Here is a 72,089-nt window from a genome sequence, read left to right on the forward strand (position 1 = left end):
CAGCCAAAACAATTGAAGAAGAAAGAAACAACTCAGAAAATATTAAACCAATTTTAAAACATTTATTGCATTTCTGTGTATTTATGGGCCTCAAAATGAAAAAGATACAGCTGGGGTTTCTGGAGATATAGATTATTAAAGAAACAATAAATCAAGACTTTTCACTCAATTGCGAACAACCTCTGGAAAATTCTACAATTGTGTCACTTGGAAACTTTTTGAGCAAAAAGTTACGTCAACGCTGAATATTGAGAGTTACTTTGGGGGTGACCAACTCCGGCAGGCAGCCAGTCAGGGGATCCAGTAGTACACTTACCTTCACAAGAAAAGCTGTATTTAGTCCAGTTTCAATTTTAGTTGTCAGTTGACATTAACTTCTATGGAGTGGTCCTGATGCAAGGGATACAAGATGCTGTGTGGTCTTCCTGGTGCCACTCCCTGAGCCATGGTCTTAGTAGGGCCACTTTGGCCACTGGGGTTGGTTACCCTCTAGGTCATCTTCGGGACAAAAAAAGTCCAGTCACCACTGGACTTCTGATCGTCTGTCACAGCCAAACCAGCAGTTCCCTCTTCCTAGTGATTGCTGTCCTTCTGGGCGACCCAGCTTCACTCCAACAACACTCCTGGGTCCAGCAAACTTGGGTGCAGCTTTTCGACATCTGCGCTTAGGCTCCAAGGCTGCGCAGTGGCAAAAAGTGGCGATAAGGTGATTGTGGCTACCACTGGCCGATACAGGCTTCTTCAGCTTTTGTGGTCCTGTGCTGCACACAGGAAATCAACCAACGGGCTCTTGTAGTATCTTGCTTCTAGGTGGGCTTGGGACTACTTCTCCACAAGCAGGACACCACTGGCACAATCTTTTCTTTGCTAGCCCAAGGTGCATCAGGTGAATTCCAACTTCGAGCAGCCTCTCTTTGCCGGTCTTTGGTGCATGTAAAGAGCTGTCTCTTTATATAGTGGACCAAAAAGAGGTACACCATGTAAAGAGTCAAAGCAAACCCGAGAGGAATTACAGAGGCACAAATGATACCCCGAATGATCTCTTTTGTGGTAGTGTGGGCGAGCAGTCAGGCATATCATAGGGTAGTGCTAAGCATTTATTACACACAAAGGCAATAAGTGAGACACACATGCAATAAAGAAATCCGACACCAATTTACAAATATGACACGCAATTTTATATGAATTTAGATACCAAGATCATCAGAATCAGGTAAGTACTTTTATGAATTTTTACAGTTTTCAAAAAGTTGACTGTGCAATTTGAAGGTACAGTAATATTATCCTGTGGGGGAAAAACATGCACTGCATTTGGGCACTTAGCAGCTACTTCAGGACTCAAGAGAAGTAGGCAGCAAGGTCCAAGGCCCCACCAACAGGTCTCCTCGAGCGGCTCTGGAGCGTCCGGGGGCAGAGTTGTGTTACTTAGTCGGGTGCCCCATTTACTTAAACGGGAGAACGGTCCAGTCAGAAGAGGCTACAAGCTGGGACTGTGGGACCAGTCCGGCGGAGTCCACAGATGGGGTTGACCCTTGAGATCTTCAGGCACGTAGGGACACCATTGGTCCAATGCTCCTTGGGCTGTGGGGCTCGGGTGAAGTGGTGTCTTTTGGCGTTGGGTTCCTGTGCTGGAGTCAATCGTGGTTGGAGGGTGCCAGCAGATAGAGGCTGCAGGTGGCGACTGAAAGTCAGGATGGGCTTGTCTGTTGTTGGTCTGGGGACCCCATTGGCACTGCTGTCTCCCTGGAACTCTGGCTGTGGAGCGCATGTGCAGAGGTACTTTGAGGCATCGGGTGGCAGTGGGCGCAGACTCACTCTTTGGCTTGAGTTTTGCAGAATGGGGACAAACAGAATAACTGGGCCACTCTTGGTTGGGACCTCTATATCCTTGAAGTCTCTGGACATGCCGGCCAGTTCTCCTCAGCACTGATGTCCAGACTGAATTCATCAAGCCTTGACTGCTGCAGGGGGTCCAGTACCCCAGGTATTTGGGTTGTGTGGCTATTGTCGATCCTGGTATCCCCACACTTGGAGGGAGGACAGTTATTTTTTTTTTTGTGTTCTCATTTTGCCCAATATCTTGATGGGTTATCATTCTAGTCTGTTCAGGTCTTATCTTATCTTGGGAGGCCCTATTCGAAGACCCTGGAACAGAAGACCAGAAGCAAATATCTCACAAGTATACAACTGTTTTCAGTTCCATCTCCGTATTCTAACTGTGCCGACCGGGGTGCCAGGAGATAAAAGGCCAACAAAGTAAATGGCATAATCATTTGACTCACGATACCGTCTCTGTCCACTTTACCAACGGAGCCCACACATTCTCCCTGCTTCTCTGATCACACTCCATATCCAATTCACTAATATATACAATATTCTTGAGGCACTCAGAAAATACTGTGGGGTTCCCAGATTTTGCGCTTCTTGGTCTAAGCTTAATCCAAAAAATATAAAATGTACAGTTACCTTTATATGTGCCCCTATGGTTTCTCCCAGGAAGACAATTATCGCATTCCAAAGAAGGACAATCTTGGGGCATGATATGAACATATGTATATCATCGGCCTCTACCTGCATACACCTGGGACATGTATAGATATTGCCAGTGACCTTTGAAAGTTTTACAGGAGACCAGTATACCCTATATGTGGTGAACATGTGATTTTGTTTCAGTGGGGCTGATTTTACCACTTTTCGCAGAATAGCATATGAATTACGCCACATTTGCATTAAATCATGGTTTTTCAGATCCTCGCCCCGAGTTTTAAAATTTCATTCTCAATATGTCCTTCTGTCTCCACTAAGGCCCAATACCAAAACGATGTTTCTTTACGCCACTGATCAGTTCTCGTTACTTGATCAGCGTTAACATCCTCAGGTTCTGCTAAATCTTGCGTGGCCCAATAGGAACTAAGTTGATAATATTTAAACCTTGTCAGCTGATCATTAGTATAATTACTCAATGCCTCCCAACTCATTAAGTTTATGCCAACTTTAAGGTCCACCCAACAGCAAATACCTCCGGTTTTCAAAGGTTAGCTCAATTGGTCCCTCAAGCACTCTGGCGTACCAGGAGAATTCCAAATTGGTGCCCATGATGAAAAATACGGGATTTTTAACGTTTTTTGCAAAAACATCCATACCTTCAATGCTGATTTCAAAATATTAAGCCTCACTTTTTTGAAAAATGTAGGATCCCCATATTTAAAAAGAAAACCACTTTGACTTTGTGGTACGTCTACTAATAGTGCCTCAAACAGCGCGCCAATCATTTAATTATCTACCTTGTTGGCCAACATACGAACATTCTTGAACTGGAAGGCCATAACAATAGGCTAATATATCTGGTAATGCCAAACCTCCAATTTCAAGTCTCCTACACAATTTATTCCAGGAAATCCTGGCACCCTCTGCTGCCCAAATAAAACTTCCTATTCTCCCCTGGAGCTTTACTACATCTTTCTTTTGAAAGGTGAGTGGGATAGAATTAAACATAAAGGTAACTTTTGGCACAATAATCATTTTAATAAGGTTTACCCTACCATAGATATTAAGTGGTAAATTCGCCCATTTAGAAAGCAAACCTATGACTTCATGACTAACTTTCTTCCAGTTTACTTTCATAATGTCTTCCATATTCTGAGTTATTTGGACTCCCAGATATCTTATTTGGGTCTTCGAGCCCTTACTTGCCACCCCCGGATTCCAATTCATGATCTCAGTTTTACCTGGATTTACTTTGTATCCTGGGATGCGAGCAGTAGCAGCACCCCCGCCCCCCATGGCGCCTTGAGACCCTCACGGGTAAGTAGTGCGCTTTACAAATGTCTGATTGATTGTCTGATTGATTGTCTGATTGATTGACCAAAAACCTCCGCCTTCCTCATCAAATTTGCAAACGCTTCTTGAGGGTTACTTGTATAGAGCAGCAAGTCATCTGCATAGAGCCCTAACTTCACTTCAAAAGTATGTGATTTAAAAGGAGAAATGGCCATATCCGCCCTAATCAAATTAGCTAAGGGTTCGATGTATATATTAAAAAGGAGCATAGAAAGGGGGCAGCCCTGCCTTGTCCCTCTAAAAATATCGAACCAATCTGACAGCCTCCCGTTTTTTAAAACTCTCGCCTTAGGGTCTTGATATAGGGTCTGAATCGCAGTTACCATATTCGGCGGAAAACCGAAGCTGCACAGAGTCTCCCATAAATAAGACCAATGTACCTGGTCAAGAGTTTTTGCAGCGTCAACTACCACTATAGTCAGAGGTAATTTCCCAGACTCTGCCAGATCTATAGCTCGACTTAACTGGAAGGTCAACGCATTTAGTTGTCTCCTCGGAATAAACCCTCTTTGGTTGGGGTGAAAGACCTCATGTATTACTTTATCCACCCGCGATGCAATAATACCAGAAAAGATCTTATAATTTGTATTCAACAATGAAATTGGCCTATAGGAGTCTATCTTCCTTGGGTCCTTATTAGGTTTCTGAATCATTGTGACTGTTGCCTCAAGCCAAGATTTAGGAACCTTCTTTCCACCCATGTATATCCTATTAAATAATTTGCATAGAACAGGGTTACAGTATCTAGAATACACATACAAACTTCTACGGGAAGACCATCCGGTCCGGCTGCCTTTCCCTTAACCATTTTATGGCACTGAGCTCTTATCTCACTCTCCTTAATCTCTCCTTCTAAAGTTTTAAATTGCTCAGTGGATAACCAGTGGAGAGTTGTTAGCCCAAGCCAATCCTTTATGTCTGCCTGACTTGGTGCTGTGTCCTCTCTATATAGTTCTTTCGTATATCTGCAAGCCTTCTTACACAAATCTGAATTAACGTTCAGGAGGGCACCTGATTCTCCGCTTATCAATTCTCGTATTGTATTCCTTGCCCTATCTGCTTTTACTTTCCAGGCTAATAGTGCCCCACAGTTCTCACCATACGCAAAGTGCTGAAGTTTGCTTGCTTTCCATTTATCTATAGATTTTTTTATCCATTTTTGCCTGAAATGCAGCTTGCTCCTTACTTAGAGCACCCACTTTATTTGGATCATCTATAGATGCCATCTGGAGCTTCACCTCTTTTTTCTTGATATCTTTAATCGCACCTTCTCTGTCCAGTTTTTCTACTTGATTTTTCCCTATCATACTAGATTTTAAGGTTCCCCTTAAAATTGCTTTGAAAGCATCCCAACCTATATATTCTTCTGCTGATCCATCTTTGGTGATAAAGAAACATCCGATTTCTCCCTTAAATCTTTAACTACTGTTTCATCTAAAAGAATCGCCCTATCCAGGGTCCACCTTCTGTACTCCTCTATTTGGTGATATCTTAAAAGATAATACCACCGCAGAATGATCGGATACTATTGCAGGGATATGATTCACATCCAAAACATATCCACAGAGCTCCTGATCAACCAGAAAATAATCTATACAGGAGTGGTGTCCGTACTTTTTACTATAAAAGGTGAATTCTCATTTATGCTTTCTAATTATACGCCATATATCTGTTAAATTAAATTCTTGTATGATTGTGGTCAGTCTAGAAAACATTCTCGGCAGGCTATTGTATTTTGCTTTCGAGGTCCTGTCTAATCCCTTATTTAAGACCAAATTAAAATCCTCCACTAATACAATAGGGGCTGCTATCCCTAATAGACAGGACTCAAATGTTTCGAGTAAATCTGGGTTGTCGCTGTTTGGCCCATAGTAAACAGCGTATATCAGAGGTCTGCCATGCACTAAGAGTTGCCACCAACCACCTACCCGAAATGTCTGATTCGTATTTAAGTAGTCTTATTTCATAATTAGCCTTAAGGATTATGGCTACTCCTCTATTGCTACCCCTCTAATCTGAAGATACTACCTCTTGTACCAATCTATATTTTTGAAAACATTGGTTACATTCTGTCCTTTCTAAATGGGTTTCTTGCAGCAATATTATTTGAGCCGCACTATCCTTACAAAATTCAGCAACCTGAGCCACTTTTTTCCTAGATCTTAATCCATTAACGTTCCATGTTAATATATTCATTATTTTAGCATTATCTATGCTTATCCCATCAGCTAGAAAGAGTCCTGAATCCCCGAAACGACTTCACCCCCTCCCACAAAAGAAAAACAGCATTAATGAGGACAAATTCTTTTTTTCTCCCACTGCACCCCACTCCCCAGTGACCCTCATCCCCCTCTCCCCTAGGAAACCCCTGTTCTACCTCTCGGGCGATACAATCCACCCTTTGAGAGCTTCCAACCCAAGAGGACAGAGACAGAGGAGGCAACCTCAAAACGAATATAAGGAAGGAAACAAGAGAAATAAGTTACGCTACACTCTAAGGATATAAAGAAAAAAAATAAGAAAACTAAATCGCGCTGTACACGCTTTTCCTCTTCCCCTTATGTTATGTATATACATATGTTTCCCCCCCACTTTTACCTTTCCACCTTCTTTATCTATTCTTTATCTTATTCAAACGTGCAACATTTGTTTATCTAAGTTGTATATTCATATCTCATTTATCTGTCTATGTTATTAAACATATCTCATTCATCCATCTGCTGTATAAACATATTAACTTCCTCAGGGTCGCTGATATTATGCATCTCATTCCGCCACATAATTTTTAACATGGCCGGAAATTTTAGTTACACCTGTGCACCTTTACCTCTAAGCTCACTCATCCTTGAACCCCGCTTCCACTGTTTCTAAGCTGTCCTCTTACTCAGATCCGATCTTATCTGGTTCGTGAAATCATCGTGCCTTAAGGAGCCCTCTTTTAAAGCTTTCCCCAAAGCCAACTCTTTCAAAGTAAAATTCAAAAAGTTGACCAAAATTTTTCTTGAAGTTTTTCTCTCAGGGTTTAGCCTAAAGGGGTCTCTATGTGCCCTCTGAATCTCGCTCTCGCATTCAATATCCGGTCTAGGATTTCTCTTAGGAGGGTACAAACACAGGTCTTAACGTCTCCTTGCTCTGCCCCATCTGGAATTTTTAAAAACCTCAGGTTATTACAGCGAGATTGTGTTTCTAGTCTTTCTAGATCTTCTTGGAATATTCTGTTCTGTTTCTTTAACCCTTTGATATCTTTTGAGTTCTCTGAAACAGTTACCGACAATAATTTGACCTCTCCTTCCAAAATACAGGTACATTGCTCCCTATCATCAAATTTCTCCTCAAGAGCTTCACATTTGTCATGGATCCCCTTTTGATTGGACTCTGATATCTCAAATTTCTCCAGAATATCTTGCCTTAGATTAAGAAACAGTCTTTCCATAGATTTTTCTCCACCTCCTCCTCTTTGGTCTATTAACCCCTTTTCATGAAGAGATTCTGACCTTATGTGAGCCTTGATGGGAGGGTAGGGACTTGGACCCAAATTGGAGCTAGAACTAGAGCTACCATCGAGGCTTGGGCTTACACTAGGGCCAGATATGTGCTCACTAGTTGGCTACTTAACATTATTAAGCTGTTGCCCATCGCCATTAGAGGTCAATCCAGCTAAGGCAGAGAATCTATTTTCCATAGGAAGGGGAGCTGAAGTCATATGCGCTGGGGCTTTCTTCCCCATAAGAGAGGACAGATCTGACCTGTGGGAGCACAGCTACCTCTTGCTCTGCGGCGTCAGTGGTCCATGTGAGTGGCAGGTCGATGTACCGAATTCTGCTTCTTTGGTGACTGCAGCTGCAGGGGTGTAGCTCCTCTACTCCAAGGGAGTTTCCTTGCTGATTGGCAAAGAACTGGCAGCCCTCCAGGTTTCTTGGAGTCTGCACAATGGCAGGATGAATCTGTTTCTTCCACGATAGTCGAGGGCAGCAGGCAGTCTGGCTGGCAGGGTTGGTGCCAAGTTAGTTGTTGCTCCCCTGTCCTCACATCAGGGCTCTTCTTTGCCCACTCCCTCTCTAGATCTGTCGAAAAACTGAAGTCTTGGTATCAGGGGGTCCCCTAAATACTCAATTTAGGGGCATGATGGGGAGTGAGGGGTAGTAGCCATTGGGCTACTTACTCCTTGGGTCACTACACCCCCTAGATGGCCACTTCCTTTGGGGAGTGGGCTTCACTCTGTCCCAGAGTTCCTAATTCCACCACACACAAGATGGTTGAATTTCTAAATTTGTGTTCAATACAGACTGGTCACCCTAGAGGTGTGTCTAGCTGTCTAGCTTGGCAGTGCAACACGTCTCCTGCATAGCTAATTTTCCCGCCTGTCCTAGTGCCAGAAGGCCCAGGTCAGGGGGAGGCATCTCCCATGTATGGGAAAGCCTTGGGACGCATATCAAAGGTGGCAGAGGTCTTTGAAGCCTCCTTCCTTGATATGCTGATTTGCCCGTCTTCCTGGGGAAGAAGGTGATAGCACCTCTCCCCAGAGCAGGCATTGTTTCTGTCCTCTGAGAGTGGGGCTCTCACATCCTAAGGGATCAGAAACGTGTATGTGGTGGCAGGCTGGACTGGACTAGACCCGTCAGCCAGCACACTAAGAACCCCCGGGTGTATGTATTAATAAATCCATCCCTGGAATTAGTGGGGGTTTATTAATAGGAGGTGTTTGATACCAAACACCATATGTTTCAGTGAAGCCACTATGTAGTTGGGGAACTCGTTTTAACTAGTGCCCAGTACATACCTTAAGATGGCTACCCTGATCACTTGCAGTTACTAGAAATAGAACTAGACATCACAGGGGCATATCTGTTCATGCAGATATGTCCTCACATGGAATATAATGCTTCCTGCTTTAGGGCTCAAATGCCTGCAGTAGGTTTGACTTATATATACTAGATGCAGTGTTTTTGGCATGAAATACAGTTGAGCGTCATGTTATGTTTTCACTCATGGTTTGCACTAAGTCACACAGCCTGATCTGGCACCCTTAGGGTGGCAAAAGATATGCTCAGCCTTTTTGGAACCCTCTTTATCACCCATGCCTTTGGTACCTGGGGTACCATTTACTAGGGACTTACAGGGGTGCTAAAGTGCTTAGCCAATTTCACAATTTGATAACACCTAGTTTTGAGGAAGGAGCACTGGCACTGAGGTCTGGTTCATGGGCCTCAGTGCACTGACAGTCGAAAATGAGCATCTAGTTGCTGAAAGGGGGCAAAAAGTGGGGGGGGGTAACTGCAACATAAGCTACGTTTCTACAGTGCAGCATGGCCGTTCTTTTCGGCCTTCTTCTCCAGTCCAATAAGATCTGAGTTCTGGACACCAGGGAAGCCCCTTTTAGGCCCAGAAAGTGCCCTTGGTGTTGTCTCTGTCACTAGCCAATGTGCTACTATGCTCCCTCCCACCTGATGAAGACTTCCCCCAAAGTAGTATCCAACTATCCCAGAATGCTGTATACTGCCCTCTCCCAAGCTATCGGGACCCTTCTCTTGGTGCGTGGTGCTCCATAGCTGTACTCAGAGGTGTGGCTTCCAAGGAGGGTGACACACCCATTGAAAAAATGGTTTGGCAAACTGGCTTCCTCTCTGTCCCCACTGCCAGCCTGTCTGCCCAAACAATAGAGCAGCCCCCGTGGGATGACACCTGGTGGCCGGCAGACATCAGACCCACTTCAACAGCCACCAACCATGCTAGAAATCTGGGTATCATCCTCGACAACAAGCTCAACATGATGGCACAGTTCATCGCAGTAAGCTCTGCTTGCTTCCACATCCTACAAAATCTATGTAAAATCTTCAGGTGGCTCCCACAGAACACCAGATGAACTCCCATGCAAGCACCGATCACAAGCCGATTTGACTACAGAAACAAACAGTACACCGTAATCTCCAAACAGCTCCTGAACAGACATCAGACCGTCCAGAACGCCGCTGCAAGACTCATACTAAACCTCCCTCACTGCACCCACATCTCACTTCACCTCCTGGAGCTTCACTAGCTCCCCATCCACAACGGGCCAATTCAAACTCCTCACTCACCTACAAAACCCTACACAACACAGGACATGCTTACAGCCGCTTACACTTTGACTCCATCGATACACCTATGCTTGGTGTCACATTCACTCGCACACACCCCTCTCGTTCACAAATGCAGAACATGAGGTCAGTTATTCTCTTACATATGACCCAAATAATAAAACAACCACCCACAGCCCATCACAGCCTCCTCCTCGCAACTTGAGTTTCACAGGAAGCTGAAGAACTGCCTTTCGAAAAATTCTGAAGGGGCCACAGACCTATACCCTTGTTCGAGTGCCTGAACACCCACTCGGATGATTAGTGTGCTATACAAATCAACATACTTGGTTTAAGGGTCGGGCCTGTGCATAGAGGCCTAGTTGTAAGGGCTCAGAGAACTCTCAAAGTCAAAGAACCAGCAGCATCAGTCCAAAACGTTGAAAGTGGTCATGCAAAATGAGGCATTTCCTTACAGACTTAATTTGGCCATCACATATTTATTGTGCACTTCCTTTTAGCCACTTCACAGCTGTGCTTTGTGGCTTCTCAGGCTCAAGACAGTGTTCCATGTCGCAATACAATCGGTGCAGCTTGTGAGCGAGATTCAGGCTCTCTGTGTCAGCCCACTGTACACCACCTTTTTACCAGACACGCTGGTTCTGCAGACAAAAGCATCCTTCTTGCCTAAAGTTTTGGCTCTATTTCACATCAGTAAACACATCACCTTGCTGGCATTCTATGCTCCGCCTCATTCATCTAAGAAGGAGTATATACTCCACCATTTGGACCTCAAAAGAGCACAGAGCTTTTACTTTGATCGCACCAGAGAACAATGGGTGGACAATCAGCTCTTGCACAGGACTGGAGCTGAGAAAGGCAAGACCACGCAGAAGAGGACCATCTCTCGCTGGACCATGCTCTGCCTAAAGATCTGGTACACCTGAGGAAAACAGAAGCCTCCAGAAGAACTGCGTGCCTCTAGAGCCAAAGCTGCTACCACTGCGTTGGCATGCAGAGTCCATATCCTATGTATCTGCCAGGCAACACCGTGGGAGTCCCTCCAAATGTTCACAAAACATTGTCTGGTCAGTAAAGTATGCAGAGAGGGGCGTTTTGCCCACTTGGTCCTGCAGGACCCTCTGGTCTGAGTCTATTCGCAGACCAACCAGTACCAATAGGTACTGCTTTGGTATCCATTCAAAAGGTGAGGAATCTTCAGCTAAAAGTTTCTATCAGAAGAACAAGTTATTTACCTTTGGTTACAGAGCCACACTGTGCCACCCACCACACGTAGACATATTGCTGAAAATGTTTCCAGAGCTAGTCTGCTGCTTAGGGAATATTCTTAAGGTGAGGAATCTGTCTTCAGATAGAATCTTTACCAGAAAAGGTGTTATTGAAGTGAAGTACCTTTTACATTTTGCACATTAGTTGCTCAAAGGCTTCTTGTTTTGACTATTCCTTCTGACCCATTTCCTGGAGGTGGTATTGTTTATGAATCTATTTAACAGGTGAGGAATGTGCAGGTACAATAAAATTGCTCATAGGACTCTAATAAAATGCCAGTCTAGATTCAATTCAATTCAATTCAGAAACTTTATTCGGTTTTACACAAACCATAAAAGTACATATACATACATTTAAAACAATTAAAAACACATTCATTGTAAACATATATCAGATAAAGTGCCAGAGTGAAAAAGTGCAATAACAGCTTTACAGCATGAGAAAAGTGATTAGTGCATTCATCTCAAAGAGCCATTACATGTCCAGACAATTTCTTAGCCTAACAGTCAATTTTAAAAATTCAGTGATATGGAGAATACTGTCATTGTGCAAAAGCTGTAAGTACATTAGGGCCGGTCTGATCTGAGTAAAATTAAGTTTTTTTTAAAAGGGTGACCATCTAGATTGTTGCATTACACTGCTACAACAGTTGATGTCATCTCCTCGTTTCTGCCTCAAAAGTCAAAATCGATGGGGAACTGAACTGGGCAAAGTCCAAGGTTTCCGGATCTAATTTGGAGCTTGGGATGTTTTTTAACTAGTGTAGAATCTGCAGATAGATAAACAATTTTGTTACCGAAGGTAAGTAAAAGTAATTTTTGCTTTTTTTAACCATCCTCCTGGCATCTTTCTCTATATTTTTTTGTTTGTTGCAAAATTTGCGGATTTTTGAGCTAAATGTTGCTATCTTAAATTCTAAACTCGTAAAAAATCTCTAAATCGAAAAAGTGAAAGTTTTTAACTGAAATGTTAAGTAAGCATTTTCATTTTGCAATTGAGTTCTTAGATATCTCTCTTTGAATCAAAATGGTACAATCATTACCTGACAGGATAAAAATCTTTCATCTTTCGCCAACAGAACCTAGAGCAGACTGTTACCTCGGCTAAGCAGCAGATAACAGAACATGAACCAAAGCTTTTGCTGAAATTCCTTTACAGCCGCACTTTCCCATGCGACAAGGAGCCGAGAACTGGGCTGGTAAACATACCCTCCATGTGGAAGATTTAAAAAAGAATAACTGTAGAACACTTGAAATATTTCATAGTTTTAAACATGTTTATTTTACATTTTGCTATAACACCAATTATTATTAAACAAATGCAAATAGGGCATACAGAAATTTCCAGCAGATACAATGCAGGAGCATGGAGTTCACTTACATGTTTCTCAGAAGAAGGGACAGAGGCCAGAATCCCCCTACAGAACCGCACAGGCCCCCCCAGCAGCGTGCAACCCCAGGAGTTTCCCTTATCTATATAGGGTCCCCCTATTGTTGTCTGAGTGATGGTGTGAGCACGCACAGGCCCCCCAGCAGCGTGCAACCCCTGGAGTCTCCCTTATCTATATAGGGTCCCCCTATTTTTGTCTGAGTGATGGTGTGAGCACGCACAGGCCCCCCCAGCAGCGTGCAACCCCTGGAGTCTCTCTTATCTATATAGGGTCCCCCTATTGTTGTCTGAGTGATGGTGTGAGCACGCACAGGCCCCCCCAGCAGCGTGCAACCCCTGGAGTCTCCCTTATCTATATAGGGTCCCCCTATTGTGGTCTGAGTGATGGTGTGAGCACGCACAGGCCCCCTCCCCAGCAGTGTGCAACCCCTGAAGTCTCCCTTATCTATATAGGGTCCCCCTATTGTTATCTGAGTGATGGTGTGAGCACGCACAGCCCCCCCAGCAGCGTGCAACCCCTGGAGTCTCCCTTATCTATATAGGGTCCCCCTATTGTTGTCTGAGTGATGGTGTGAGCACGCACAGGCCCCCCCCCCCAGCAGCGTGCAACCCCTGGAGTCTCCCTTATCTTTATAGGGTCCCCCTATTGTTGTCTGAGTGATGGTGTGAGCACGCACAGGCCCCCCAGCAGCGTGCAACCCCTGGAGTCTCCCTTATCTATATAGGGTCCCCCTATTGTTGTCTGAGTGATGGTGTGAGCACGCACAGGCCCCCCAGCAGCGTGCAACCCCTGGAGTCTCCCTTATCTATATAGGGTCCCCCTATTTTTGTCTGAGTGATGGTGTGAGCACGCACAGGCCCCCCCAGCAGCGTGCAACCCCTGGAGTCTCTCTTATCTATATAGGGTCCCCCTATTGTTGTCTGAGTGATGGTGTGAGCACGCACAGGCCCCCCCAGCAGCGTGCAACCCCTGGAGTCTCCCTTATCTATATAGGGTCCCCCTATTGTGGTCTGAGTGATGGTGTGAGCACGCACAGGCCCCCTCCCCAGCAGTGTGCAACCCCTAAAGTCTCCCTTATCTATATAGGGTCCCCCTATTGTTGTCTGAGTGATGGTGTGAGCACGCACAGGCCCCCCCAGCAGCGTGCAACCCCTGGAGTCTCCCTTATCTATATAGGGTCCCCCTATTGGGGTCTGAGTGATGGTGTGAGCACGCACAGGCCCCCCCCCAGCAGCGTGCAACCCCAGGAGTCTCCCTTATCTATATAGGGTCCCCCTATTGTTGTCTGGCTGATGGTGTGAGCACGCACAGCCCCCCCCCAGCAGCGTCCAACCCCTGGAGTCTCCCTTATCTATATAGGGTCCCCCTATTGTTATCTGAGTGATAGTGTGAGCACGCACAGCCCCCCCAGCAGTGTGCAACCCAAGGAGTCTCCCTTATCTATATAGGGTCCCCCTATTGTTGTCTGAGTGATGGTGTGAGCACGCACAGGCCCCCCCAGCAGCGTGCAACCCCTGGAGTCTCTCTTATCTATATAGGGTCCCCCTATTGTTGTCTGAGTGATGGTGTGAGCACGCACAGGCCCCCCCAGCAGCGTGCAACCCCAGAAGTCTCCCTTATCTATATAGGGTCCCTCTATTGTTGTCTGAGTGATGGTGTGAGCACGCACAGGCCCCCCCAGCAGCGTGCAACCCCAGGAGTCTCCTTTATCTATATAGGGTCCACCTATTGTTGTCTGAGTGATGGTGTGAGCACGCACAGGCCCCCCAGCAGCGTGCAACCCCAGGAGTCTCCCTTATCTATATAGGGTCCCCCTATTGTTGTCTGAGTGATGGTGTGAGCACGCACAGCCCCCCCCCCAGCAACGTGCAACCCCTGGGGTCTCCCTTATCTATATAGGGTCCCCCTATTGTTGTCTGACTGATGGTGTGAGCACGCGCAGGCCCCCCCCATCAGCGTGCAACCCCTGGAGTCGCACTTATCTATATAGGGTCCCCCTATTGTTGTCTGAGTGATGGTGTGAGCACGCACAGCCTCCCCCCCCAGCAGCGTGCAACCCCAGGAGTCTCCCTTATCTATATAGGCTCCCCCTATTGTTGTCTGACTGATGGTGTGAGCACGCACAGCCCCCCCTAGCAGCGTGCAACCCCTGGAGTCTCCCTTATCTATATAGGGTCCCCCTATTGTTGTCTGAGTGATGGTGTGAGCACGCACAGGCCCTCCCCAACAGCGTCCAACCCCTGGAGTCTCCCTTATCTATATAGGGTCCCCCTATTGTTATCTGAGTGACCACTGCGCCTCCTGGCCTGGTCACCCCCACGCTCCTGTGCCTGCCTGCTCAGCCCCAGCCACCGAGGGCCGCCGAGCACTCCAGCCTCCCGCCACCCCAGCCACCCGAGGCCCGCCGAGGCCGCGCCAGATTTTCCCGCCGCCCTAGCCCGTGGCCCCGCCCCCCCGCCAGCCGATTGGCTCCCGCTCCCGCCCTCCCGCAGACCCTCCCGACCGGCTCCCTTTTTAAGGGGAGCCCGACCAGAGCCAGGGAGTGACCACTGCGCCTCCTGGCCTGGTCACCGCCACGCTCCTGTGCCTGCCTGCTCAGCCCCAGCCACCGAGGGCCGCCGAGCACTCCAGCCTCCCACCACCCCAGCCACCCGAGGCCCGCCGAGGCCGCGCCAGATTATCCCGCCGCCCTAGCCTGCGGCCCCGCCCCCCCGCCAGCCGATTGGCTCCCGCTCCCGCCCTCCCGCAGACCCTCCCGACCGGCTCCCTTTTTATGACACCCCCACAGCGACCGCGCAGCGGACGCGCACAGCGGGAGCACCGACTGAGCGCCGAAGGTGCGCCAAAGGTAAGCCCGTCTGCGCCCGTCAGCGCCTGGACCGCGCCCAGGGCCAAGACCCCTGGCCCCCGCCGGACGTACGACGCCGCCACCCTCAACGCACTCAACACCGGCCGAATCCCGGGATGCTACCGAGCCACCCCGAGACGAACCCACGGACCCTTCAGCTGCCACGCCTGCAAGTTCACCTGCATCCGGATCTGCCCCGCACCAGCGCCCGCCAAGCCGAACACCAGCAGCAACCACCTCAAGTGCATCCTACTCAACACCCGCTCCGTCCACAGACACGCCATCGAACTCTGGAACCTCCTCGACACCACAGCTCCTGACGTCGCCTTCCTCACAGAAACCTGGATGAACGACTCCTCAGCGCCCGACATCACCATCGCCATCCCAGAGGGCTACAAGATCACCCGAAGAGACCGCGGCAACCAGACTGGAGGAGGCATCGCCATCATCTACAGAGACACCATCCGCATCGCGACCAACACCGACGACACCCTGACAACCGCCGAACACCTGCACTTCCAGATCCACACGGACCCCAAAACCACCCTCAGAGGCACCCTCATCTACCGACCCCCGGGACCACGCACCCAATTCAGCGAAGACATCGCCGACTTCATCAGCCCGCACGCCCTCCCCTCCGCTGACTACATCCTCCTCGGGGACCTCAACTTCCACCTGGAGAACAACAACGACCGCAACACCACCACCCTGCTTGACAACCTCGCCATCCTCGGACTCAAGCAGCTGGTGACCACCCCCACCCACCTCGCCGGACACACACTCGACGCTGTCTTCTCATCCAGCAAGGACATCGTCTTCAGCCACGCCACCGGACTCCACTGGACGGACCACAGCTGCGTCCACTTCACCTTCAGAAGATCCACGATCCACCACCACCAGCAACAGGCTGCTCGAAGAAACTGGAACAAGATCACAGCAGACCAGCTCGCCACTTCCCTGAGCCAGCACCCTCCCGCCAGCTCAGCGAACCCCAGCCAGGCCGCCGACAACCTCACGAAGTGGATCAGCAACTGCGCAGACGACCTCGCCCCACTGAGGACCCCGCCTAGCAGACCCGGCAGCAAGAAGGCCCCATGGTTCACCGACGAACTCAAGAGCTCCAAGAAGAACTGCCGAGCCCTCGAGAAAGCCTGGAGAAGGGAGCCAACACCGGACAACATGACCACCCTCAAGCTCGCCACCCGGAAGCACCATCAACTGATCCACGACACCAAGTAAACAGCATTCAAGGACCGGCTGGACAACAACGCACACAACTGCAAGGAACTCTTCATCATCGTGAAAGAGCTCTCCAACCCCCAACGCCGGAATCAACGACATCACCCCGTCGCAAGACCTCTGCAACTCCCTCGCCTCCTACTTCCACAACAAGATCGCTGACATACACAACAGCTTCAGCCCACAAACAACGCTCCCCACGACCGCACCAACGCCCCCCACCACCACCCTCAGCGCCTGGACCCAGATCAACACAGAAGACACCATCTGCACGATGAACTCTATCCACTCCGGATCTCCGACCGACCCCTGCCCTCACCACGTCTTCAACAAGGCCGACACTGTCATCGCACCCCACCTGCGGGACATCATCAACACCTCCTTCAACACCGCCACCTTCCCTGATAGCTGGAAGCACGCCGAACTCAGCGCTCTACTAAAGAAACCAACAGCGGACCCCACCGAACTCAAGAATTACCGCCCCATCTCGCTCCTCCCGTTTCCAGCCAAAGTCATCGAGAAGACCGTCAACAAGCAGCTGGCCGCCTTCCTCGAGACGAATGGATCCCTCGACCCCTCACAGTCTAGCTTCCGCGCCAACCACAGCACCGAGACCGCCCTCATCGCTGCCACCGATGACATCCGAGCCCTGCTGGACAACGGTGAAACAGCAGCCCTCATCCTCCTAGACCTCTCCGCGGCGTTCAACACTGTTTGCCACCGCACCCTAGTGCAGCGCCTCAGCAACATCGGAATCCAGGAAAAGGCTCTGGGTGGATCATCTCCTTCCTCGCTGGAAGGACACAGAGAGTACGCCTGCCACCGTTCAGATCTGCAGCCACGGAAGTCATCTGCGGCGTCCCTCAGGGCTCCTCGCTCAGCCCCACCCTCTTCAACGTCTACATGAGCCCCCTTGCGGCCATCGCACGCCAACACAACCTCAACATCATCTCCTACGCCGACGACACCCAGCTGATCCTCTCCCTGACCAACGACCCCGCCGCCGCCAGAACCAACCTCCACGAAGGGATGAAAGACGTAGCCGAGTGGATGACGACCAGCCGCCTGAAACTGAACTCAGACAAGACGGAAGTCCTCATCCTAGGCTCCTCGCCCTCCGCCTGGGACGACTCCTGGTGGCCCCCCGCCCAAACCGACAGACCACGCACGCAACCTGGGCTTCATCCTGGACTCCTCCCTCTCCATGACCAGACAAGTCAACGCCGTCTCCGCGTCCTGTTTCAACATCCTGCGCATGCTACGGAAGATCTTCCGGTGGATCCCCACCGAGACCAGGAAGACGGTCACCCTGGCCCTCGTCACCAGCCGTCTGGACTACGGCAACGCCCTCTACGCCGGAACCACCGCCAAGCTCCAGAAGAGACTCCAGCAGATCCAGAACGCCTCAGCCAGACTCATCCTCGACATCCCCCGACGCAGCCACATCTCCGGACATCTGAGAGACCTGCACTGGCTCCCCGTCAACAAGAGAATCACCTTCCGTCTCCTCACCCACGCACACAAAGCCCTACACGACCAAGGCCCGAGCTACCTCAACAACCGCCTGAACTTCTACGCTCCCAAACGCCACCTCCGATCGACCAACCACGCCCTCGCCGCCGTCCCCCGCATCCGAAGAGAGACAACAGGAGGAAGGTCCTTCTCCTACCTGGCCGCCAAGACCTGGAACACCCTCCCTCCCGACCTTCGCCTGACCCAAGAACACCTCTCCTTCAGGAAGAAGCTCAAGACCTGCCTGTTCGAGCAGTAGCGGCACCCCCCCCCCCCCCAAGCGCCTTGAGACCCTCCGGGTGAGTAGTGCGCTCTATAAATGCCTTGATTGATTGATCTGAGTGATGGTGTGAGTACGCACAGCCCCCCCTAGCAGTGTGCAACCCCTGGAGTCTCCCTTATCTATATAGGGTCCCCCTATTGTTGTCTGAGTGATGGTGTGAGCACGCACAGGCCCCCCCAGCAGCGTTCAACCCCAGGAGTCTCCCTTATCTATATAGGGTCCCCCTATTGTTGTCTGAGTGATGGTGTGAGCACGCACAGCCCCCCCCCCAGCAGCGTGCAACCCCAGGGGGCTCCCTTATCTATATAGGGTCCCCCTATTTTTGTCTGAGTGATGGTGTGAGCACGCACAGCCCCCCCCAGCAACGTGCAACCCCTGGGGTCTCCCTTATCTATATAGGGTCCCCCTATTGTTGTCTGACTGATGGTGTGAGCACGCGCAGGCCCCCCCATCAGCGTGCAACCCCTGGAGTCACCCTTATCTATATAGGGTCCCCCTATTGTTGTCTGAGTGATGGTGTGAGCACGCACAGCCTACCCCCCAGCAGCGTGCAACCCCAGGAGTCTCCCTTATCTATATAGGGTCCCCCTATTGTTGTCTGACTGATGGTGTGAGCACGCACAGCCCCCCCTAGCAGCGTGCAACCCCTGGAGTCTCCCTTATCTATATAGGGTCCCCCTTTTGTTGTCTGAGTGATGGTGTGAGCACGCACAGGCCCCCCCAGCAGCGTGCAACCCCTGGAGTCTCCCTTATCTATATAGGGTCCCCCTATTGTTGTCTGAGTGATGGTGTGAGCACGCACAGGCCCCCCCAGCAGTGTGCAACCCCAGGAGTCTCCCTTATCTATATAGGGTCCCCCTATTGTTGTCTGAGTGATGGTGTGAGCACGCACAGGCCCTCCCCAGCAGCGTGCAACCCCTGGAGTCTCCCTTATCTATATAGGGTCCCCCTATTGTTGTCTGAGTGATGGTGTGAGCATGCACAGGCCCCCCCAGCAGCGTGCAACCCCAGGAGTCTCCCTTATCTATATAGGGTCCCCCTATTGTTGTCTGAGTGATGGTGTGAGCACGCACAGCCCCCTCCCCAGCAGAGTGCAACCCCTGGAGTCTCCCTTATCTATATAGGGTCCCCCTATTGTTGTCTGAGTGATGGTGTGAGCACGCACAGGCCCACCAGCAGCGTGCAACCCCTGGAGTCTCCCTTATCTATATAGGGTCCCCCTATTGTTGTCTGAGTGATGGTGTGAGCACGCACAGGCCCCCTCCCCAGCAGCGTGCAACCCCAGGAGTCTCCCTTATCTATATAGGGTCCCCCTATTGTTGTCTGAGTGATGGTGTGAGCTCGCACAGGCCCCCCCCAGCAGCGTGCAACCCCTGGAGTCTCCATTATCTATATAGGGTCCCCCTATTGTTGTCTGAATGATGGTGTGAGCACGCACAGGCCCCCCCAGCAGCATGCAACCCCAGAAGTATCCCTTATCTATATAGGGTCCCCCTATTGTTGTCTGAGTGATGGTGTGAGCACGCACAGGCCCCCCCAGCAGCGTGCAACCCCAGGAGTTTCCCTTATCTATATAGGGTCCCACTATAGTTGTCTGAGTGATGGTGTGAGCACGCACAGCCCCCCCCAGCAGCGTGCAACCCCAGGAGTCTCCCTTATCTATATAGGGTCCCCCTATTGTTGTCTGAGTGATGGTGTGAGCACGCACAGCCCCCCCCCAGCAGCGTGCAACCCCAGGAGTCTCCCTTATCTATATAGGGGCCCCGTATTGTTGTCTGAGTGATGGTGTGAGCACGCACAGCCCCCTCCCCAGCAGCGTGCAACCCCTGGAGTCTCCCTTATCTATATAGGGTCCCCCTATTGTTGTCTGAGTGATGGTGTGAGCATGCACAGGACCCCCCAGCAGCGTGCAACCTCAGGAGTCTCCCTTATCTATATAGGGTCCCCCTATTGTTGTCTGAGTGATGGTGTGAGCACGCACAGGCCCCCCCCAGCAGCGTGCAACCCCAGGAGTCTCCCTTATCTATATAGGGTCCCCCTATTGTTGTCTGAGTGATGGTGTGAGCACGCACAGGCCCTCCCCAGCAGCGTGCAACCCCTGGAGTCTCACTTATCTATATAGGGTCCCCCTATTGTTGTCTGAGTGATGGTGTGAGCACGCACAGGCCCCCCCCCCCAGCAGCGTGTAACCCCAGGAGTCTCCCTTATCTATATAGGGTCCCCCTATTGTTGTCTGAGTGATGGTGTGAGCACGCACAGCCCCCTCCCCAGCAGCGTGCAACCCCTGGAGTCTCCCTTATCTATATAGGGTCCCCCTATTGTTGTCTGAGTGATGGTGTGAGCATGCACAGGCCCCCCCAGCAGCGTGCAACCCCAGGAGTCTCCCTTATCTATATAGGGTCCCCCTATTGTTGTCTGAGTGATGGTGTGAGCACGCACAGCCCCCTCCCCAGCAGAGTGCAACCCCTGGAGTCTCCCTTATCTATATAGGGTCCCCCTATTGTTGTCTGAGTGATGGTGTGAGCACGCACAGGCCCACCAGCAGCGTGCAACCCCAGGAGTCTCCCTTATCTATATAGGGTCCCCCTATTGTTGTCTGAGTGATGGTGTGAGCATGCACAGGCCCCCTCCCCAGCAGCGTGCAACCCCAGGAGTCTCCCTTATCTATATAGGGTCCCCCTATTGTTGTCTGAGTGATGGTGTGAGCTCGCACAGGCCCCCCCAGCAGCGTGCAACCCCTGGAGTCTCCCTTATCTATATAGGGTCCCCCTATTGTTGTCTGAGTGATGGTGTGAGCACGCACAGGCCCCCCCAGCAGCGTGCAACCCCAGGAGTTTCCCTTATCTATATAGGGTCCCACTATTGTTGTCTGAGTGATGGTGTGAGCACGCACAGCCCCCCCCAGCAGCGTGCAACCCCAGGAGTCTCCCTTATCTATATAGGGTCCCCCTATTGTTGTCTGAGTGATGGTGTGAGCACGCACAGCCCCCCCCAGCAGCGTGCAACCCCAGGAGTCTCCCTTATCTATATAGGGGCCCCCTATTGTTGTCTGAGTGATGGTGTGAGCACGCACAACCCCCTCCCCAGCAGCGTGCAACCCCTGGAGTCTCCCTTATCTATATAGGGTCCCCCTATTGTTGTCTGAGTGATGGTGTGAGCATGCACAGGACCCCCCAGCAGCGTGCAACCTCAGGAGTCTCCCTTATCTATATAGGGTCCCCCTATTGTTGTCTGAGTGATGGTGTGAGCACGCACAGGCCCCCCCCCCAGCAGCGTGCAACCCCAGGAGTCTCCCTTATCCATATAGGGTCCCCCTATTGTTGTCTGAGTGATGGTGTTAGCACGCACAGGCCCTCCCCAGCAGCGTGCAACCCCCGGAGTCTCCCTTATCTATATAGGGTCCCCCTATTGTTGTCTGAGTGATGGTGTGAGCACGCACAGGCCCCCCCCCAGCAGCGTGTAACCCCAGGAGTCTCCCTTATCTATATAGGGTCCCCCTATTGTTGTCTGAGTGATGGTGTGAGCACGCACAGCCCCCTCCCCAGCAGCGTGCAACCCCTGGAGTCTCCCTTATCTATATAGGGTCCCCCTATTGTTGTCTGAGTGATGGTGTGAGCATGCACAGGCCCCCCCAGCAGCGTGCAACCCCAGGAGTCTCCCTTATCTATATAGGGTCCCCCTATTGTTGTCTGAGTGATGGTGTGAGCACGCACAGCCCCCTCCCCAGCAGAGTGCAACCCCTGGAGTCTCCCTTATCTATATAGGGTCCCCCTATTGTTGTCTGAGTGATGGTGTGAGCACGCACAGGCCCACCAGCAGCGTGCAACCCCAGGAGTCTCCCTTATCTATATAGGGTCCCCCTATTGTTGTCTGAGTGATGGTGTGAGCATGCACAGGCCCCCTCCCCAGCAGCGTGCAACCCCAGGAGTCTCCCTTATCTATATAGGGTCCCCCTATTGTTGTCTGAGTGATGGTGTGAGCTCGCACAGGCCCCCCCAGCAGCGTGCAACCCCTGGAGTCTCCCTTATCTATATAGGGTCCCCCTATTGTTGTCTGAATGATGGTGTGAGCACGCACAGGCCCCCTTAGCAGCGTGCAACCCCAGAAGTCTCCCTTATCTATATAGGGTCCCCCTATTGTTGTCTGAGTGATGGTGTGAGCACGCACAGGCCCCCCCAGCAGCGTGCAACCCCAGGAGTCTACCTTATCTATATAGGGTCCCCCTATTGTTGTCTGAGTGATGGTGTGAGCACGCACAGGCCCCCCCAGCAGCGTGCAACCCCAGGAGTCTCCCTTATCTATATAGGGTCCCCCTATTGTTGTCTGAGTGATGATGTGAGCACGCACAGGCCCCCCCTAGCAGCGTGCAACCCCAGGAGTCTCCCTTATCTATATAGGGTCCCCCTATTTTTGTCTGACTGATGGTGTGAGCACGCACAGCCCCCCCCCCAGCAGCGTGCAACCCCTGGAGTCTCCCTTATCTATATAGGGTCCCCCTCTTGTTGTCTGAGTGATGGTGTGAGCACGCACAGGCCCTCCCCAACAGCGTCCAACCCCTGGAGTCTCCCTTATCTATATAGGGTCCCCCTATTGTTATCTGAGGGATGGTGTGAGCACGCACAGCCCCCCCAGCAGTGTGCAACCCAAGGAGTCTCCCTTATCTATATAGGGTCCCCCTATTGTTGTCTGAGTGATGGTGTGAGCACGCACAGGCCCCCCCAGCAGCGTGCAACCCCAGAAGTCTCCCTTATCTATATAGGGTCCCTCTATTGTTGTCTGAGTGATGGTGAGAGCACGCACAGGCCCCCCCAGCAGCGTGCAACCCCAGGAGTCTCCCTTATCTATATAGGGTCCCCCTATTGTTGTCTGAGTGATGGTGTGAGCACGCACAGCCCCCCCCCCCAGCAGCGTGCAACCCCAGGAGTCTCCCTTATCTATATAGGGTCCCCCTATTGTTGTCTGAGTGATGGTGTGAGCACACACAGCCCCCCCCCCAGCAACGTGCAACCCCTGGGGTCTCCCTTATCTATATAGGGTCCCCCTATTGTTGTCTGACTGATGGTGTGAGCACGCGCAGGCCCCCCCCTTCAGCGTGCAACCCCTGGAGTCGCCCTTATCTATATAGGGTCCCCCTATTGTTGTCTGAGTGATGGTGTGAGCACGCACAGCCTACCCCCCCAGCAGCGTGCAACCCCAGGAGTCTCCCTTATCTATATAGGGTCCCCCTATTGTTGTCTGAGTGATGGTGTGAGCACGCACAGGCCCTCCCCAACAGCGTCCAACCCATGGAGTCTCCCTTATCTATATAGGGTCCCCCTATTGTTATCTGAGTGATGGTGTGAGCACGCACAGCCCCCCCCCAGCAGTGTGCAACCCCAGGAGTCTCCCTTATCTATATAGGGTCCCCCTATTTTTGTCTGAGTGATGGTGTGAGCACGCACAGGCCCCCCCCCAGCAGCGTGCAACCCCTGGAGTCTCCCTTATCTATATAGGGTCCCCCTATTGTTGTCTGAGTGATGGTGTGAGCACGCACAGGCCCCCCCAGCAGCGTGCAACCCCAGGAGTCTCCCTTATCTATATAGGGTCCCCCTATTGTTGTCTGAGTTATGGTGTGAGCACGCACAGGCCCTCCCCAGCAGCGTGCAACCCCTGGAGTCTCCCTTATCTATATAGGGTCCCCCTATTGTTGTCTGAGTGATGGTGTGAGCACGCACAGGCCCCTCCCCAGCAGCGTGCAACCCCTGGAGTCTCCCTTATCTATATAGGGTCCCCCTATTGTTGTCTGAGTGATGGTGTGAGCATGCACAGGCCCCCCCAGCAGCGTGCAACCCCAGGAGTCTCCCTTATCTATATAGGGTCCCCCTATTGTTGTCTGAGTGATGGTGTGAGCACGCACAGGCCCCCCCAGCAGTGTGCAACCCCAGGAGTCTCCCTTATCTATATAGGGTCCCCCTATTGTTGTCCGAGTGATGGTGTGAGCACACACAGGCCCTCCCCAGCAGCGTGCAACCCCTGGAGTCTCCCTTATCTATATAGGGTCCCCCTATTGTTGTCTGAGTGATGGTGTGAGCACGCACAGGCCCCCCCAGCAGCATGCAACCCCAGAAGTATCCCTTATCTATATAGGGTCCCCCTATTGTTGTCTGAGTGATGGTGTGAGCACGCACAGGCCCCCCCAGCAGCGTGCAACCCCAGGAGTTTCCCTTATCTATATAGGGTCCCACTATTGTTGTCTGAGTGATGGTGTGAGCACGCACAGCCCCCCCCAGCAGCGTGCAACCCCAGGAGTCTCCCTTATCTATATAGGGTCCCCCTATTGTTGTCTGAGTGATGGTGTGAGCACGCACAGCCCCCCCCCAGCAGCGTGCAACCCCAGGAGTCTCCCTTATCTATATAGGGGCCCCGTATTGTTGTCTGAGTGATGGTGTGAGCACGCACAGCCCCCTCCCCAGCAGCGTGCAACCCCTGGAGTCTCCCTTATCTATATAGGGTCCCCCTATTGTTGTCTGAGTGATGGTGTGAGCATGCACAGGACCCCCCAGCAGCGTGCAACCTCAGGAGTCTCCCTTATCTATATAGGGTCCCCCTATTGTTGTCTGAGTGATGGTGTGAGCACGCACAGGCCCCCCCCCAGCAGCGTGCAACCCCAGGAGTCTCCCTTATCTATATAGGGTCCCCCTATTGTTGTCTGAGTGATGGTGTGAGCACGCACAGGCCCTCCCCAGCAGCGTGCAACCCCTGGAGTCTCACTTATCTATATAGGGTCCCCCTATTGTTGTCTGAGTGATGGTGTGAGCACGCACAGGCCCCCCCCCCAGCAGCGTGTAACCCCAGGAGTCTCCCTTATCTATATAGGGTCCCCCTATTGTTGTCTGAGTGATGGTGTGAGCACGCACAGCCCCCTCCCCAGCAGCGTGCAACCCCTGGAGTCTCCCTTATCTATATAGGGTCCCCCTATTGTTGTCTGAGTGATGGTGTGAGCATGCACAGGCCCCCCCAGCAGCGTGCAACCCCAGGAGTCTCCCTTATCTATATAGGGTCCCCCTATTGTTGTCTGAGTGATGGTGTGAGCACGCACAGCCCCCTCCCCAGCAGAGTGCAACCCCTGGAGTCTCCCTTATCTATATAGGGTCCCCCTATTGTTGTCTGAGTGATGGTGTGAGCACGCACAGGCCCACCAGCAGCGTGCAACCCCAGGAGTCTCCCTTATCTATATAGGGTCCCCCTATTGTTGTCTGAATGATGGTGTGAGCATGCACAGGCCCCCTCCCCAGCAGCGTGCAACCCCAGGAGTCTCCCTTATCTATATAGGGTCCCCCTATTGTTGTCTGAGTGATGGTGTGAGCTCGCACAGGCCCCCCCAGCAGCGTGCAACCCCTGGAGTCTCCCTTATCTATATAGGGTCCCCCTATTGTTGTCTGAGTGATGGTGTGAGCACGCACAGGCCCCCCCAGCAGCGTGCAACCCCAGGAGTTTCCCTTATCTATATAGGGTCCCACTATTGTTGTCTGAGTGATGGTGTGAGCACGCACAGCCCCCCCCAGCAGCGTGCAACCCCAGGAGTCTCCCTTATCTATATAGGGTCCCCCTATTGTTGTCTGAGTGATGGTGTGAGCACGCACAGCCCCCCCCAGCAGCGTGCAACCCCAGGAGTCTCCCTTATCTATATAGGGGCCCCCTATTGTTGTCTGAGTGATGGTGTGAGCACGCACAACCCCCTCCCCAGCAGCGTGCAACCCCTGGAGTCTCCCTTATCTATATAGGGTCCCCCTATTGTTGTCTGAGTGATGGTGTGAGCATGCACAGGACCCCCCAGCAGCGTGCAACCTCAGGAGTCTCCCTTATCTATATAGGGTCCCCCTATTGTTGTCTGAGTGATGGTGTGAGCACGCACAGGCCCCCCCCCAGCAGCGTGCAACCCCAGGAGTCTCCCTTATCCATATAGGGTCCCCCTATTGTTGTCTGAGTGATGGTGTTAGCACGCACAGGCCCTCCCCAGCAGCGTGCAACCCCCGGAGTCTCCCTTATCTATATAGGGTCCCCCTATTGTTGTCTGAGTGATGGTGTGAGCACGCACAGGCCCCCCCCCAGCAGCGTGTAACCCCAGGAGTCTCCCTTATCTATATAGGGTCCCCCTATTGTTGTCTGAGTGATGGTGTGAGCACGCACAGCCCCCTCCCCAGCAGCGTGCAACCCCTGGAGTCTCCCTTATCTATATAGGGTCCCCCTATTGTTGTCTGAGTGATGGTGTGAGCATGCACAGGCCCCCCCAGCAGCGTGCAACCCCAGGAGTCTCCCTTATCTATATAGGGTCCCCCTATTGTTGTCTGAGTGATGGTGTGAGCACGCACAGCCCCCTCCCCAGCAGAGTGCAAACCCTGGAGTCTCCCTTATCTATATAGGGTCCCCCTATTGTTGTCTGAGTGATGGTGTGAGCACGCACAGGCCCACCAGCAGCGTGCAACCCCAGGAGTCTCCCTTATCTATATAGGGTCCCCCTATTGTTGTCTGAGTGATGGTGTGAGCATGCACAGGCCCCCTCCCCAGCAGCGTGCAACCCCAGGAGTCTCCCTTATCTATATAGGGTCCCCCTATTGTTGTCTGAGTGATGGTGTGAGCTCGCACAGGCCCCCCCAGCAGCGTGCAACCCCTGGAGTCTCCCTTATCTATATAGGGTCCCCCTATTGTTGTCTGAATGATGGTGTGAGCACGCACAGGCCCCCTTAGCAGCGTGCAACCCCAGAAGTCTCCCTTATCTATATAGGGTCCCCCTATTGTTGTCTGAGTGATGGTGTGAGCACGCACAGGCCCCCCCAGCAGCGTGCAACCCCAGGAGTCTACCTTATCTATATAGGGTCCCCCTATTGTTGTCTGAGTGATGGTGTGAGCACGCACAGGCCCCCCCAGCAGCGTGCAACCCCAGGAGTCTCCCTTATCTATATAGGGTCCCCCTATTGTTGTCTGAGTGATGATGTGAGCACGCACAGGCCCCCCCTAGCAGCGTGCAACCCCAGGAGTCTCCCTTATCTATATAGGGTCCCCCTATTTTTGTCTGACTGATGGTGTGAGCACGCACAGCCCCCCCCCCAGCAGCGTGCAACCCCTGGAGTCTCCCTTATCTATATAGGGTCCCCCTCTTGTTGTCTGAGTGATGGTGTGAGCACGCACAGGCCCTCCCCAACAGCGTCCAACCCCTGGAGTCTCCCTTATCTATATAGGGTCCCCCTATTGTTATCTGAGGGATGGTGTGAGCACGCACAGCCCCCCCAGCAGTGTGCAACCCAAGGAGTCTCCCTTATCTATATAGGGTCCCCCTATTGTTGTCTGAGTGATGGTGTGAGCACGCACAGGCCCCCCCAGCAGCGTGCAACCCCAGAAGTCTCCCTTATCTATATAGGGTCCCTCTATTGTTGTCTGAGTGATGGTGAGAGCACGCACAGGCCCCCCCAGCAGCGTGCAACCCCAGGAGTCTCCCTTATCTATATAGGGTCCCCCTATTGTTGTCTGAGTGATGGTGTGAGCACGCACAGCCCCCCCCCCCAGCAGCGTGCAACCCCAGGAGTCTCCCTTATCTATATAGGGTCCCCCTATTGTTGTCTGAGTGATGGTGTGAGCACACACAGCCCCCCCCCCAGCAACGTGCAACCCCTGGGGTCTCCCTTATCTATATAGGGTCCCCCTATTGTTGTCTGACTGATGGTGTGAGCACGCGCAGGCCCCCCCCTTCAGCGTGCAACCCCTGGAGTCGCCCTTATCTATATAGGGTCCCCCTATTGTTGTCTGAGTGATGGTGTGAGCACGCACAGCCTACCCCCCCAGCAGCGTGCAACCCCAGGAGTCTCCCTTATCTATATAGGGTCCCCCTATTGTTGTCTGACTGATGGTGTGAGCACGCACAGCCCCCCCTAGCAGCGTGCAACCCCTGGAGTCTCCCTTATCTATATAGGGTCCCCCTATTGTTGTCTGAGTGATGGTGTGAGCACGCACAGGCCCTCCCCAACAGCGTCCAACCCATGGAGTCTCCCTTATCTATATAGGGTCCCCCTATTGTTATCTGAGTGATGGTGTGAGCACGCACAGCCCCCCCCCCAGCAGTGTGCAACCCCAGGAGTCTCCCTTATCTATATAGGGTCCCCCTATTTTTGTCTGAGTGATGGTGTGAGCACGCACAGGCCCCCCCCCCAGCAGCGTGCAACCCCTGGAGTCTCCCTTATCTATATAGGGTCCCCCTATTGTTGTCTGAGTGATGGTGTGAGCACGCACAGGCCCCCCCAGCAGCGTGCAACCCCAGGAGTCTCCCTTATCTATATAGGGTCCCCCTATTGTTGTCTGAGTTATGGTGTGAGCACGCACAGGCCCTCCCCAGCAGCGTGCAACCCCTGGAGTCTCCCTTATCTATATAGGGTCCCCCTATTGTTGTCTGAGTGATGGTGTGAGCACGCACAGGCCCCTCCCCAGCAGCGTGCAACCCCTGGAGTCTCCCTTATCTATATAGGGTCCCCCTATTGTTGTCTGAGTGATGGTGTGAGCATGCACAGGCCCCCCCAGCAGCGTGCAACCCCAGGAGTCTCCCTTATCTATATAGGGTCCCCCTATTGTTGTCTGAGTGATGGTGTGAGCACGCACAGGCCCCCCCAGCAGTGTGCAACCCCAGGAGTCTCCCTTATCTATATAGGGTCCCCCTATTGTTGTCCGAGTGATGGTGTGAGCACACACAGGCCCTCCCCAGCAGCGTGCAACCCCTGGAGTCTCCCTTATCTATATAGGGTCCCCCTATTGTTGTCTGAGTGATGGTGTGAGCATGCACAGGCCCTCCCCAGCAGCGTGCAACCCCAGGAGTCTCCCTTATCTATATGGGGTCCCCCTATTGTTGTCTGAGTGATGGTGTGAGCACGCATAGGCCCCCTCCCCAGCAGCGTGCAACCCCAGGAGTCTCCCTTATGTATATAGGGTCCCCCTATTGTTGTCTGAGTGATGGTGTGAGCACGCACAGGCCCCCCCCCAGCTGCGTGCAACCCCAAGAGTCTCCCTTATCTATATAGGGTCCCCCTATTGTTGTCTGAGTGATGGTGTGAGCACGCACAGGCCCCCCCAGCAGCGTGCAACCCCAGGAGTCTCCCTTATCTATATAGGGTCCCCCTATTGTTGTCTGGGTGATGGTGTGAGCACGCACAGGCCCCCCCAGCAGCGTGCAACCCCTGGAGTCTCCCTTATCTATATAGGGTCCCCCTATTTTTGTCTGAGTGATGGTGTGAGCACGCACAGGCCCCCCCAGCAGCGTGCAACCCCAGGAGTCTCCCTTATCTATATAGGGTCCCCCTATTGTTGTCTGAGTGATGGTGTGAGCACGCACAGGCCCCCCCAGCAGCGTGCAACCCCAGGAGTCTCCCTTATCTATATAGGGTCCCCCTATTGTTGTCTGAGTGATGGTGTGAGCACGCACAGGCCCCCCCAGCAGCGTGCAACCCCTGGAGTCTCCCTTATCTATATAGGGTCCCCCTATTGTTATCTGGGTGATGGTGTGAGCACTGACGTTGAGGCCCCATCGTCTGCAAGTGTGGTCAGGTCATATATCATCTGGTCCCACATCTGACAATCATCCTACATTTTTCATCAGCCCTGACTTCTCTCATACGTCTTTCCTCCGCCCAAGCCCATTCAGGAATACCTCTAGCCCACATGTGCAAGGTAGGGTACACGGGGAACAACCAGTGGATAGCCACTCTCAGCCAGTACTAACCTTAAGTAGTGGCAGTTTGTATTACATTTTCCAGTTTTTGGGGCATTTAAATAGATTTTAGAGACAGTGCCTAATGCTAACCTCCCAAACTGAATGCGTGTGTACCAGCTCCCTCCAATATGTTTCTATGTGCGTGGAGCTCCACAACATGTGAAGGAAGGCTGCCCCCGTGACACATCTTGGGCGTGTATCTGATCTACCTGGTAGATGCCCTTCAACTGTGCCGGTGAGACGTATGCATGTTGCTGTACGTAGAAGTGCTCTAATTTGAAACAAGCATTGCCATACACCCCCCTGTACGAATGTACATGCTGGGTCCCGAGTGGGATGGGTATGCCCAGACGTGAGTCCCGTGCTCTCCATGCCACTGGAATCAAGCTATCCCGGCTGAATAGGGGTGGCAGCCTGAAACCGGTCATAGGATGCTTGATTCCGGTCCAGGAAGGGCCTGGCTTGGCAGTTCGGGCTGGACTGTTCCCATGAGGCACAGGGTCAAGGCTGATTTGCATATGGCTGGGTTCAAACTGGAATGGCATGATGAGTAAAAAAACAATGGATTTAGGGCCAGATCTCTGTACTTGGATGAATGTATGACATTGTTCTGCATTCTGTTCATCAACTGTTGTTTTTCCATTCCTTATTCGTCAGTGGCTCTGAAAGGTCTGTACCCCACTTCTGTCTTGCTGGAATTTCCCTCTGCTGTTTATTTTGCATGAGGGCTGTATGCTATATGGACACCAAATGCCTGGGGTAAGCCATGTTCAAGAGTACGTCAAATGTGTGCGCGGTGTCTGGAGTGTCTGGGAAACCTGTCCTTATTTCACTGGCTGTCCTTGTCAAACCCTCTTGGGTCTCCTGGAATGTGATACATTGCCCCCCATGATACAAGACTCTGATTGCGCCACATCCACCCTCTCTCCATGCCTCCATAGACATATTCTGGCCTGTCCGCGCAGCCAGTGGGAACGACAAAGATTTGTCAGGGTTCACTTTCAGATTGGAGATTCTCCCCAATGCCCCCAGTTCTCAGACCAGCACTGGCACTGCCTCCTCCGCATGCTGCAAGTATAGAAGGGCATAATCGACATACAGCGAGATCATATGTATTGTGGCACCCACCCACTTGGACCCCCCCCATCAATGCAACATGGTGCAAAGGTGTACTACCAGTGGCTCTATGGCGAGGGCGAATAAAAGAGGTCCCCCTTCTGATGTTCCGGTGCCTTGACATATAACTCCCTGGTTTCATGTATAGCAATGATACCCAACTTAAAAAGTTAGGGCTGACTCCCATGCTACTAAAAAAATCTGCATATTTGTCCAATCCAAAGAATCAAATGCCTTTTCAGTATCCAAGGCAACCAGAGCCCAGTCAATGTCATAGTCCTGTATTGAGTGCATAATGTGAATAAGTCAGTCCCGATTGATATCAGATGTGCCCCCTCTCTGAACATCTTCAGAAGACACTCAAGACCTGGCCCTTTGACTGAACAGAGCTGCTTACCCCTTCCCCCTCTCAGCGCCTTGAGACCCTCACGGGTGAGTGGTACACTTACAATTCCCTGATTGATTGATATTCATGAGTGTAGTACGATAAGGGATAAGCCTCATTGATCTTCATGTATCAAGGAAGCTATGACTCCATCCAGGCGATTAGCTAGTATTTTTGATAACATCTTCAAATGTGTATTAAGCATTGAGAGCAAGCAATATGACCCCGGCCTCGCTGGGTTTCAATTTAGCTTGGAAAGCACCACTAGAATAGCCTCCAGCATACATTTCTGGAGCTATCCCAGGGACCCGGCCTATGTAAACACCACAAGAAGTTTGTCAGCCAACATCTCCGCATATATTTTGACAATTCAGATGGGAGGCTGTCGGAACCCGGCTCCTTGCTCCTAGACAGATCATTAACCGTGTAAGTAACTCCTATCTAGTCGCATCTCTTTCCATCTTCGCTACTCATTAGTGACCCGTGGCTGCTGGAGCATGTTCAAAACGTTTCCCACCACCGCAACCTCCACCGCATGAGGGTCTTGGTACAAATTCGCTAAGTAGCACTAGAGTGCTGCGACATTTATTGCTGTTTGGGTTACAACCGTCCCTCCCCCATCAGTTTCGAGCATCCTAATTTGGGATGATGGTCTTTACCAAGGCAGCAGCCAGGCCAATAATTTGCTCTTCCTGTCTTTTTCTTTGTGCACCACTGCCAATACTTCTTTGGGTTGAACTTATCTAGTGAATCCCAGATCCGCGATGTGCCTCACCGTGTTTCTATTCGTTCCCTAAGGGTATTTTGGTCTACTTGGCTTTCACGGTGCAGTGCAGCCAGTCTATCCCTCTGGAGCTGTCGGTTTATACCATATATTTTTGCCATACCAGTCATAACCATCTGATTGTTAAGTGATGGTAGGGACCTATCAAGTTCTCCATCCAATACACAATTAAAATCCCCTGCGCAAATCTATGGGTTCTCCACCTGTGGTATCAAGACTTCTAATACTGTCCTGAAAAACATTTTGCAACTTGAAAAGACTAATTGTTCTACCATCCAGCTTACTAGTGATCAGAAAGAACCAACTTTCCACATCCGAAAGGGACTCTGCCCCATCTAAATAGCCACTTCTCGCTCATAAGCCGAATACTTGGAGGCATAAAACTGCCCATTTCTTTTACAATGTATCTGCCTTGACATCCTTCAGGTGAGTCTCCTGCAAGCAGGCTATCCCCACCTCATATCCTCTGAGGTACATATGGACCCTATATGTCTTAGTATAGACATTTAGGCTACTGACGTTCCGGGACTTAATTCTGACATCTCCGAAAATTTGGTGAAGGACGAGCCCCATGTGCGTGCCAAAGGAGGCCCACCAGCGACCAATCATGTGACAGAGGTGTCTCTAGTCTGCGTCCCACACCACCCAGGGCCCAGGTAAACACCCCTAACGGTTCTGTGTGATGTTTTCCTGTGTATTGAACTACTGAGTGTCACCCCCGCCCCCCTCCTGTGTCAATAGTAAAAGAGGTCAACCATCCATCTAACATTTACTATTATCAACTCCTATGATTATGCGGGAGAGATCCCGATCCCCACTGTCTTAGGGCCAATTGAACTCAGCCCCAAGGATGAGTTCAATTCAGGGTGCACAGCTCCAGCTTTACAGCCTGGAAGGAACGTCTTTGTAGCTGCACTCTGCGTATAAAGTCTAAAAAAATGCAAATGGTGTGTCCCACAAATCAAGAGTCTCTGTTTTTGCGGGCCCTTTGGAGATTGTTATCCCTGTCCCTTGAGGAGGTTTGTAAAGAGTGGTCTTGGCGGTGTCCAATGCCCGATCAGTCCTTTCAATTACAGATACTTTGGACAGAATGCCGGGGTCCACAATGTTGGTGAGCCATTTCTCCAAGAAGGCCTCCAGGGCAGTGCCCTCCTGTCACCACGGAAAACCCACAAAGCAGAGGTTGAACCTCAGAGGTCTACCCTCTGGGTGTTCCAGGTGGTTTTCCAGGTACTTTGTCCTCTCCATAAGCACCTGGACTGTGGTATGCAGCTCCTTCACCTCCTTAGTCAGATCCTCAGCTTGTTTCTCCGCTGCTAAGGAGTTTTCCACAACCTTTCTCAAGTCAGGTTGAACACCATAGAAATTGATGCAATTTTGTGTTTGTTAGGACCTTTTAGTGGTCATGAGGACCTGGGAGCCTGTAGTGATGGTGGACTGGTTTTTATTTTTTTTATTCCTTTTATTTATTTTATTATTTATTTAATTCCTACTCCATTAGACCAGCAGCACGCCTGATGGTGCCTGTGGACTGGTCCATATGAGTCTGTTGCAGGTGTCTGGCAGATTTGTCTCTTCCTATGGCTGCCATTGTCTCACCTGCAATGCACTCTGCACAGAGGCGCATTCGCTGTGCTCCTCATAATGCAAATGGATGGAGGGGGGTTCATAAAGTATGACTGTTAAGTTTTGGGGGCCAGTGAGACCTCAGGCACCTCAGACAGGTGGAAAAGTGACTCGCACTTGTGCCCCTTCAGAGGTCCAGCAACATGGCTTCACCTCCAGAGTCACTAGCACGAACAGCCCACAAGGTCCACTCAGCATCAGCAGCGGCGTCCTTCCCAGTTCCTGTGGAGCGGTCCTGTAGTGGGGGCAGCCTCCCTGCACGGGTCCCGGGCCTCCTTCAGCAATGTTGCCACTCTAATTCACCAGTTAAATGCGGCCCGATTGAGGATTCCTGGGGTCCATGGCCAGCCGACCACCCACTCCTCGTGCCCCCTGTACCTCAGTGCTGAACCTCTCCGTCTCTACTGCCGGGGGCCTTCCTCTGCAAACATTGCCTCACCGGAAGCCCCTGAGCTAGAGCACCTCTCTGCTCCTAGTAAGGCAGTAGTCAAAAGCAAAGTCATTTCTCTTGGCCTCCTGCCTTCATGCTTAATCACTGCACTGGTACTTCAGGAACCAGGTGAGGTCGCAAGGCAGACATCTGGCACTGGCCCACCCCAGCGCAGTTTCCTCTCGTCCGCTGTCTGCCAACTGCTCACTCCTCTGTCTTGCCTTGCTGCAGGCAGGTCACAGCCCCAGGGACATGAGCCTCCCCTCTCTGCCAGTGGGGACAGCAGCTGCTGTTGCCTAACAGTCATCGTACAGCACCGGGCAATCTGTGTTCCAACTCCCAATGCTGACTGCCATCTTGTCCACCCTGCGGCCTGTCAAGCAACTAGGCTGGGCACCATCTCATCCCGGTCTGTATCTGTGTCTAGGCACTCTTGGCTATCTCCCCTGTCGCCGGTTCTCCTTCAGCTGCCATGGTACTGCAGGATACCCACAGATGTCTTGGGAGACTGCTGGAGCCTCCGTTCAAAGCATGTAGATGGCCATTTCTCTTGCCCATGCGCCTATATCAGCATGAATATTTAATTCATAAGAAAGATGGAAAGACAAACGTCCAACAGGAAGTGGTCCTTTAGGGGGCATAGGAATCCCAAAGGAACATAGCCATTGGCTACTACTGCTCACTCCCATTAACACCACTAAATTGAGTATTTAGGTGGCCTCCTGACACCAGGAATTTAGATTGACCTGACTAAAAGAAGAAGAGAAAAAAGAGTCGACCAACGAGGGACCCGAAAAATAGCTGTGGAATTTGGTGCCAAACACTGCTTGCCTGCTCCTGTCTCAACAATCGCAGATCAATCAATCAATCATGCCATTTGTATAGCGCACTACTCTCCCGGGAGGGTCTCAAGGCGCTTGGGGGGAGGGGTATGCTACTGCTCGAACAGCCAGGTCTTGAGTTGTTTCCTGAAGGTGAGATGGTTCTGGGTCAGCCGAAGGTGGATGGGGAGGGAGTTCCAAGTCTTGGCAGCCAGGTAAGAGAAGGATCTTCCTCCGGCGGTGGCTCTTCGGATGCGTGGTACGGCTGCGAGGGTGAGGCTGGTGGACCGTAGCTGGCGGATGGGCGTGTAGAAGGTCAGGCGGTCGTTGAGGTACTTGGGGCCCAGGTCGTGGAGAGACTTGTGTGCGTGGGTGAGGAGCCGGAACGTGATCCTCTTGTCGACGGGGAGCCAGTGCAGGTTCCTCAGGTGGCTGGAGATGTGGCTGCGTCGGGGGACATCCATGATGAGTCGGGCGGAGGCGTTCTGGATGCGCTGGAGTCTTTTCTGTAGCTTGGCTGTGGTTCCGGCGTAGAGGGCGTTTCCGTAGTCCAGTCGGCTGGTGACGAGTACCTGGGTGACAGTCTTCCTGGTCTCGGTCGGGATCCAGTGGAAGATCTTGCGAAGCATACGCAGGGTGTTGAAGCACGATGAGGAGACGGCGTTGACTTGTCTGGACATCGAGAGGGAGGGGTCCAGGATGAAGCCCAGGTTGCGTGCGTGGTCGGTTGGCTTGGGTGCGGTGCCCAGGGCTGGGGGCCACCAGGAGTCGTCCCAGGTGGAGGGCGAAGATCCCAGGATGAGGACTTCCGTCTTGTCCGAGTTCAGTTTCAGGTGGCTGTCCTTCATCCACTCGGCGACGTCTTTCATCCCTTCGTGTAGGCAGGTTCTGGCGGTGTCGGGGTCTCTGGTGAGTGAGAGGATCAGCTGGGTGTCGTCGGCGTAAGAGATGATGTTGATGTTGTGCTGGCGTGCGATGGCTGCGAGAGGTTTCATGTAGATGTTGAAGAGGGTGGGGCTGAGTGAAGATCCTTGCGGGACGCCGCAGATGACTTCGGTGGCCTCGGAGCGAAACGGGGGGAGGCGGACTCTTTGTGTTCTTCCGGCGAGGAACGAGATGATCCACTCCAGTGCCTTCTCTTGGATACCGATGTTGCTGAGGCGCTGGACTAGGGTGCGGTGGCAGACCGTGTCGAACGCAGCGGAGAGGTCCAGGAGGATGAGGGCCACTGTTTCCCCCTTGTCGAGCAGGGTCCGGATGTCGTCGGGGGCTGCGATGAGGGCAGTTTCGGTGCTGTGGTTGGCTCTGAAGCCGGACTGCGAGGGGTCGAGGGATCCGTTCGTCTCAAGGAAGGCGGTCAGCTGTCTGTTGACGATCTTCTCGATGACTTTAGCAGGAAAAGGGAGGAGCGAGATGGGGCGGAAGTTTTTGAGATCGGTGGGGTCCGCTGTAGGTTTCTTCAGGAGGGCGCTGATCTCGGCGTGCTTCCAGCTCTCCGGGAAGGTGGCGGTGTTGAAGGAGGCGTTGATGATGTTCCGGAGTTGGGGTGCGATGGTGGAGTCGGCCTTGTTGAAGACGTGGTGTGGGCAGGGGTCGGTCGGTGATCCGGAGTGGATGGTGTTCATCGTGCGGGCTGTGTCTTCGGTGGTCACCGTGGTCCAGGTGCAAAGGGTGGTGGTGGGGGGCATTGGTTCGACGGTTGGATGCGTGGGTGGGGTGCCGAAGCTGTTGTGGATGTCGGCGATCGTGCGGTGGAAGAACGAGGCGAGGGAGTCGCAGAGGTCTTGTGACGGAGTGATGTTGTTGGTGCCGGTGCTGGGGTTGGAGATCTCCTTGACGATAGTGAAAAGCTCTTTGCTGTCGTGGGCGTTGTTGTCCAGTCGTTCCTTCAGGGATTTCTTCTTGGTGGTGCGGATGAGCTGGTGGTGCTTGCGGGTAGCGTGTTTGAGGGCGGTCATGTTGTCGATGGTCCGGTCGAGGAGCCAGGCTTTCTCGAGGGTGCGGCAGGTCTTCTTGGAGTCCTTGAGGTCGTCTGTGAACCAGGATGCCTTCTTGCTCCTGGGTCTGCTGGGAGGGTTCTTTAGTGGCCGAGGTCGTCGGCGCAGGCGGTCAGCCACTGTGTGAAGTTGCGGGCTGCTTTGTTGGGGTCCGTTGTGTTGGCGGGTGGGCTCTGGCTGAGGGAGGTGGTGAGCTGGTCTGCGGTGATCTTGCTCCAATTCCTGTGAGGTACCTGTTGCGGGTGTGTTAGACCTGGCACCTTGGCGTGAGTTTCCCTTCCACTTTTTGCTGTTGTGCCTCAAATGTTTTGATGGTGTCTGCTACTCAGGGCACTGCGCCACGGCCAACCCGTGCCGCAGTGCAAGTGCTCCCTACTGTAAAGTGTACATATGATTGATGTCCATGATTGGTTCATTGGATTCACTGTTAGCCCCTAGTAAAGTGCACTAGGAGTGCCAGGGCTTGTGAATGCCAATACTGCTAGTGGGCCTGCAGCGCTGGTTGCGCCACCCACAGAAGCAGCCTTAAAAAGTGTCTAGGGTCTGCCATTGCAGATCCTGCGTGCAGTCTGGTACTGTCACCCTGGCTGGGCAAGTGCACACACTTGCCAGCCCCTGAACCTTCCCTTAACTTCATATTAGTCACCCCTATAGTAGGCCTGAGGGCAGGGTGCATTGTAGTGTAAGGTAGAACATGCCCTGATGTGTGTGGCATGTTCTAATAGTGAATTACTACCAAATTCGTTTTTCACTATTGTAAGGCTACCTGTTCCCTTCTAGGCCAGATGAGCTGCTGGAATTATTACACTCTATAATCCCAGCAGGCTCAGGGAACATGGTAGAAATTCGTGTTTAGTACGCCTGAACTCAGAATAATAAAATACTTCTTTTAGTAAAGTTTATTTTAATATCCTGTGTTTGCAAATGCTACTTTTAGAAAGTTAGCATTTGCTTGCCTAACCATTTCAGCCCGCCTCTGCTTGGATGTGGATCTGACTGTCTGGTGTGTGTGAGTGACAGGGCTGGGAGTTGACAGGTAGGGATTAGCAGGAGGACCCCTTAATGGGTGGTGGGAGTTTCCCCTGAATGATGCATCAGGCTGTGCCCCTGCCACCACAATGCTGGCTCCACCCTCCTGGGGAGCGACTGATGACTCAGCCTGCACCTGGCCCAGGAAGGACCGAAGCTTGTAAACAAAGTGCTCAGGCCACTCCTGCCCTCTCAAATGCCGGCTCCGCCCCCCTGGGGAGCGGCTGATGTGCCTGCCCTCACACTGAATGCAGAAGTCATAAGGACCCACAACAAGTACTCAGAGACTGGAGCAGTTATGCAGAGGCCCCCCTGGCTTGCTAGAACAAAAGAAACTGGGTATAAAAGTAGGAGCCCTGCTCCTTGTAAATTAGATCCTGTTTGTGCTACAGAAGAAACTCTGCCCGAAGAGAAGGACCTGGAAGGACAAGGAGGAGTGCTGACTCTGGCCTGTGTCTGGTGCCTTGCTGCCAAAGGAGAGGAAAGAAAAGACTACCAAAGACTTTTGCTTATTTGAACTTTGTGCCAAACTCTGCTGAAAGATCTCCAAGGGCTTGCCTGTGAACTTGCCCCCTGACCAGCGCTCCAGGAACAGTGAGCGCTACCCCCCTGAAGAAAAGCTGCTGCTGGCGTGTGCTGTGTGTCTCTACAGCGCCAAGGAAAGGAGAGTTGAGAGCGCTGTGCCTGCCGCCACGCTCTCTACCAATTTGTGCAGCTGTGCCCTTCCCCAACCACCGTGACTGCGGCCTGTTCGTGTGCCAGCCGCAAAGTAAGGATCAGCCCCGCGCTGGTTCGAGCGCCGTGACTGTCCGCGCTGAGCCGCCCTTGCAACGGAAAGGGAGGACCTGTCCGGTCCAAGCATCGCCGCCTGTGTGACCCCCGAGGTACAGGCTGCTCCGCCAAGACCGGCACTGCCAAGATTGTGCCCCTCGTGACTTGGGCGCTGAGACCCCCTGGCCCCCGCAGCTGGAAGTGACTCGCTGCGGAGCCGTGCCTGAATTGTGCCCCGCGCTCCGTGGAGTGCACCCCCCTCAGCCCCGCCTGCCTGCAGCTTCCCCCCTTCAGTGCGAGTGAGCCGGACTCCGGAGACTCCTGCCCCGCATCTGCACCGTCATCCCGGGTGCCCTGTGACCTGCGCTGAGACTCGCAGGCCGCCGCACCCTCCAGGAAAATAACGCGACGTGGGACAGATCCCCGGACAGCCGTCCGCTCCAAGACTTACCAGCAAGCCAAGGTACTGTGTTCTTTGACCTCGCGGTGTGAGCATCCTACGTCCTGAGCTCGCACCGCGCTCCCTGCTTCCCAGCGCGAGCCGCCCCTGAAACCAAGGCTCGCACTGTGCCAGATCGACGAGGCCCACGCGGGAAGCGTGAGCTTTAGCCGGCCGGGCCCGTTCTCCTCTCTGAAGCGAGCGGAGACAGCGGAACGCGCATTGAGGCGCTACAAGACACTGAACCTTGCTGGAACCTGGGCAGAAGGCCCAAAAGATTGCTTATTGCTAAGAAAGAACTGTGGCAACTTGAACCTAAGTAAACTGGAACCGCTATTGAAAGTTTGACAACTGTATTTACAAGCCTGCTTGAGATTTATATAAAGAACATATATTTTTACAAATACAGTTTGGTGTCATTGTGTGGTGGGTTGGTGGTGATGGTGTAATATTGCAAATGTTTAACCTTACATGCCCCAGAGATTAGCCTAAGACTGCTTAAGCCACACTACCTAGAGGGTAAGCAGAGGTTGTCTTGAAGGTAACCCTCAGCCCTGACGAGGAAGAGAGAGGCCCTGATTGTCGCCAGTGTTGCACTGCGCCACCCAGAGACTCCCCCTTCCTACAGGGTGGTTCTGCAGCTGTGCATCCTCCAAAAGCCTTGGAGGGCTGACAACACTTAGAAAACTAGCCCGCACCTCCCTTGAAGTGGAGGAGCCGCTTCGCTGATGCTTGCGGTCACTGATGTCCGGTTCAACGTAGCTGCTGACCACCGGGTCCACTGACACAGTAGCTGCTCAGGATGGCATCACTGTGCCCCAAGAAGTTGAAGCGTCTTCTCACCAAGTTTGGAGATGTCAGGATCCCGACGAGCCACCCTGCACCAATACCTGTGTCTCATCATTGACAGTGCCCAACTCGTACACCTCCCCAAAGAAAGAAATGTCCCTTGAAAGATACTTAGTGCGCCATAGAGGCCAGCTTAAGTGCCCACTAATACAGACTAACTTCAAGGCACACAAATCGGGGAAAGGCCAATCATGTGGGACTTAGACCGGGGTGCAGAATTCTTATTTAGGCAAAGAACTCTGTAATCATTGTCTTGTTTAAATTTTAGCTTTTTATGTACTTATTCTTTTTTATATATACAATAATAGTTGTTTCTTTACTTCCGTTGTTTTTTTTCTTTTTTCTTTTACTGTAATGATTTTATTTAATTGTACAGTTAATAAAGACTGAGACAATGCAGACAGATGCATCAGAACATAGGATAGGCATGTTCTCATTCCAGACCACTGATGATAGCCTTGACCAGCCTGCTGCTTTTATAAGCAGGAGGCTACTCCCCAGAGAGCAGCATTGGAGTGCCATTGAGATGGTAGCCTTTGCTGTGGTTTGGTCCCTTAAGAAGTTGAGACCATACCTGTTTGTAACTCAGTTACTTGTCCAACCCGACCACTGGCCTTTCAGGACGCAGATGCACATGAAAGGTGAAAACAACAAACTGTTGAGATGATCCATCTCCCTACAGGGACTGTACCTAACAGTGGAGCATAGACCTGAGACTGACCATGTCAATGAAGATGGTGGAGAAGTGTGGCTCACTGGTTAGAGGAGGCAGACCTGGAAACAGAGGTCAGCCCGGGACCAGGGTTCAATTCCCGGCTCGACGGGGTCTTGAGTCCTAAAAATTCCACGGACTCGACAATTCTCGCTCCGGTGCCTACTCGATTCACGGGTTCACACTCTGCGACTCTGGGCAATAGCTTGCTTAATCTCCACAACAGCCCCTCACGGCGGGATGCCGGGCTTTCACCTTGCGGATACCCTGCCGGGGTTATCTCCCAGGGGAATACCAGGGCGGGTTCCCTAAGCAAGCGCTTAGAAACCGCTTGGTGAGTTGCGCTATATAAATTCCTGTACATTTACATTTACATGGCCTTTCCAGGTTTTTCCACTTACAAGATGAAGGCTCTTTTGGGAAAGGTCAGTCTCATTCTCTTTCATTTGGGGGGGGTTTGTGTAGGAAAGTGCCTTTTTGACATGGTCACCCCCACCTTTTGCCTGGTATCTGATGCAATTGTGACTGAAGTGCACTGGGTTCCTGCTAAACAGGGCCCCAGTGCCCGATCTTTACCTAAAACTGAACAATTGTTCCCCAATTGGCAAGAGATTTCGTGTCCCGGTGGGCCCTTAGTAATTGTTACCTCTGTTACTTAGAGCATGGGTACTAAAGAGGGTCACTAAGGGCTGCAGCATGTTAAGGGAACACCTAAGCACACTCATGCAGACAGCCATTGCAGGCTGAGTGAAATGGTGCAGACACAAGTGAAAACATGACATGGCACCCATCCTGAGTGCCATGCCTGCAGACAGTGCATCAGTGTATGTAAGTCACCCCTACAGCAAGGCAGGGTGCATTATATTACATGTGTAGACATATCTGCGTGAGCAGATATGTCCCTGTGATGTCTAAATCGATTCTTGGACATTGCAAGTGAGCAGCGAAGCCCTATTAAGTATATGTACTGGTAACTGGTGATTATGAGTTCCACAGCTACATGATGTCTTCACTGAAGCCAAAGGTGTTTGGTATCAACCACCTGGTATTAATACACCAACACTGATTCCAGTGTTGGATTTTTAGTTCGAGCAGCAGCTGTGAGTGCCATCTCGCTTGCATTTCGGTCACTTCTCCATCGCTTTTATTTCCTGGCAACTTATTGGTTGGTGCTCCCGATACATCACTTCCCATTTTAGGTGAGGAGCACCAGCCAACTACAGTTTTCTTACACTTTTACGTGTAACGTGCTCCTTTGGAGACTACTTGTTTACTTTATTTACTGGTAGTGTTACTCTGTGCTTGTTCCTAGTACCTTGCCCTGTTTACATTTTCAACACAGTGCCCGCTTTACGGGCAGCAGTGCACATTACTCGTATGTATTTGGGCACCGCTCTTTATATTTAGCATTTAATTATACAAGATTTGTAATGCGCATGGCTGCCCCAGCGACGAGGCGTCCCAGCGCAACCAGAACCGGCAGCGAGAACAGGGGGGCCTACAAACACGGGAGATTACAGAGTGGGGAACAACCATGTTTTTAATGATTTCCGAAATGGCAAAAGATTGGGGGTCGATCGAGTGCTAACTGGCAGAGAATTCCAAAGCTTGGCTGCCATGAAACAGAAAGAGCGACCCCCCGTCCTTGCTCTCCTCACTCGAGGGACACAAACCAAACCGTGGTGTGCGGAGCGCAAGGTGCGCCTGGGCAAATAGGACTTCAGCAGGCCAGGTAGCCCAGTAGGGGCTTGCTGTCTCAGGATTTTGTGTGCAATGCACAGCACCTTAAACTGAATATGGACTTCGATCGGCAACTAATGCAGTTTCAGAAGCACTCGTGCAACAGATTGGGATCTTGGGAGTCCCACTAACATGCGGGCTGCCGCATTTGTGTTTTTTTTTATTACTATGCACCACACTTCACGGGCTGCCACGTGCATAAGTTTTACGTAAATGGTTGCTGTGCTTTGTTTTACTGCAGCACCCGTTTTCATGTTTATAGGATCCATAGCCTTTCCCAGGCTGCAGCCTCCAGAGTCCTCTGCCAAGTGCTTAAAAGCCATGCGCATAGCTTGTATGTATTCGGGCGCTGCACTTTATATTTAGCACGGCGCCTGCTCTTATGTGCTTTTTTTATGACCATGATGCCCTGAAAAGGGCATACGTATTATGTATGTGGGCTGTACACGAGCACCGTTCTTCTCACTGTCAATGCACAATACTACCCTCCATCGGCAGAGCCCCCCTCACCTACCTCCACCCACTCCAGACCACCGACACACAAGAGCACACAACCCAGCTCATCTTTTAACTTGGCTGCTGCCTCCATAGTTACTGCAACCTGTTTTCGCACAGAAGGCCCTTTCTGTCTTCTGATGTAACCTGGTGCTTGTACTAGAGAAGGCTTCACCGCTACAGAAACCAGAGCACCAGGGGTTAAATCCATCCTTTCTTCTGTTTCTCTCATCTCACAGCCCCGGACGCTTGAGTTCACCGGCCGCAGGTTTCTCGGCAGAGCTTCGGGCACCAGCGCTTATGCTGAAGGGCTGGACAAACAGGTCAGTGTGCGCAAAGCGTATTTTTTTGCTGTTTGGGGGGAATGATTGAGGAATTTTTTTAAACTCTACTCTTACCTCAAACATTCAATAAATCGAGCAAGGCTGAATAAATCAATCGGCCTCTGCTAATTACAATATTTCTCAGTAATTGATTGAAGTATATCAATATTGTGTAATGTGAAGCTCTTGTCTTTAAAACCTGCTTGCTCTATTGGTATTATGTTGTTTCTCTATTGCCCAGCATTGAAGATGCTTTAGATAACTTTTTGCAAAGATTTTTCCTACTGCGCCTAAAAGTTCTATTTGCCTGTAATTGTTTTGAAGACTATGGGTTCCCTATTTATCTAATGGAACTACAGTGCTAGTAGCCCAGGAGGCCAGGATTTCCCACATTGATAGAAATAGGAGAATAGTAGAAGGAGAAATTGGGACAAGAAGTTGCTTCCATATATATGACTGTAATACGGGTTTAGAGATTAGTTAAATAATGCATCCACTCTTGGATAGTAAGAGAAACGGGTGTAACTACCACTCTATTGTTATGTTATGTTATTCTGAATTTGTTAAGCGCACGGGCACCCAGAGGTTTCATGGCGCTGGTAGTGAGGAAGAATGACAAAACAGTTAACCTAACCCGAGGCTTGCTTGAATAACCAGGTCTTCAGTGCACCCCTGAACTCCATGAGATTGGTGCAACTCCTGAGCGACAAGAGGAAAGAGTTCCAAACCTTTGGGGCAAGATGAGCAAATCGACACCCGCCAAGACGTTTCCGTTTAAACGAGGGTAGAATGAGAAGGGACTGATGAGCAGAGCGGAGATTGCGGGTCGGCTCATGTTTAATTATTAGGCTGTTGATGAACATGGGGCTTTTCCCGTGGAGAGCCTTAAAGGCCAGGCATCCTACTTTGAATATTACCCGTTGGGCTATAGGTAGCCAGTGAAGAGTGGCCAACAATGGTTTCGCCGAACTCCTACAGTGGCTCTTGAAGATTAATCTGGCCGCTTGGTTTTGCACAATTTGCAAGCGTTTAGACAAAAACAGGGGAAGGCCTAAATAGATAGAGTTTGAAAAGTCCAATCGGGAGAATACCAAGGCGAGAACCACCTGAATGAGGGCAGGGTGCGTGAGTAGATGGGCAATTTTCCTAATTTTGCATAACTGAAGGAAGCTGGATGAGATCACCGCTCCCACCTGACTTTTCAGAGAGAGATCGGAGTCGATAGTGATCCCGAGGCTTTTCACCGAAAGAGAGGGAGAGGGAGGAGATCCCATTGTTGACGGCCAGAAATGAGGGTCCCAGCTGATCGAGCTTTTTCCCGGGAGTACCAACTCGGTCTTCCCGGGATTGAGCTTTAAGTGGTTCAACTCCATCCACCGTTTAATATGCAGCATGGTAGCCTGAAATTCCACAGCGGAGTCGGTTGAGTCCAGCGGGAAAATTAGCTGCAGGTCGTCAGCATAGTTATAAATCGTGACCCTCCTGTTTTTTAAAGAGTGTAATAGGGGTTTAAGATATAGATTAAACAGGAGGGTGGACAAGGACGAGCCTTGCGGGACGCCACATGTGGTGGATAATTTGGGCGCTAGGAAGTTCCCGAGCTTAACTGCCTGGGACCGGTCGCTCAGGAAAGACTTCACCCAGCCGAGGGCCGAGCCTCGCAGGCCGGCTTGTTCGACACGGTGTAATAAGATGGTATGGTCCACCGTGTCGAACGCTGCCGACAGGTCCAGGAGCACCAAGGCTTGATGTATACCCCTGTCGGCGTTGGACCTCATTGTGTCCAGGACTGCGAGGATCACTGCCTCGGTTGAGTGCGCCTGGCGAAAGCCGGCTTGGTTAGGCTCCAGGTAATCCGATGTTTCAGTGAAGTTGGAAATGCAGCTGGCCACATGGGCTTCCAAGATCTTAGCTCCAAAAGGGAGGAGGGATATGGGCCGGTAGTTCGAGAGATTAGAGGGATCGGCACCCGGTTTTTTAATTAATGGGAGCAGCGTTGCATTTTTAAACGAGATGGGGACTATTCCCTGAGCTAGGGACTCATTCAAAAGAGGGAGTATGCCGAGCGGGAGTGCTGAATAAACTTCCCTCAGTACATGCGGGGGACAGCAATCATTAGGTGAACCAGACTTCACACGGTTCATCAGTTCCGCTAACCTTAATTGGTCTATCGGAGGGAAAGCCTCGAATTCAAACGGGTTTCTACAGATGTCCTCGATGGCCGACGTGTTAGGATTTTTCTGGATGCTTTCTTTTATGATGGCTATCTTGTCCTTGAAGAAATTATTGAGCTGATTACACAGCTTTTGCGTGGGGGCTTGGGAGGGGGAGGTTCTAGCATCATTACAGAGATCATTCACAACCCTGAAGATTTCTCTAGATTTATTTTGTGCGTTCACAATTTTGTCGGAGAAGAATGCTGCCTTAGCAGATAGAATGGAGTTCTTATAATTCCTACGGGCAGTCGTATATGATATTCTGTCCTCATCTGAGTACCCGTGTCTCCATTTTCTTTCAGATTGACGCAATTCTAGTTTTTGTTTTTTAAATCCGCCGTGAACCACCTGTGGGCATCCATGCGACGGGCAAGAGAGAATTTGGAGAGTGGGACATGCTCGTTGCAGGCTGCCAAGAGCCAGTCAGTAAGATCTTTTTCCATAAGATTAATATCTAGAGTGGGTGCTGGAATAGAATTAGCCAAGGAGGACAGGAAGTCATGATTGTTTAATGATCTCCATTTTCTTACTACCCCTCCTGCAGGAATGGGGGCCTTCGTATGGCCGTGAAGAGTGTAGGAGAATTGCAGTAGATGGTGATCAGACCATATACAAGGGGTTGCCGTTGGGATGGACAATGGGACATTGTGAGACCAGATCTGGTCCAGAATATGTCCCTTTTCGTGAGTAGGGGTCAGGACTAATTGACAGAAATTCAGATGGAAGAGGAGCTCAAAGAGTTCAATGGCCTGAGGCCCTGCTGCTGGGTCCTTGAACCAGTAGTTTAAGTCCCCGATCAGCATCACCTTGTCATAGTTGACGGCTAAGCCAGCCATTTGCTCGCTCAGGGAGACCGGGAAGGTGGGCATGACCTTTGGTGGTCGATAGATCAGTACCAGTACCATAGTTCCCTTGTCTGTGTCAGATTTAATTACGAGGTTTTCGGTATCTGGTAGATCCAAGGAAGGTAATGTGGTGAACTTATGATCTTTGTGGATGATGGCGGCAACGCCACCCCCATGCTTTCCTGGTTCTCTGTTCACTGATAGTTTGTAATAGTCTGCCGGGAGGGCTGCAAGGACATCCGGTTGAGAGTCTAGGGTAAGCCAGGTTTCGGTAATGAGTAGTATGTCCGGTCTATATAAAAAGATATCTAGTTGATGTTTTACCATAGACAGTGTGTTTAAGTATAGGCAGCGGAGAGTAAGGTCATTAGGCCTCGGAGTATTGCTAGTAGAGTGGGAGCCATGGGGAGTTTTATCAGAGGTGGCCTGGCCTGACTGAGGACGACAGATGTTATTGGCCGTTATTACCTCATTTCTTCTTTTTTTGATTTCAACAAGTTTGCATTGAAATGTCATATAAGAAAAATCATGTACAGCATAAGAAAATATAATATAATTAGCACGTACAACATAATAAAACATAATATCATAAAAGAATAGTAATATTAAATGATAATATAAAAAAGGCACATATTTAAGTTCCATCGGTATTCAGAGAGAAAGAAAAACCAGAATGGAGGTGGGCGGGAAGCAATATAAATATTGATGCAAATGCATGCATTGATTGTTTTATAACAGTTAAGGTGAACTGTAACCAGGGGTATGAGCTTGATGGCTTTAGGAGGACATATGATAGAGTCAGACCGCCCCTGAGGGGGGTATGATTAGCACATAAAGGGGGCCAAGCATAATAGCTCAGATAAAAGGGGGCACAGAAAATGTATGGTGTATAAATATTGTCGAAGACAATGTACATCAAGAGGTTTTTATTGCTGACGAAACAGACACAAGTGTCTTCCTAGGGGGGAAACAAGTGTACAATGTATGTTAGTGATAGCAAGGTAGGTGTCAAGCCTGTTCCATAGTTGTCTGTGTTGTAGTTTCCAGGGAGTGTTGTTAAGCAATGTTGCCAACTCCTCTAATATGAGTGATCCAGTTCATCCATGATTTAAAGGAAGTGGAGGCAGTGTTTTTCCAATTAGAAAGAATAATTTTACAGGCTGCTGTTAATAAGATGTCTAACAGGAGTGCATCAGATTGTGATTGTAAGCAAGGGTCCATGAAGTTCATTACAGTCAACTGGAACCCTCGTTTAATCTGGAAGCCAAAAAGCAAGGAGAAGAACTCAAACACCGTGTCCCAAAACAGAATGACCGCAGTGCAAGTAAAGAGTAAGTGTGTTAGATCTCCAGTGTCACAATTACAGTTCCAGCAAGATGGCTCCTCTTTCAGGTCCACCTAATGAAGGTGGGAGGGGTCCAGAATATTCTGTGAAGTAGCCAGAACTTGATCTTGGAAAGTGTAGGGATGATTTTATGGGAGACTAGTGATTCCCAAATCCGTTCCCACTGTTCATGGGGGAGTGAGGAGTCAGGATCCCACTTCTCGTATGGGGAACGGTTTAGATTTGAGGAGTTCGGTTGTAGCTGTTTATAGTACAATGAGATCTGATGGACATGCTTATTGGCCAACACCATTAATTTAGGGAGGGAGGGCCCTTTGTAGGACGTCTATTAGTGAACCTCTGATGGTAGATTTTAACGGGTGCCATAAAGAATTGATCTGAATTTCAGCGGTGGAGTTTCTTGGATATAGTTTAGGATTGCATTTTGAAAGTGCAGTTGATTACCTTCATCTTTGATGAACTCATCATTGAAACGACGTATGTTACTTTTTGGCTTGGGATTAATCCCTGTGAGTGATAGGAATATACAGGAGTATTCAGAGATTAGACGTGGTAGAATATCGGATTTTTCAACCAGGTGGGTATGGGTACTGGAGATGGGTAAGTAATCGATCCTTGAGTAAGAACAAATTGGGAATGAGAAAAAATTGTAATCCCTGATATAGGGGTATTGTAGTCTCCAAAAGTCTTTGAGATGAAATCTAGTGCAGGGATTGATTAAGGCTTTCTGAGTTTGACAAGTGGAATGATTTAAATGTCTGTCCAAGGTTGAGTCAAGGGGAAGATTGAAATCTCCGCCTACTATCAAGAGTTTTTCACTCAGAATTTCTTTCAGGGAATCTGTTGAGGAATCCCAAGGACTTATCTAATTTCTTAGGGATACCTCTAACCACAGATTCTTCATCTTGTGCATACCTCCAGGCGCCAGACTGGATTTGGAGAATTTTCTCAGCAATTCCCTCGTGCATTGGTTGGTGGCATTGTGGAGCTCCACATCATGCCTGTCCAGCATAGGAAGTGATGTTGGTGCTCCTACGTAGCTGCCCCCTCCGCAAGGCGATTGCAGTTCCTTTCTTTCCGCACCTTCTAACATGGATCCACACCTCACTTCCTCGAATTCTGTCAGGCCCGTCAAACTTAATTTTTTGTGATTTGGAAACATTTTCCAGTTTGTAAGGGACATGTTTCCCCCAGAACAACAGGGTTCAATCCCTTCAAGGATTGTCACCAGCAAATGTCTCCGACAGACCAGCACAATGTCTGTCTCTGGTGTTTCAGCTCCTCGTACAACTCTGCCTTTTGTGACAAATGCACTTGGGTGAATCTGATGCAGCGCTACTCCGGAAATATTTTCTACTACCATGTCACCTTTCCCTGAAGTACAAAATCATACATCTACTTGTCAGTGGGGCCCATAACACAGCGAGTCACTCACAAAACACTTCCATCCTACTTCATGGATCGGTGAGATTCAAAGGTGAGCTGCTGTATCATAGTGGGGTGTCTAAACTAAAACTGACTATTTATACTATTTACACCTGCAGTTTAAATTAGTTTACCATGGTTTTTCATTGACAAAACATTTATTTAGACGCGCCACCAATAGGGTTGATGAATCTGCTAGTGAAAATTAGGCGTAGGAAAATACAAGACCAGCTTAATTCTCCATTTATCTAATTTTTATTAAAGCAAAGTTTAGCATGTCTAAAGAATGTATTCACTTTATTTATTTATTTATTCAAAACGACATTAAAAAGGAATAAGAATTTTATTTCAAACAGTTAATTTCATTTATTTCTGAAATTCAGAAATAGACATTTTATTCTAAGTTAGAAATGCAAGTATTAGCAAAAGACAGATAGTTCCCAAAATTCATTTGCTCCTACTTCTCTAACTTTCCTGACTAATAACCTCACCTAAAATTCAGACCTCATTCAGAAGAAATAGAAAATTATTCAAAGTCTTACATCTCAGGAAAAATCAGCATTCCGACAGCATCTCTGGAGGAAATCGAAGAGAAATTTTTTCTTAAGTAAAATCAGCACTTTTTATACCTTTTTCACTAACTTTATCTATCTACAAAAGTAACTATCGGCATAAACTCGAGTTCTGATTGGACAATTTAGGGGTGGATGAGCATTAACTCATCTTTTTAATATTCATCTTCCGTTGTGTCAGCTAAATGTTAATGGGTCCTTTGTTTAAGAAAATGTATGGCCTAGTCACGTTCTCAAATTGATATATCCAAACATGTTCCCACGTTATACAATAGTGACAGCCACAGTTGTTGGCAGTCATCTGTATTCTCGGGACATGGTGGCCTTGAACCTCGCTGTTCAGGCACAGTCAGCTCACATTCATTCTCGGCTTTATTCGCGCATGCGTATTTCTCTTATGGCCACAGTAAAAGAGTGACTCCATTTTCTGATAGGCCTCATGAGTCAAAATGGGAACTATCATAGAAACAAACATAAATAAATGTTAAATATGGAACTATAGTCCTTCTGTTTACCTCCCCCCATACTAAGGTTTCCCTGTTAGTTATTACCTAGCAAACAAGCTACATTTACGCAATTTATACTCACATATCCTTCGGTTTCTGCCACAAATACATGTACAAAAAGCACATTTATGCTATTCTCGATTATATGATAGCTGCTCATTAGTTCAGGACACGACAGAATCACATAATTAGTTAATTATGATCGCAACATAATCAAAATTTGTTTCCCACGTGTACTTGTGTAGGTGCATTTCTTATTCTAGTTGGTTAATTCCACACATCACTCAGTTAGTTCAAGTTATGGTTATGGAAGTACAATTTCACAAGGGGTATACAAAATGTTGTTTCTCCACCTTGCTCCATCAAATCCAAAGGCAACCCTAGACCAAATGGTCAAGTTCTTTGTCGTGGAGCACCATCAAAAGGCTTGACAGGCCTGGTACTGCTCGAAGTCGTGGACAGGGATGTGTTTTTGTTCCAGAGGCTGATCCAGCAAGTGGTTTTCTTCCTGATCAAAGTCATCCAGTAATTCAAAGAAGAAGAAGCATAGGAAGTCAATGCACAGTTCCCCCTCATACAGCCAATTCCATCACTAGGAATTATGTGGCGCCCAGGGTAGCTGTAAGTAGAGGTCTCGGTCTCCAACTTCGGAACTGATCCCGGCTTTAATTCCCATTCAACCCAAGTACCTGGGTCCATTGGCTAAGCCGCAGCAAATACAGGCTTTCAAGTAGTCCATGCGATGTATCTTCTGTACCCTACCAAATCCCTCTGGCGTTCCTCCAGGCCTTATGGATCCAAAGGGGCCTCCAGTCAGTTTATTGCTTCCAGATCTGTCTCCAATGCTGGCTGTGCCTTCATCCTTGTTCTGGGGTCAGCCCCAACTCCTGGCCCAAGCCTTGATCGTAGGCCCCTCACAGCATCATGATCGGTGCCAGAACCCCAAGCAGGAGCCAAGTCATTTATGACTCATAAGAGTATCCACCGTGATCTTCACCGAAGTTGCACCCACCATGCCGATTTGCTTACTCTGATGCAGAAACGCTTCTACTACACTATGGCCTGTTTGACCCAAAGGACGATGACAGCTCACAGGTTTATGATGATGAAAATCTACTTTTGTACCTATGAAATGCTAGTGGCTTCAATACCTCTCCTGATACTGGCCTACACACACCAACTGCTGGTACAACCACAGAAGACTCTGCCTCCTTCGTCATGGTAATAAGGAGGGCATTAGTCACTAAGGTCAGAGCAAATGTCCTCACAGTAGTCTTGCACCCAGGACAGACCTCCCTAGAGCCTCTTGTTCCTTTAATGAGGCCCTCACCAACACGCTGCCGGGGACTGGGTCGGAGCCAGGATCTTGCCCACTGGTTAATAGACAAATAGCAAGGGGACACAGGCCTTCCAACAGGAAATCCTGCCTTTTTCCCTCAATATCTCACACTGGAGAGCCTAGTACTTGAGGCCTCCACCAGCAGGCTACCCCTCAATGCATTACCCACCACTTCACTAGATAGAGATTAGAAGAGCATTGAGATGTTCACAAAATGTACGTCTTCTGTGCCAGTCTTGCTGTATGTTCCATCAATTCAAGCTGTCTCCTGGGATGCTACAGGCATGCGTTGTACAACATGGTGGTGGAAAATATTGAAAAGTGACACCTCTCACTTAATTGTGTTTGCAGTTAGACACTTATTAGCTAATGTTTGATATAAATGTAGTAAGATACTTTTGCAAATTTCTACTTGAGTCTTAGCATGTACGAATACCATTTGATTACACATGTGATGCATTTTATTTTGTACGGAGCTCTGAAAATGTGATAAGCGCTTTTCACTTTAGAATATTGTTCTACATCGTATGCAGAATTGCACCGCCTTCACTAGAGTATCTTTTATATACTGCATTCTAAAATTATTTTATTATACTAAATGTTGTTATTTCTGGGGAGCTTGTTGTATTTAATAGGTGTGGTTTACCTTCGCAACTACAACACAAACTGTTTTTATGAACAGGAAGTGGTTTTTATATATTTCGTATGTATTTCAATTATTTATTGGATACTTTGATTGTTTCTGGAGAACCGAGTAAAGTATTAACTACTACTACTACTAGTGGTGGAGATTTGGCCAGTAGCCCCGGAGAAGCTCAGGACAAACCTCCAAAGAATAATACAAAAATGGTCAAGACGCATCAAAGTATGTGAATCGCTCAGGCCTAGACCGTACTGACTACGTGGGTAGGGCCATTGGGACAAGTGTGGTGTTTCTACTCGACAGTTGAATTCCCTCCTTAGGGTTCTCATGTGACGACCAACAATCCCTGATGGACATGCTATTTGATGTATACGCCTCTTCAAAGATAAGGCAGACTTGCATTGGAGCACTTATGCAACAATTTCGACCTGTTGAGGATTTTGAAGAGGGTAACAGCAGAGGTCATGCCAAACCTGGCCTAAGGAACAACAGGTCTTTTGTGCCAAAGGTAGGGTATCTGGCTGTCAGTGTCCAGGTCCCCTGGGGCAACAAGCTACCCAATGCCCCATCTGACCCTCTGCAAAACCACTTTTATTTGCTCTCTGCAGTGCACAGTCACCGCAGGCCAGCTCATCTTTTACATCCAAAGCTGCCATAGGAAAGACCAGTTCAAAATGCTCGCCCTGGTCCAAGCTCTGTCGTCCTTGGACCCAGAAATGGAAGTAGCAATCAAGAAATAAGCACATATAAAAAGGAAATACTGCGAGTAACAATATTCAGTGCCGATTGCCTCTTCTAAACAAAAGAAAATAAAATAAGTGCATGTTCCACATAACTGGATTTTCTGTCAATAGTTCACATTCAAGTGCATCCAGTTGTAGGTTTACGTTATTTACGGTTAAACTTCACCTTAAATGATAGCAAGTTGTATTGGAGTATCTCAAACTGTCATCAGAATGTCTAGCGTCTTGTTTATTTACCATAAAACTTAGAGTTAACTTCTTTGTCCGAAGTCTTAGAAATGCACTTATTCCATGTTTCTTTCCTAGCGTAAAAGGGAAATTGAGTTTACCAGCGTATCTGCGAGTGGATTAGGTTTACCGTAGTAGATGCTGCATTGCATGGTAACCTTCCGTAATTGTAATTTCTTCTTTTACAGGAATTATGGCAGAAAACACCTGAGTGGAAGAAGGAAGTATGGGACCAAAGGCCTCTAGAAGACATCCAATTTACAAGCTGGAAGTTTGGAGAAGGCCTCCTAGGAACTGGAATCGGGTAAGTGCTACAACCAAACGAGGCTAAGCAAAAAATCCATGCAGGGGCGTTTTAAATATCCTCGCCTCTCCGCTGCTAGCCTCATTACATGTGTTGCACGTTTAACTGTTTGCACATGTATATGACCTTGCACAGACATGCCGTAGAGATCTGGGACCTTCTCCACACCCTCTCGCCAGATGTCACCTTCTTCACAGAAACCTGGACCAACGCCACCTCCGCCCCAGACATCGCCACCACCATTCCTGACGGATACAAGATCCAGAGGAACGACCACCCAACCGCCCAGGAGGAGGACTCGCCATCACACACAAGAGCTCCCTCCTACTCTCCACCTCCACCACTAGCGACTCCTTCACAACCACTGAACACCTTCACATCCAGATCCAGGCCAACCCTAGAACCAAACTTCACAGCACCCTCGCATACGGATCCCCCGGACAATGCGCCTCGTTCGCCGCTAACGTCGCTAACCTCATTGAACCCCAAGCCACCGCCTCCATGGACTACATACTCATCAGAGACCTGAACTTCCACCTCGACAACCCCAATGCCCCCAACTCCGCCCCCCTCCTGGACTGCCTCGCTAACCCCTACCCACAAGGCAGGAACCACCTTCCACCCCTTCTTCGCAGGTGGGAATAACATCTGCTTCAGCGACACCACGCAACCCCTATGGACAGACGACCACTGCGTACACATCCTCGTCAACAAACCCACCCTGCCCAAACCTACACCCCACCCTCCAAGAAGAAACTGGAGCAAAGTCACGGAGGAGTAGCTCAACTCCACCCTCAACCACGGTGCCCCCACCACCTCGACCAACACCACCCTCGCAGCCAAAGAACTCCACAGATAGATCACCAACTGCGCAGACAAGCTCACACCCCTCCACAACCCCGACAGACAGCACCCCAGGAAGGCCGCCTGGTTCACCGCTGACCTTCAAGAATCCAGGCGGACCTGCAGACCTCTCGAGAAGAACTGAAGAAACAGCAAAACCTCAAAAGATCGCACCACCTACAAGAACGCCATGACGGAATACCACCAAAAGGACCTTCATCCAGAACAAGATCCTTTCCAACTCCAGCAACTCCAAGGAACTGTTGCGTCATCCAGGAATTCACCAAACCTCCCCAGCGAAACCACGGACATGACCCCCTCCCTGGACCTCTGCATCAAGCTCGGCGGCTACTTCCATCTGAAAATCAAGGGCCTCAACGACAACTTCAACGACCAGAGTTCAGACTCCGAAACCACTCCCTCCTCCAGCAACACCAGCCAGCCACCATCTCCTCCTGGACACCAATCTCCACGAAGACACCGCATCAACCATGAAAGGCATCCACTCAGGAGCCCCAACGGACCCCTGCCCCGCACATCTATCACAGAGCCGCTGCCGCCATCGCTCCGGAACTTTGATGCACCATCAACACCCCTGTTGAAACCTGCATCTTTCCCGATAACTGGAACATGCAGAAGTCATACCCCGACTCAAGAAGCCATCAGCAGATCCCACGGACCTCAATAACTACCGACCCATCTCCCACCTCCCCCTCGTGGCCAAAGTCCCATAGAAGACCGTCAACGTCCAACTCATAAAATTCATCAAAGAGAACTTCCTTCTCGACCCCTCCCAATCCGGATTCTGCAGCAACAACAGCACCGCCACCTCAGACGACATCCGTACCCTCCTCGACCAAGGACACACACAGCCCTGATCGTACTCGACCTATCTGCAGCTTTCAACACCGTCTCCCACCACACACTGACCACCAGACTCAATGACTCCGGCATACAGGGAACCGCCCTTGACTGGCTCAGCTCCTTCCTCACCGGCAGAACCCAAAGAATCAGACTTCTACCCTTCCTCTCCGAACCCACATAAATCAACTGCGGAGTACCCCAAGTATCTTCGCACTGCCCCACGCTCTTCAACACATAGCTCTTGTTGGATTATTACATCCTTTACCTGTTCCATCCACACCTTGGCACACCGTCATTGTCAGACAGCACGGGCTCAGCATAGTATCTGACGACACGCAGCTCATCCTCTCCCTCACCAAGGACCCCACCACCACCAGACTCAGCTTCCAGGAAGGAATGAAGGATGTCGCGTCCTGGATGAGCAGCAGCTGCCTGAAGTTTGACATCAGATGGGCCCCCACCCTGCACATCTTCAGGAAGACCCTCAAGACCTTGCTCTGCGACTGACCAGAGTTTCTCCCCTCACCCCCAGTACCTTGAGACCCTCACAGGCGATTATCATGCTTAAAAATTTCCTGAGTGATTGATTGATGCAGGTAAACGCCTAACTAACATACTAGAATACTGCTATAGAACGTGTGATGAGTCATCAAAAATGCATACAATTTTAGAAAGCAATTTGGCAGTTTACATGTGAGCATGATATTTGACACACTGAAACGAGCAACATGTCTCATTTATCTACTATAGCATAATGCAACACAAGCGTTGAGGGCATAGATCCAGTGCGCACAAGTCACAGTTCAAAACTATTGAATCACAGTTCGGTGTTGACGCTCAACTCTCCGTGGTCCACAGCTCCAGGCCACTATTCATATAACAATTACTACTTATAGAAAAGGAGCGTCTTCTAAGTATCTACAATTATATCAGTCCATAATTGACATTCATCCAAAGAAACATCGGCAGGCCAGATTTTGGTTGCAGTGAGGTGTTCAGGTTTATCCCAGAAATATCTTAAACAGCGTCATCTGTTCAGTATCAGGTAGTCTTGACAGCTTATGCGTTTCGTCCTCACCAAGGACCCCATCACCACCAGACTCCTTAGTCTTAAACTGAATCTTCCTGAATTTGTTCCTTAGTCTTGCGATTCAGTTTCTAGTCAATTGCAATATCCATTTGATATTGGGTATCTGCTTAAACCAGTCCAATTTAGGAAAGTGCTTCCTGCGATCATATCTTCTGTGGGGCCGGTGATAAACATGTCCCTTGCCACGGCAACCATGCCCAAGGCTTGGAAACAGGCCAAGGGGATAGCCCTGCTCAAAAAACCTTCTCTGGAGCCGGCCAAACCAGAAAACTACCGCCCTATTTCCTTACTCCACTGGGCAGCAAAGATCAACTCCCTCCTGTCAGGCTTCCTGACCTTGAACACCACGCTGGACCCCTCCCAGAATGGCTTTCGACAAGGCCACAGCATGGAGTCTGCTCTCCTGGCTGTGATAGAACACCTCTGGTCAGCACTAGACGCTGGGCAAACATCGACACTGATTCTTTTGGATCTCAGTGCCGCGTTTGACACGGTGTCCCACGCCATTCTGCTACAACGCCTGGAGGAGGCGGGGATTACTGGTTCTGCCTTGGAGTGGCTTACCTCGTTCCTCCGTGAGAGGTCGTTTGTGGTAACAGTCCCTCCCTATGGCTCCGGCATGCACCCCATCAAACAAGGGGTACCCCAGGGTTCCTCCCTTAGCCCCCTGTTATTTAATCTCTACGTCCAACCCCTGCCTGCGGTGGCTAAGAACAGAGGACTAACCCTGGTCTCCTACGCTGACTATACTCAGCTGGTGGTGGCACTCTCGAATGACACAGAGCGGGACGCCCTTAAATTTCAGGGCGATCTGGCAGCAGTCTCTGAGTGGATGACCACCAACTGCCTCCAGTTGAATGCCAGAAAGTCGGAGGTATTGCTGGTAGGGAAGAACCATGGTTTGTGGAGTTAACTCTGGTGCCCTGACAGCCTTGGTAGTTGCCCCCTCCCAAGCAGGTCATAAAAAATCTGGGGGTGTGGCTGGACTCGTCCCTTAGCTACCGGATTCAAACCAAAAAGGTGGCAGGGACCTGCTTCGGGCTATTACTGGGGCTCAGACCCGTATTGGGTTTCTTTGATCCACACACACGTCACACCATCATTCAGGCATCAATAATGCCAGGATTGGACTATGCCTACTCTCTGTATCTGGGGTCCAATAAGGCTGACATTTTGAGGCTACAAAGGGCCTAGAACGCAGCAGCAAGAACCCTTCTTGGCCTGCGCAGGTCCTGCTCGGTGTCAGATGCCATTCGTCGGCTGCATTGGCTGTCGGTGGCCAGGCAAATTGAATTCAAGGCGTTCTCCATCACTTTCAAAGCACTGAAATTCACCACCCCTAGCATCCTGGCCAACCTGGTTTTGCCTTATGTCCCCTCACGTCATCTCCGCTCACTAGGTCAACACCTGGTGGTGGTTCCCAGGAGCGGAGAGTCTCCTTCTGCAGTAGGGCGGCCCGCCTTTGGAACTCACTCCCTAATCAATTCAGGAAGGCCATTAAAACACTCCTATTTCCTGCAGCGTAGCCTGTGCCCCTGCTCCATCCGAACGTGTCAGTTGCTCTGCTGTCAGCCCCAGGACGCCCCTTTGCTGGGGCAGCTGTTGCGCTATACAAGTTGTGGTAACATTAACTTTGAGTAAATTCTGTTCTACTTCTTGTCACTTCCTCCCTAAGCGTGAGATTTTCTTGCCTTAATTGCTGCATTTCTACAGTTAAGCCACAAATTATTTCAGTTAGGTGTGAGGTGTCAGCGGAGGTCTGTGAGAATTCCATGACTAGTTGTCGCCAAATAGGAACAAGGTGTTGTGGCTTAGCCTTCTGCTATGATAAGCCACTCACTTGAACTCTAGGTTGTTCCGCTTTGGCGAAGACTGTTCCCTAGTCCCTTTGGACTAGGACAAGGTAGAAGGAAACACTTGCGAGTCCGAAAGCACCAAAGGGGAAAGGGAATTGAGATGAGAGACAAGAGAAAAAACAGGAAACAAACCGATGTTTCTGGATGAGCTGGTCTAAACTGTCTCTCAGGGTCTCGGAATGATTGTGGTCGTTCCAGGATGTTGGGTCTGAATATGTTCAAACTCTTGTGAGGAGCATCAAAATTGCAGTAATGAATGCATGTACTAGAAAAGAAATATAAGTATTACATATGCAAAGCTCACCTAACAAAACCTTCAACCCTATTAAACATATTCCTACATAGGTGTGCGAAATAGTGATTCTTCACAGAGGAATGTCAACTTACTTCCAACAGGGCTAAAAGACATTGGCAAAGCCAAGAGCTCTTGCATAGGCAAGACCTATTGGCTTTGCCACTGCTTGTCTTTCCCTGCGTAAAAGGGAAATTGAGCTCACCAGCGTATCTGCGAGTGGATTCGTTTTACCGTAGTAGACACTGTGTTCCTTGGTAACCTTCCATAATTGTGTTTTCTTCCCTTACAGGATTTCCGGCAGAGAACGCCGTAACCGAATAAAGAGGGACGGGGCCAGAGGCCTTTGGAAAATGTTTGATTCAGTAGCCGGGACCCTGGAGACTGCCGCCTAGGTACTAGAGTCAGGTAAGTGATACAACTAAACAAGGCTAAGAAAGAATCCATGGGAGCCATTTAAATATCCTCGCTGCTCCGCTGCTAGCTTCATTACATGTGTTGCACGTTTAACTGTTTGCACGTGTATCTGACACTGCCGGTAGGTACATAAGGAGACTGATTAAAGAATTGTGCATTCACCATGCTCTGCTTCGGGTGGGATATGTAGAGATGTGAGAGATGTGGTCATACCCATAACAATATGAAGCACAGATCATGAATTTGAACCACCAGCTGTATATCACATTGACATACTAGGAATATGTAACAGAATGGTAAAAAATACAGTGTGATCAACATGAACAAACCCACTCTGTTTGTGAGACTTCTGACTGGAGCAATACTGAACAATTTATTTTTGTTTAAATGCCTCACTGTACAAGACTGAAATCAGATCCATCCCAACAACATATGATGGCCACTGGACTTTCTTCCATTTTTGAAGGGAGATTGAGCACAAAATAAAATGTGTAGTATAAACCTGAAAGACCACTTTAAGATGGCTGCTGGTCTAAACTTTCTATCCACAAGAATTAGAGCCCCTCGCAGATAATCAGGCATACGCATCACAATCTGACATGCTAATCTCCATGATGTTGTAATATGGCTGCCACTCCTCTCCTCTTCCTAGAGGAAGTTGATGTCAGTCACACCAGCACCTCCCGTTGCTTTAAGCAGACTCCACACAACGAGAAGCTGCCCACCTTGAATGTGCTCAGACGACGATAGGAAAGAAAAATCTTGCTTACTTAAACTAAACTTCCCGGCAGCCAGGCGATCGCATTGTGTGCCTCTGTGAGTTCAGTGAGTCTTGGGCTATTAACGTTGGCTCATCACCAGGTGAACTAAGTGGCAAACCAGGTACTTGTCGATGCAAAATGTATTTATTTATGAACAGAAGAAGTACTGAAGCCCTAGACCATTCCAGGCATCGTCGATCTCAGCACTCGCCAACGGTCAAGTGAAGAACCCTGTAGACCGCACATTCCACCATGGAGTGGATAAGCTGCAGAGTCCCATCTCTAAATGCATCACATAAGACAGAAAACTACAGAATCTTAGTATGATAGTACCCATTTTTAAAACTGGGGATGATAGCCACAATATGAGTGGATTACAGCTATGGAGAGGGCCTGTAAAGTCCAAAAGGTCCCCCAGAGGCAGTGGGCAGCTATCCCGTGGCTCTCCTTTGCAGACAAAGGTAGAGACAACCATTTGACAGTAAATGAAGAGGATGCAGACAACCATAAAGTTTTGAAGGAAGCACTTATTGATGGGTTAGGACTTACCTGTGACGAATACAAGATTACGTTCAGGGATACTCAGAAAACGTCTTCAGAAGACTGGGTTGTTGGGCAGTTAAGGCTGGTCACATGGTAGTAATGTACATAACTATACAGGACTGTATAATTTGATAATTAGAGAAAACATCCTTAATAACTGTTTGTCTGAAAAACTGCACCAATACCTGGTGGACTCAGATCTGACCTCTCTCCAAGAATTGGGAACGAAGGCAAACAAAAGAGTTCGCTCCAGGGTGAGCAATAATTCTCATGGTGGGGGGTGATCAGAAAAAGAAAGATAAATCTAAAAACTAGGAGGAAGATGGGGAAAAGCCTAAAGAAAGCCTAACAAGTCTTCTACAGGTTCACAAGAATCTTCCTCTGGGGGTGGGTCACAGTCCTCTTCTTCTAATTGTAACACACTTCCTTGGTGCTTTATTTGTAAGCATAAAGTCCACAAGACACATTAAGGTAAGTAATAGATGTTTTAGGAGAATTAATGTAACTACTGGGAAGTACTAGTTGGGTATTAAAAATATTACAGGAGTATTAATTACTATTCCAAATACTAGATAGTTTTTGAAAATTAATGTAAATACTGGGGAGTAATATTTTGGTATTAAAAACATTTAAATTACATTTATAAAAAAATATATATATTATAAATAAATAAATAAAATACCCATACTTACGTTGTAATAGCATGCGTTGTAACAGCATCTGCGTTGTAATGGCATGCGTTGTAATAGCATGCGTTGTAAAGGCTTTTGCGTTGTAATAGATTTGTTGTAAAGGTAGTGTGTTGAAAAAGTTGCATTGTAATGGTTGTTCCCCCAAGACACCTGAACCAAGTTGTCCTAAGAAAGGCACCGAGACTGCTACTACACTCCCTAATACCTCTAGTAGCAGTAAACCTCCACAAGGTGTACCTGGGTTCACTTTGAAAACTACCATGGGCTCTGGCTAGTCAGTGAGGCTGTCCTAATATCAGAGGCTGGCACAGAGCTTGCAACTTTGGTTGCCTGGCCTCCTAATATAGGGAAATACAGGCAGTTCCCTCTCATAAATGATATGGAAGCATTAGCTTACAGGTGCACAGGTGCCAGTGTCACCCTTGTGACTGAAAAATGGTGTCACTGAGGAATACTTACTTGGGCACACTTACCAAGTGACCAATGCAGACAATATCACTAATAGCCACCCTATGGCAGTGGCTAATCTCAGCTGGGGGATTATTTGCCCTAAAAAGGTTGTGATATTTTCTAATCTTCCTGTAGAGTGTCTTATGGGCAATGATTTAGAAACGTCAGCATGGGGTGAAGTGGAGTTGAAGGCTCGTGCAGCCATACTTGGGAACTCTGAGGCAATATTTGCGATGACTTAAGCACAGGCCATGAAGCAGGGAGATCAAGGAGCAGTAGAGCCTGAAATAATGGTACAGACTGCAACCAACAAGAGAGGTAAGGAGGGTAAGAAGTTATCCTTACCCCAGGTTTCATGTAAGGATCAGTCTTCTAAGGAAGATTATCTTGGCCATTGTGAGTGAACTCCCCCAGGTGAGCTTGGGCCTGACCTGGCAGAGCTATTGTGATCAAGGGGACCCTCCAGGGAGGAATTGAGCTTGGATCAGCACCCCTGCCCCTCTCTTGAGAGCCTTAGGGAGCAAGCTGCTGCAGAGCCAGGTAATGTCAGTGGGACCCACAAGGTCTATTGGGAATATGGACTTTATTCTGAAGCTAAGGACCACAAATCTGGTGCCACCAGGAGGTTGGTTGTTCCTCAGACGTTTAGGGAGTTCCACTTGACACCCCCCCTTGCAGGGCATCTTGGACAATGCAAGATTTGGGACAGGCTTGTCCCACACTTTGACTGGCCCCGTATGTCTAAAGACACAAGGGAGTTTTGTCGCTCCTATATCACCTGTCAAGCCAGTGGTAAGACAGGTAGCACTAAAAAATGCCCCCTTAATCCCACTACCAGTGGTTGGGGTTCCCTTTGAAAAGGTGGGACATTTTGGTGCTTAGAGCCCCCCTTCAGCATCTCCGAACAGTTATATCCTGATGGTGGTGGACCATGCCACAAGATACCCTGAAGCTATTCCTCTTAGGACTACTACAGCTCCAGAGTGGGCTTTCCTAAGGAGGTGGTTTCAGACAGAAGTGCAAACCTCACGCCTAGTTACCTGACAGCCATGTGGAAAGAGTGTGGAGTAAATTATAAATTTACCACACCTTACCATCCACAATTCAATGGGTTAGTGGAAAGATTGATTCAACAAAACCCTTAAAATTGTGATTAGGAATATTAGACAAGCTCAGAACGAGATTGGTTGTCCTACTACCTTGCCTTCTATTAGCCTACAGAGAGGTTCCACTAAAGGAAGTTGGGTGTAGTCCCTTTGATATTTTGTTTGAACATCCAGGTAGGGGTCCACTTTGTCTAGTGAAGGAGGAATGGGAGCAACCTCTCAAACCTCCTAAAGAGAACATAGTAGACTATGTACTATGCCTTCATTCACTCATGGCTGAGTACATGAAGTATGCGAGCAAAATCCTGGAGGCCAGCGAAGAACTTCTGAAAGATTGGCATGGCCAAAAGGCTGTTTAATTGTTTTCCAGCCAGGGCAGAAAGTATGGATTTTGGAGCCTGTGGCCCCAGGAGCCTTCCAAGACAAATGGGAGTGCCCCATACCATCCTGGAAAAGAAGGGTGAGCTCACCTACCTGGTGTAACTAGGTACTACTAAAGTCCCCAACAGGGTTCTTCTTGTGAACTGCCTAAAGCCTTACTTTGACTTGGCTTACATGAGTTTGCTCATGGCTACTGATGAAGGACAGGAGGAAAAGAGTGACCCTTTTCCTGCTCTCCTCTCACACAATCCTGTTGATGGTTCTGTTGAAGGAGTAGTCTTGACAGATAGCATCTCTGAACAGCAACACATTGACTGCAGGTAAGTTTGCAATCAATTCCCTGAACTCTTTTCCGTGACAACCAGTCAGGATACCTGGTGTGCACAAGAGGTGGACATAGGTGACACAGAGTAACATCTACAGGCAGCCTGACCATGTCAGGGATTGCATCAGGGCAGAGTCGAGAAGATGCTGGAGTTAGGGAGTCATTGAGCCTTCAGATAGCCCTTGGGCTAGTCTAGTAGTCCTTGTGCCAAAACCTAATTTCCAGGGCGGAAAGAGAGAGAGAGATGAGGTTTTTTCTGTAGACTACGAGGTCCCAATGCAGTTACAAAGACTGATGCCCATCCTATTCCAAGAGGAAGGGCCCGATTCACGGAATGAACTTAAGACTCAGTCCTAAACTTACTACTATTTTGGCATTCACAGAATGAATTTACTAATTTTGGTATTCACAGAAGTTAGGATTTTGTCTTAAGTTTGTCTTAAGACAAACTTAAGACAGACTTAAAACAGACTTAAGTTAGGATTTTGTCTTAAGTCTGTCTTAAGTCTGTCCTAAGTTTGTAACTTAAGACAAAATCCTAACTTCTGTGAATTACAAAAGTAGTAAGTTCATTCTGTGAATGCCAAAAGTAGTAAGTGCATTCTGTGAATACCAAAATAGTAGTAAGTTTAGGATTGAGTCTTAAATTCATTCAGTGAATCGGGCCCGTAATCTGTTGATAAATACTTTGGCTTCTGCTAAGTATCTTGAGAGGCGCTGGAGGAAGGACCATGTGTCGGAGTCCAAAATTGCTTATAAACAAGCAATTAGAAATATGTGAGTGCAAATATTATCAATGCCCAAAACTGCCCAAAAATTCTTTTTAAATTGGTGAAGGAACTCACTGGAGCAGGCACCCAATCTACTCCTCCCCCTCCTAATCTCACGGAATCCCAATGTGAGGATCTTGCACTGTTTTTCTTAAACAAAGTTGAGATGATATACTCATCGTTAAATCCCTTGCATTTGAATAATACACAGTTAACCTCTGCCGCTTTTCCATCCTCTGAGTCCGATTTTTGTCCTAAGGTTGTACAGGGAAATGGTCTGAATGAATTAGAACTCTGGCTCCCGCTTGATTCTATCTCTTTCAGTCAGATTCTTGGTAACCTGAAATCTGGTTCTCTTTTGGACTTGCTCCCTGTCACGGTGTTGCTGAAAATCGAGCCACCGGCCAAGAAACTAATCATAGGGCTATTGAATGCCTCTTTGCAAGAAGCGATAATTCCCCCTGAGTGGAACCATGCCATGATTCTTCCTTTGTTGAAGAAAGCTGGTGCTGATCCAACACAGCCGTCGAACTTTCGCCCCATTTCTTTGATTCCTATTTTTTCAAAAATTTTGGAAAAACATGTGAACCAACAACTGAACCAGTTTGTTGAGTCTCATGAGCTTTTACATTCTTCTCAGTCAGGCTTTCGGAAGGGTTTTTCGACTGAAACAACGCTTCTAGGAGTGACTGAGCTGTTGCGCAGTCAGTTGGATGCTGGTGACACTGTGGCCCTAATATTATTGGATTTGAGTGCCACTTTTGACACTGTTTCTCATATTGTATTACTTCAAGCTTTACGATCCATTGGTGTGGCTGGGCCTGCCCTTGAGTGGTTGGTGGACTTCTTGGAGAACTGTACATATCAGGTTTTTTCCTCCGCTGCAACGTCTAAAATCCATATGTCCCCTTACTGTGTTCCACAGGGCTCTATTCTTAGCCCCCTTTTATTTAATATTTATGTGAAACAGTTGGCTGACATCGCCACTGAATCTGGGTTGGCAATTTTTTCTTATGCTGATGACACTCAAATCATTTTTTGTCTTTCTGCTAATGGAGTGTCTAAACCCTCATCCCTTCAAGCAGGGCTCTGTAAAATTGCAGGGTGGATGCAAGCCAATTCACTAAACGGGGACAAGACCAAGGTGCTTATACTGGGGTAGAACAAATAACTATTGGGCCCTCAACATTGGCCATCTGAACTGGGCCCCTTCCTCAGCCCGTTCAACAAGCTCGTAACTTAGGTTTTGTGTTGGACGATCGACTCTCTATGAAACATCAAGCCATTATGGTGGCTGCTACCTGCTTTGGCATCCTTAAATGGCTCAGTAAAATGTTATGGATGTTGCCAGTCTCCACCCAAAGAACGGTTGTCCAAGCTCTTGTCCTCTCTCGCTTGGACTATGGCAACGTCCTTTTCCTGGGAGCCAATAAGGATGTTATACACAAGCTGCAGGTTGTAAAAAAATGCTGCAGCCCGCCTTCTTTGCCATATTCCGAAATCTGACTCTACTGCTCTTTCTTTACGTGAACGTCATTGGCTTAAGGTTGAAAGCCTCATTAAATATAAAGCTTTAACCTACATGTTTAAAATCAAAACCGGTAAGGCCCCTGAATATTTAAATGCCATTGCCCATCAATATGTTCCAGCTCATCCTCTTCGTTCATCCACTCAATCGCGGTTCACCATGCCTAGGCATAAACTGTCCCATATGGGCGGTAGACCCTTTTCCTGCCTGGGCCCTACTTTGTGGAATTCCCTTCCCTTGTCACTTAAACAGGAGACCACTTTTACTCATTTTCGTAGGGCATTGAAGACTTGGCTCTTCAATCAATAAAGTTCCCCCCTTTTTCAGGCAGCGCCGGGCAACCCTTAGGTAGCTGTGCACCTTATAAATTTTAAAATAATAATAATAATAATAATAATAATAATCTAAGCAGCTGTGACCTGACTGAAGGCTATTGGTTGATCAGGCTCTCAGATGATGCAAAACCTAAGACAGCATTCTCAACCCCTGGAGGGCACTTCCAGTTTACTGTAATACCCTTTGGTTTGAAGAATGCACCTGCTACATTTCAGAGGCTGGTGAATAAAGTTCTCTCAGGTCTTGAGGACTTCAGTGCAGCACACCGTGATGATATAGTAGTCTTTAGCCCCACCTGAGAGGATCACCTGGTCCACCTCAGAAATTTACTTGAGGCCCTGCAGAAGGCAAGCCTCACTATCAAGGCCAGTAAGTGCCAGATAAGGCAGAGTAAAGTTGTATACTTGGTCCACTTGGTGGGTGGAGGCCAAGTTCAACCTTTGGAGAGCAAAATCCAAACCAGTGTGAATTGGGTTGATCCCACTAACGAGACTCAGGTCAGAGCTTTTCTGGGCCTGACTGGGTACTACAAAAGATTTGTTAAATGGTATGGCTCCATTGTTACTCCCCTTAATGACCTCCACTCTAAGAAGATGCCTAAGAAGGTCAATTGGACATTTAGCTGTCAAGGGGCCTTTCTCAGTGGAGAAGTGTGGCTCAGGGGTTAGAGGCAGCAGACCCGGAAGCTGAGATCGGTCCTGGACCAGGGTTCAATTCCCCGCCTCGGCGGGTCTTGGGCTAAAAATTCCACGGACTCGATAATTCTCGCCCCGGTGCCTCCTCGACTCTTGGGTGCACACTCTGCAACTCTGGGCAATAGCTTGCTTAATCTCCACAACAGCCCCTCGCGGCGGGATGCCTGACTTTCACCTTGTGGATACCCTGATATCTCACAGGGGAATACCAGGACGGGTTCCCTAAGCAAGCGCCGGGACACCCACTGCGGGTAGCTGTGCGCTATATAAGCTCAACTACATTTACATTTACATTTACATTGATTCCGTGAAGACGACCATGTGCTCAGCTCCCATTCTGCAGAGTCCTGACTACTCCAAACAATTTATTGTCCAGACAGATGCCTCTGAGATCGGAATATGAGCAGTATTGTCACAACTTAATACAGAGAGCCAGGATCATCCAGTAGTTTTTATTAGTAGGTTGAACCCCAGAGAGAAAGGTTGGGCAGCTATTGAGAGGGAGGACTTTGCTGTGATCTGGGCCTTGAAGAAGCTGAGGCCAAACCTGTTTGGCTCTCACTTCATTGTTCAGACAGACCATAAGCCCCTCTTGTGGCTAAAAGAGACGAAGGGTGAAAACCCAAACTTTTGTGGTGGTCCATTTCCCTACAGGGGATGGACTTTTTAGTGGAACATAGACCTGGGAGTAACCATGCCAATGCAGATGGACTTTCCAGATATTTCCACTTAGAAAATGAACACTCTACTGGGCAAGGTTTGTCTTATTTCCTTTCGTTGGGGCGGTGGTTACGTTGGAAAGTATGATCATTCTGGTGTCTGTGTGTTTTGACTGTAGTTTACTGGGATCATGCTATCCAGGACCCCAGTGACTGTGCTATCTCCTCTAAATGTGCTGGTAAGTACTTTGTGCACCCCACAATTAGCATACTGAGGTACCATTGTAAGTCCCTAGTATATGGGACTGAGTTACCCAGGACTTTGGTACACCAGGGGTCTCCCATGGACTGCAGCTTGTATTATGCCCCCTATGGGGGCACATGCAAACTGTCTGCAGAACTGCCATTGCAGTCTGTGTTACAGGGTGCATGCACACTTCACTTTAGATATAATATTTCCCTTATATCCGGGTCACTGCACTTAAAACCTATAAGTCAGACCTAAGGTAAGCCCTTCAGTCAAAAGGCAGGTTGCACGGTTCTAAGTGTGTGGGTAACCCTGCACATGCAGAGGTACCCCTACAAACCCCGGACTCCATTCTCTGGGCTTTGTAACTGTGGGGCAGCCATCTTAAGGTATGTAATGGACACTGGCGTGTTGTCCAGCTACATAATGGCTATCCCGAAACTGGTCATGTTTGGTATCAAACATGTTGGAATCTTGCAGCTACACTGATTCCAGTGTTAGTTGCATGATACCATGTCCTGGGGGCTCCTTGGAGGACCCCCAATACCTACCTTTGTAGCCTTTGAGAGTCTGCCTGCCAGCTTGTGCTGCTGCCGGCCTCAGACAGTGTTCTGGCCCCCTGTTGAAGATGTTAACTCAGGCAGGGGAAGCCGACCAAAGGATTTCCTGCTAAGGAGAGGTGGTATCAGATCTCCTTTAGAAGTAGGTAGGTTGGGTGTGCTTCCGGGCGCCACCAGACTGAATTAAAGGATACATGTGTTGGCCTCCTTTGATAAACTAGTTTTGCCAAGTCCAGGAGCCCTTGGCTACAGCTCTGGCATGAAACCAAACTTAGGACAGGGAAGTGTCCAGCCCCAATCCAGCTCTTCTCCAGGAAGGTGCCCCAGAGCTCCTCCAGGTGACCACTTGATTCTGCCACATTGAATCCTGGCCCCTGGGAGAATCTGACTGGCTGAGCCATCTGAGTAGCATCCCTGACCTCCCTGATAGATGGATTGCCACAGAAGAGGTCCTTCCCCTTTTTAGAGTTACTTAAGGGTTCCCCTGAGGGTAAGCCCTTAGATTCACCCGACAACAATGTATGAAACTAACTGCCTGTTGTCTGAAGATTGTTCAAAGACTCTTCTGCTGGTGGACACTAGAACTCTGCTGTTCTTCAAGCCAGGACCCATGACAAGACTGCTCTCGGTAGGAAGATTCCTGCTGCTTCTTCGTCCCTATGCTTCCAAAAGTTCTGCAACTCCGTGGCCGTGCATCCTCCGAGTCACCAAGGACTCAGACTGCATCCAAGCCTCAAGGAGTCACTTCTCTCTATCCACAGGCCCCTCTACATTGACAACCGGTTTGCTGATCCTCTTGTCCCATGGACATTGTCTGGCTCTGCAGCACAGGTGGTGGTTTGTTGGTTCTCCAGAGGCCTGACCAGTGTTCCCTGCAAGTTGGGAGACTGTAAACCATCTCCAGCCAATGTGGACCGCCTCCCTGTGCACTGAGTCTGTTTGTCATTGCCACCACTTGTTGGCTTTCTTTACGGAGGAACTTCAAGTAGCCACTGTCTCCAGCACTGCACAGTTCCAAGTTGCATTCTTTGCTTTGTGGGCCTTCATCTCCTGTGTGCTGTTGGGGCCTCCTTCGGACTCCTGTGCCTGCTGCCGGAGGGTCCAATTCCTGCTGGCTCTCCATCATGCTGAGGGCCGGTCCTTACTTAATTTTGATGGGTTAGTCCCTCAGACCTTGCTGGTCTGCATCCAAGCATCTTCTCCCGCCAACCGTTGTTTGCATCTGCCAAGGCTTGTTGATGGTCCTGCTGGCCACTGGCCTTCCTGCTGTGGTAAATAAAATATTACCCTGGCTGAATTTCTAGGCATTAACAATTAGCATGCATCAAGTGAGAAGCGGAGTCCGTGGTATCTGAGTTAAAATGGGCTTTATTCCAATAACTCGAGTCAAAGGGAGAATATGTTCCATCACCACAGAGGTTCAGGAAGAGTCTTCTAACATTTAATAACAAAACATTATATTATATACTTTTTACTCCTTGTACATAGGAGCAGGCGCAAGACAGAAAATGAGATAAGAGCATGTGGGCGTGCATGAGGGTGTGTACTTTGATGAGTCATAGGTGTGTGATAGGTAGGTGTCATAGGTGGGTGGGTACTTAGAGGAGGAGTTGGCATGACCAGCTCGAACTGTGCCCTAATTGTGCAACTTTGAGCATGACGTGCAATTGACGTGTAACTGGGAGGAGGCTGACTTTCAACCTAGCAGAGAGATCTCTTATGTCAGGGCGACCAGCACATCTAGTACAACTGATATCTAGAGTCAGCAAGCAAAAGAAGCAAAGGTTGTTCGTCACTAAAAGACAGAGAGGGCATATTTATTCGTTGCATGAGCTTTCTATGGGTGCAAGCACTGTGATTTACTTAAATGGAGACAGAATGGCAAGGCCTATCTCCCTCGGACGGGTTCTGTGTACTTTTCCTCTGATAACTGTTATTCATAATACTGTCTTGGCCTCTTGCTGGGCTTCTCTCGGCTGAGCTAGAAGTATGCGAGGTCAGAGGGACGTAACTGCAGCTTCAGTGTGTCAGGAGTCATGAACTGCAAATACATGGGCCTTATGCTACCTTAACGTTTGGGAGACTTTGATGACTGACTTGCAGGACATGTTTGCAGAGGCCTAGTGATTCAGGCCACTACGGGAAAATATGCATGGGTGACATGCACATGACATGTAACATAGGGTATATGTAGTGGACATATTTGGTCAGGCAAAATATCATTTTCCTCATTCCCTCCTTGTCCCCTACATAACCCTTTAGGATACATCTATATTCATGAGACCGTATAGTTCATCATACAGAATCATTTGTTCATCTTTAACTCTTTGTTTACGTGGATGGGGAATACAGGCAGTGGCACACAGGCCGCAAATCGCCGGACCACACTGCAGACAGAGACAGCAACCAAATACCATAAGCAGGGCCATTCCTAGGAAGGACATAACTTTCCATCCCCATGCAGATATTACACCCCAGAACCAACTGGACCAAGTCCATGTGCCTGGATCTTGATGTATGGCATTAGCAATCTTGTGGAGCCTTGTTATTGCTTCGTACACAGATGGTGCATTATCTGGGATGAAAATGCAACAACTAGATCGGCTCACTCTACAAGCTCCGCCCCTATCCGCCAAGATGACGTCTAGAACGAGGCGGTTTTGAAGAACGACAAGTCTAATAGCAGACTGTTCCTGGGTCAAGTTCGCCAGGGCAGATGCAGTTACATTTACAACTGTTTCAAGAGTCCTTGTTAACCTGCGTATCAGTTTACTGTTTTGGACGGGACCTATGAAGAAAAAGAATCCTCTGTTGAAATCTGTATATTGCTCCCAAGCTGTTTCAGTCTGATCGATCCCTGCAGAATCTGTCTCTCTCTTTTGTCTAACATGTTCTAGTCGTGAATCTCTATGATAATTTGATGGGGCTAGAAAAACGGGTGGCAATAAGAATGCTATATAACAAGTCCCACCCCAGTCTAAGGGCAGATGTACGTAGGCTGTCTGACCGCAAATGAAATAGGTATGGCGTGATGTTTTGAAAGAAGAAAGTCCTTCATCATTAAACTCTACTACAGTGTTACACTCGCTGTGTCCCATATGTACTGAGCCTTTCTTACTAACACATAAATCACCTTTTGCTGGCAGGACTGATATAAACGGTGGACCTGTATTTTGCTTGGGCTGAACGTTTAACATTATAAAATTAACAGATGCATTTCCCTGTTCGTACTCTTCATTCTCTAAATCTGTTCCTTTTCTTTGGGGGAATCCGTCTTTGTCTGGAAAGCATGCTTCATTCATTACTTTATTCAGGTTTCCATATATCCAGCCACCTGGATAAGCTATGTACCTTCTATCTATTGAGGTCATTAGAGCAAACCATGCTCCACACGAACCATTGTGTGAGAACGGTAAAGGGTAGAAGGGCAAGACTCCCTTCGTCTCTTGATAAGGTGGCATTTGGCCACATACCCAGCAATCGGTCGCATTGCTGGTCTGATGAGAATGGTGTAACATTCGAATAAATGTATTGTTACGTAGTGCAAGTCGATATGACAGTTCATGGGGAGGCAGGTCACTAAATGTGTGCTCTGCGGTGCTGTTACTGGAAGAGTGTATATGTGAGGAAATGGGAAAGAAAACATGTAGCAATAAACTGACACCAATTATAACAATGCACAGAATAAAAAGGATGATTAAGGTAACTATACATCTACTGCGTAATCTCTTGCAGTATTTTTCCTTCTTATCTCTCTTCCTACTATTCTCGTTTTTACTATTCTTGTTTGTGATCTTATGCA

The 72,089-nt window shown here is 49.4% G+C and overlaps 1 long non-coding RNA gene across 1 annotated transcript; it reads left to right on the forward strand.

The window, feature by feature from the left end:
• Positions 1–12,288: 12,288 nt before the first annotated feature.
• LOC144771454 (uncharacterized) lies at positions 12,289–53,824 on the forward strand. Its single transcript, XR_013599286.1, has 3 exons — positions 12,289–12,384; positions 43,623–43,706; positions 53,757–53,824. It is a non-coding gene; the product is annotated as an uncharacterized LOC144771454 (long non-coding RNA).
• The last annotated feature ends 18,265 nt before the right edge of the window (positions 53,825–72,089 follow it).

This window comes from Lissotriton helveticus, chromosome 8 (assembly GCF_964261635.1).
Source record: "Lissotriton helveticus chromosome 8, aLisHel1.1, whole genome shotgun sequence".
In the NCBI taxonomy this organism is placed as follows: domain Eukaryota; kingdom Metazoa; phylum Chordata; class Amphibia; order Caudata; family Salamandridae; genus Lissotriton; species Lissotriton helveticus.